Consider the following 72,089-nt stretch of genomic DNA (forward strand, 5'->3'; position numbering starts at 1 on the left):
ATAGAGAGGAGTGGAAAACTGTTAGTCCCCCCTGGAACCAAATGACCAAAAAACTAGTAAATAATCTGGAATAACTGCAGGGAGACAAACGTGACTGTCCACTCCTCATCCACCAACCTGAATTGGGAGGAATGCCCGAGATCACAGCATAAAATCTGTAAGTAAAAACTGCGGACCTGCGCTGAGAGCCAAGAGCAGAGAGCCCCTCCCTCATGGAAGCCTCATGGTGCTAGAGAACAGCACTCTCTCAGCCCTGCTCCAACTAGGGTTTTAATGTTAACTGCTCAATACAGACAGCGAATCCTCAACAAGCAGACAGAGTCTTTTGGTGACAACTGACCTTGGGAGAGTCGGGGGACATATCTGTCTCAGGACAGGGAGCCCAGAGAATCCGGTGCTATCTCTGGCTGACGGGTGAATCTGGGAGCTTTTCTGTCCCTTTCTCTCTCTGTGGAGAAAATCTCAGCCATTTTCAGCCCACAGTGCTTTGCAGTAAAGACAGCCTCAGCCATTTTAAAATCAAAACACTTTGATCAGCAGAGTCAGAGAAACAAAGAACTTATTGATATTCCGATGACCTCTCTGGAGGGGGCATAGCTTCCCAAGAGGAAAGGAAGGGGCCCAGCTCTACTGCCTGCCTTTCTGGAACCAGACCCCAAAGCCTAGGGGAGGAGAGCCACAGGCCACACCTTCTTACACCAGCAGGTGACAGGCTGACAGGTGCACCTGCTGGGCAGAAAAGCACAGGTGTATCAATCCTCTAAGAAAAACCGTCAGGGAAACCAGATACTGAATATTTCCTCCTTCTGTAACCTGAGCCTGTTCTCATCTGGGAAAACCTGATTCGGGTGGCCTAGGAGGTCAGATGGCTAGACAACAGAAAACTACAACCTACACTAAGAAAAACGAAGCTATGGCCCACTCAAAGGAACAAATGTACACTTCAGCTGAGATACAGGAATTTAAACAACTAATGCTAAATCAATTCAAAAAATTTAGAGAATATTTCACAAAAGAGATAGAGGCTGTAAAGGAAACACTGGGCATACATAAGGCAGAAATCAAAAGTTCAAAAAACAACTAGTAGAATCTATGGAAATGAAAGGCACAACACAAGAGACAAAAGACACAATGGAAACACAACAGCAGATCTCAAGAGGCAGAAGAAAACACTCAAGAACTGGAGAACAAAATACCTGAAAGCCTACACACAAAGGAGCAGATGGAGAAAAGAATGAAAAAATATGAGCAATGTCTCTGGGAACTTAAGGATGAAACAAAGCACAAGAATGTTTGTATCATTGGTGTCCCAGAAGGAGAAGAAAAGGGAAAAGGGGCAGAGGCAAGAATAGAGGAAATAATTAATGAAAATTTCCCATCTCTTATGAAAGACATAAAATTGCAGATCCAAGAAGTGCAGCGTACTCCAAACAGAATAGATCTGAATGGGCCTACGCCAAGACACTTAATAATCAGATTATCAAATGTCAAAGACAAAGAGAGAATCCTGAAAGCAGCAAGAGAAAAGCAATCCAACACATACAAAGGAAGCTTATTAAGACTATGTGCGGATCTCTCGGCAGAAACCATGGAGGCAAGAAGGAAGTGGTGTGATATATTTAAGATACTGAAAGAGAAAAACTGCCAACCAAGAATCCTATATCCAGCAAAGCTGTCCTTCAAATATGAGGGAGAGCTCAAAATATTTTCGGACAAACAGACAATGAGAGACTGTGAACAAGACACCCACCCTACAGGAAATACTAAAGGGAGCACTACAGAGTGGTAGGAGAAGACAGGAGTGCATGGTTTGGAACACAATTTTGGGAGATGGTAGCACAGCAATGTAAGAACACTGAACAAAGATAATTATGAATACGGTTGAGAGAGGAAGGTTGGGAGCATGTGAGACACCAGAAGAAAGGAGGAAAGATAAAGAATGGGACTGTGTAACTTGGTGAAATCTAGAGTGTTCAACAATTGTGATAAAATGTACAAATATGTTCTTTTACAAGGGAGAACAAGCAAATGTCAACCTTGCAAGGTGTTAAAAATGGGGAGGCATTGGGGAGGGATGCAATCAACGTAAACTAGAGACTGTAACTAACAGAATCATTGTATTATGCTTCCTTTAATGTAACAAAGGTGATATACCAAGGTAAATGCAGATAAGAGGGGGGGATAGGGGAGGCATGTTAGACACTTGACATTGGTGGTGGTGTCTGATTCTTTACTCTACTTTGATTTAAGGTTACTTTTCTTTTTGCTACTTCCTAGCTGTCATTTTTTTTCCTCTTTCTTTTGCCTCTCTACCTTCTTTGACTCTCCCTCCTGCTTTGTGGATAAAATGTAGATGCCCTTATATAGATAATGGTGAGGGTGGTGAACACATAAATATGTGACCATACAGAGAACCGTCGATTGTTTACTTAGGATGGAATACATGGTGTGTGAACAAAACCATCTTAAAAAAAATGGGTTGATAACAAAACATCAAGGGCAATATACTGAGCGAAATAAGCCAGACACATAAGGACAATTATTGCAGGGTCACACTGACAAGAAGTAATTATAATATGTAAACTCACAGACACGAAATATAAGGTACCAAAATATAGGACGAGGCTTAAGAATGGGGAGCAGTTGCTTAGTATGAGCAGAATGTTCAACTAGGATGAACTTAAATGTTTGGAAATGAACAGGGGTGTCGGTAGCAAGATGTGAGAATAACTAACAGTGATGAATGGTGTGTGAAAGTGGTGGAAAGGGGAAGCTCAGAGTCATATATGTCACCAGAAGGAAAGCTGGAGGTCAAAAGATGGGAATGTATAAAACTGAATCCTATGGCGGGCAATGCCCACTATTAACCATACAAATATTGCAAAACTCTTTCATGAACCAGAACAAATGTATGACAATACAACTAGAAGTTAATAATAGAGGGGCATATAGGGAAGAAATATATACCTATTGCAAACTATATACAACAGTTAGTAGTATTTCAACATTCTTTCATAAACAGTAAGAAATGTACTATACCAATGCTACGAGTCAACAATTGAGGGGGTTTGGTTAGGGATATGGGAGGATTCAAGTTTCCTTTTCTTTTTTTTTTTTTCTTTTTTCATCTTTCACTTTATTTCTTGTCTGGAGTAATGAAAAGATTCTAAAAATTGAACAAAAATTAAGTGCGGTGATGGATGCACAGCTGTATGAGGGTACCAGGGGCAACTGATTGTACACTTTGGATCTTTGGATAATTGTATGATATCTGAACAATCCCAACAAAAATTAAAAAAAAAAAAATTATTCCGTTAGACTCAGTAACAAAATACAGGAGCAAAGACTCATGACCAGTTCCATATATGCAAAGAAAACATTTAATAAAATTCAGCAACAATTCATAATAAAAACAGAAAAACAATTTTTTTAAACCTCTTAGCACACTAAATCCAAAAAAGTAACTTCCTTAATCTGATAAAGTATTATCAATACACCTACAGCAGAAGTTACACTTTATGGTGAAATGTTGAAGGTTTTACTTTCAAATCAGGAGAGAGATAAGGATGTTTGTTATTTGTAAGAAAAAGAAATAAAAGTTAAGAGAACTGGAGAAGAAAAAATAAACTAACATTATTTGCAGATGATATGATTGTATATGTAGAAGGGCTAAAAGGAACTATAGATCAATTATTAGAATTAATAATAGGATGTAGTGAAATTGCTGGATACAAAGTCAATATACAAAATCAGCTGCAATTCTATATACTAGCAACAGACATTCATGAAATATATGTTCATTTTGAAATGACTTTCTATTGAAAAGTATAAAAAGTATAAAATACTGGTCTACTATAATAAATAAAAATGTTATTAAAATTTACCTCACTATGTAAAATCATGCAGCACAAGCCATAGGGCTTATGGGTAAACCGGGATTAGGAACACAACACTCAAATGCTGTAGCACTGACACATTAAAAAAGAAAAGACAGGAACTTAATAAAAACAATAACAGCTTTACACACACTAAATTTTTAAGAAATACATAAATATTACACTAAATACGATGTTAACTTTACAAGACTTGAAGTTTGCTTAAAGAATTGGGCAGAGGAAGAGTTGTAGCTTGTGAGTTGCTGTCAAGTGGTGGAAGGAGAGTTTTGTAAAATTGAATGGAAAATTGTAACACCTGATGTGGATGGACGTGGTTCACAACCCACACAGTGAACTGAGATAGCTGGGAGATGTTGCAAACTTGCACATATGTGTGATTTCTGTATTCTTATGTAGGATGGATCAGCTGGGTACAGTTTTTTGCATTCACCTAGTGTTTATTGCAAACAAAACCACACATAATCCAATTCAACATTTGAGTTATGCTCAAATCGTTCCTCAATAGATCCACGTCATTGAGACAAACTTGTACATTCAAAGCAAGCATTATAGAAGAACTGACTGTACATAGAAATAGGTCTAAAAAACATCATGCAATACTTCTACTCACAAAGAAAACTATAAATATATAGATAAACTGAAAAGACCTAAATAAATATTCCATATTCAAGGATTGAAGGACTTTATATTTCTAAGAGTCAGTATTCCCCAAATTAATCTATCAATACTATGCAATCTTAATCAAAATTCCAACAGGGATGTGTGTGTATGTGTGTAACATAACTAGCTGATTCTAAAATGTATATGGAAATGCAAATAAATGCCAAGATATTCTTGAATAAGAACAGGTTGGTAAGACTTGCTCTATTGAGTATCAAAACTCAACATAAAGCTTCTTTTGATTAGGGTGGAATGTTTGATTACGTTGTTTCCATGGAGATGTGACTCACCCAACTGTAGGTGAGAACTTTTGATTAGATCATCTCCATGGAGGTGTGTACCCCACCCATTTCAGGTGGGTCTTAATTGGATCACTGGAGTCCTTTAGGAGAGATCACAGAGAGAAGTCACTCAGAGAAGTCAAGAGAGACATTTTGGAAAAAGCCATTTTGGAACACAGTCTGGGAGCAAAAGACCAGCAGACACTGTCTACATGACTTCACAGCAGACAGAGGTGCTCTGGACACCATTGGCCTTTCTTCAGTGAAAGTATCCTCTTGTTGATGCCTTCGTTTGGACACTTTTATGGCCTCAGAACTGTAAATGTATAACCTAATAAATCCCTTATATGAAAGCCAATCCAATTCTGGTATTTTGCATAATGGCAGCTCTAGTAAACTGTAACACTTACATTTCGTATTCTTACAGTAGCCTTGATTTTTATAAGTAGTACTGTCTCAGTTATCTATTGTTATGCAACATACAACCCTAAAACTTAATGACTTAAAACAATAATGGTTTTATTATTCCCCATGGTTCAGCCCTACAGGCTAGGCTCAGCTGGGCAGTGTTGTCTGCTGGGGTTGGAAAGTCCAAGATGGTTTCTTGAATCATATGCATGATAACATAGCCAGAATGGGCTGCCCCTCTAGGAAATGGCTAGACATTTCTTTCTCTCCGTGTGGCTTTTCCAACAGAGTAGCTCCATCTCTTTACATGGGGCTCAGGGCTCCAAACAAGAGTGTTCCCAGAAGACAACCCCAATGTACAAACCTGAATCTAGCCTCTGTGTCATGCGTATTAATATCCCCTTGGCCAAGGCATGTCACATGACCAAGTCCCTATGGAAAGAGACAACTCAAGAGTATGAATACCAGGAAGAGAGTTTAATCAGAGGCCACCAGAATACATCTATCACAGATAACGACAGAAATAATCAAATATATTCAGGAATATATGTATCAGTAAAAAGACTTTCAAAATATTTTTATATTTCTGGGCACCTTTTCCCTTCTTTGCCTATTGAAGCAAAAGCTCAATAGAGAAAATACCTCTGCCAGCTACAGGATACACTCTCCATTCATGACATAATTGGTTAGAAAATTTTTCCAAGGGTAGACCTTTTCTCAATACTGCAAGGCTCATAAACTTCAGAGGTGGGAGGTTCAAGAAAAATCTCAGGTCCCATGTATGTACCACTAAAGGACAAAGCCCCTCCAAAGAATTTAGTGAGCTAAGAAATTCTGGCAAATGTTCCGATCTGCCTAAAATATTTTAGGGACTTTGAAATAAAGAAAACCTTGCTGACCTGAAATCGACAGAAGAGAGTGGTTTTTTAAACTATGGGAAGCTTGTTTTAGGAAAGAAAATCCATGGGATTTTGGTAAGGATTACCAGTGCTTAGAAAGGCACCCAATTGGTGTCAGTTAATAAGGCCAATAAGCATAACAAAGGCCAACTTAGATTTTGATTGAGAAAATATGTTCTTGGTGATAATGATCAGATGAATGTTCTTGCTGTGTTTTCCTAAGGGATTTTCTGCAGTTATGTGTGAGGCAAGAAAGCAGAAAAAAGTGAAGGAAAGCCCTACGGTACCGCTAGTAGAGATTTTTGCTCGTCTGTTAACAATGGGAAACTGAACCACCAGGGGAAGCCCTCCTCCATTTCTAATTAGAAAAGACTGGGATGCAAAAGTTAGATGTGACTAATAAGACAAGCAGCAAAGGTAAAAAAAATAAAAATATAAATATAAAAATGGCTTCTGTGTCTTTAGAAACTGACTGCAGATCATACACCCCAGAGAATTGTACCCTATGGAATCATACAGAAGGAAGTTTGCATATCAAGCATATGTTGAAATGATGGCTATAGGTCAAATTATATTTACTCTTATATTTATGGATTTAATAAACATTATTAAGCACCTCCTATGTGCCACATTTGGTGTACTATGGATACAATGATGCAGTCCTTAAAGGATTTAAAATAAACTCAAGAATGAGGCAGTCGTAATTATATTGACAAATAAAATATTGACAAATATTGCCTTGCTGGTAATGGGAGGAGACATTTCGTCATTCAAAATATGTTTATGGAGCCTCTACTCTTTGATAGGCGTAGTTTAAGGTGCCAGGGTTACAGCCATAAATAAAACAATATATCTGAGTTTTCTGGTTTGCTAATGTTGCTGCTACACAAAACACCAGAAAAGGATTGACTTTTATAAAGGGGACTTATTGGGTTACAAATTTACAGTTCTAAGGCAATAAAAGTGTCCAAACTAAGGCATCAACAAGAGGGTACCTTCACTGAAGAAAGGCTGATGGTGTCCAAAAACCCTTTGTTAGCTGAGAAGGCACGTGTCTGGTGTATCTGATCCTTTGCTCCTGGGTTCTGGTTTCAAAATGGCTTTCTCCAAAATGTCTCTGGGCTTGTCGCTTTTAGCTTCTTCAGCTCCTGTGCATCTAAGTGTCTGGTGGTCCTCTCTTAACTTCTCCCTCTCAGCAACTGTGCATTCTTGCTTGTTCTCCCAGGGCATTTCTCTCTAAGCACCTGGGGGACTTGTCTTAGCTTCTCCACAGCAAACTCTGGGCTAGCATCGCCAAACGTCAACAAGCATCTCTAAGCATCAGCATCTGTGTCGGCTCTTAGCTTCCCTCTTAAATACTCCAGTGAACTAATCAAGCCCCACCCTGAATGGGTGGGGTCCACACCACCATGAAAATAATTTAATCAGAGTTCTCACACACAGTTGAGTGGGTCACATCTCCATGGAAACATTCAATAAAAAGGTTCCACTCTAATCAAGACTAATAAGCCTATGCCCCACAATATTGCATCAAAGAACATGGCTTTTGTGGGGGATATAATAGATTCAAACAAGCACACTGGTTTTCTAGGATGTCCATTATAATAGGGACAAAGGACAACAAATAAGCAATTGTTTAATTTCAGGTAGTGATAGGAGCCATGGAGAAAACACACAGGATGGGAAAATAGCAACAAGGATACTATTTCAGATGTGATAGTTGAGGAAGGTGTCTCTTTGCAAAGTGCTGAATGAAAGGAGGGCAAGCCAAGAGCATATTTTGGAGAACTGTGGTCCAGAACATGCAGAGCCGAGACAGGTGGTCCAGACCGGGGACAGAGGATGAGGTTACATTGCAGAAATTTGAAAATTTTTCTGAGTACATAAATTCTCCAAGCTGTCCACATTTGTTAAATTCAAAAATATGAACAAATATTTTTTTGATGTTTGGAGGTGCTAATAAATTAATCCAGCTGTACTAGACAAAAGGATATAACCCCAGCTATACTTGAGGGTTGCTGTTGGAAAACTTGTTCCTGGATCCAAATCCCATCAGTAACAGTGGTCGGCAGGATTCCAAGTTGGCTCCCTGGATTTGGGTCCCATGGTGAATTTGCCCTGTACCATCTCCTTGCCTTGGGCATGGGCAGAACCTGTGTGATGGGACATCACTCTTGTGATTATATTTCATTTTATTGGGAAAGGAAGATGATCCTGGCTGGATCAAATGGGCCCTGTAAAAGCACAGAATTCTCTCCAGCTGATCACAGAGGAAGAAGTCAGATTGACATGCTCCTGCAGGCCTAGAGAAAGAAGCTTGACAGTTATGCTGGAGAGGGAACCGAGAGTGGTCCCCAGCCAAAAAGCTATCAAGGAAACAGCAGCCCCTGCTGCCATCTTGATTTCATCCCTGTGAGACTCAGAAGAGGAGTCACGCGAACAGAACCACAGACCCGTGGGAACTGTGAGACAATAAAATTGTGTTATTTTATGCCACAGAGTGTGAGGCAATTTGTTAAGCAGCAAGAGAAAATGAATATAGTAACCATGATCTTTCCTCAGTTGCCATCAGGGCAAAACTGCAAATGGTCTCCCACTGGCATGGAATTTGACCCAGAACCCATAAGAGAAGAAGTGGTACACATTTATTTAAAGAGGTTTGTATGAAACATTCTACAGTCTTTGCCTTGGTGGCCTGTCTACAATCATAAGGTAGTGTCTTCCATGCACCAAGAACAAAATTTACTTTGACAAAACAACTCTGCATCCAGGCAGGCTGACAATGATCTTCTCCACCCCTGGATCACACCAAATGGTACATTTTTTTAGAATGTCAAATTTAACAGCAATGGAAAAAAATGCACCTCAAGAAGCAGAAGAGCATTGAGCTCATGGAGCATTTCTCCTGCCTGACCTTCCCACCCTGGGAGGCACAAAGCACCTGCTTTGTAAGTGTCTGGCGATGTGGAGAGTGTAACCAGCTGGCCATCATCCAGGCCCTGCTACCAAGCTGTCCTATGGAGACAGACATGTAAAAGCTAAGTTGTGTCAGTTGTCATCACTGACAAATCACACTGTCATGCCCAGCACAATACAAAGCAGGGTGTTTGTTCAAAGGGGCTGTTTTCTTACTGATAGCCCAGAAATCCATACTTTCTCAGGACACAACCCATCCTTTCTATTCTCTCGAGGTCTGGATCCACTGTCACTGTCACAGGCATTCTCACTAGAAAACTTCATTTCACATGCTTCTCTTCATCTTTCAATCTCCTCAGCTATTCCATGGGCTTTTTAAATTATTATCTCCTGCCCACAGTTTTACAGATTGTAGAATTTGCTTTTCATTTGATCATCCCATTTTTCAGATTTTTCAACACAGTCATGACTGATTCAAGTGGAAACAGAGCAGTGAAGGAAGAAAAATGCTCTGGTACCACCCTCTCAGCTGCCTTGTTGGACCACAGCTTCAAGATTTCAGGGTTTCTGTCCCCAACTTTCTCAATGACACTGCTCTCTCTCACCCTCTCCCACCCCTCAAGTGGAACCACTGCCCTTCCCCTTTCCCACCTCCAAGCTGGTATGAGAGCATTACAAAGTCACTAGGGTGCGGTAGAGGAGGCAAACGGGAGGAAGCAAGGAGAGCTTGACGTTTGTAGCCACCCCCTCCCACCTGGCTCTCCATGGCTTGATTCTGGACATACTTCTTCATGATAGACCCATCCAACTCTGGACCCAGCCTTCACTCCCCACTTGTGTCATCTACCATTTCCTTCTCAGAGCCTTGCCCTCCAAGCAGCCCTAAGGATAGGGCCCAGCTTCTGGTACCAGAGATCGCTCTCCATGATCCCTCTGATTCCCTTGGGGTAAGCTGGGCAAGCATATGTCTCATCTCCTCTTGGTTGGTTGGTAGTTTCATCATGGGTCATGATTCTCTCGATCCCTGTGCATGACACTGATGTTTCCTTTCCTAAACACATCACCCTGGTAAGAGCTGTTCTCTGAGGGTCCGGGACTCACATGACAGGATGGGAAAAGGGGCCCATTGTTTCTGGCATGGACCAGCATATCATGGGTCCTTCCTTTCTTGGGCTTGCACCCCTGTAAGAACAGGCATGAAACTTACGTCCTCTTAATTTTCTTTCAAAAAGACCCCTGAAGACGTGGTCCAATCCCATTTAGGAAACCATCGTGCCACAGCGATTCAAGTTCTTGAAACATTTGTAGAAATGTCAATATGTTTCTTTTGCCTGTTTTCCTATGAAAATATCACTTGATGTAGCAACAAGAATAAGGACAGAAGAATACAGACCGTCCAAGAATAGCAAAAAAGAGAAAGAATTGGCTATCTTTGGAGAAAAGCATCAGGTAAATTTTCCAATCAGATCTATCCAAAATAGTCCAATAGCAAATATAGCAGAAAGCCAAAGGAAGCTCTACAACCACAAGCAATTATGGGCATCTGTGGTAGCATGGCATTATGTACACTAGAAAAACATACTCTTAATCTTCCATTCCTGTGAGTGTGAACCCAATGTAAATAGGACATTTAGATGCGGTTACTTCAGCTCAGGTGTGGCCCAAGTGAATCAAGAGGAGTTTTAATCCTATTACTGGAGTCCTTCTATAAAAGGCTACAGAGAGAAGCCAGAAATCAATGGAACCTGAAGGAGACAGGAGAAGACCTAACTATGTGCATTGCCATGGGATGAAAAAGCCAAGGAACCTCAAAGATTGCCAGCCCTCCAGAAGATGCTGTCCCTGGGAGGAAGCCAGCCTCCTAGCCTCTGAAACTGTGAGCCAACAAATCCCTGTTGTTAAGCCAACCTATTGTACAGCATTTGTTTTAGCAGGAAACTAAAAACAGCATCTATCTCAGTCACATTCACACACACACACAGAACTGTTTTGTCCAACATGGTTATTGCAGAGAAAGACAGAGTAATGAAGGTATTCCATATTGGCTGCAATTGCTACAGGCACCAATTAGCAAATTCACGGAGTCGTGTTCCATTTCATTTCCATAGTCAGTTGGAAAGAGGTGTTTGTTTAAAATCAGAATTTCCATGCTTTATTAAAACCATGCCTTCCTGGATGGGAAGACAACCAGCCTGATTTTACAGGTATTTTAAAATGCATATCTCTATTTCCTGGCAGAGCCCAATATCAATCCATATTTCATTCAAGAATAATAATTCTCTGGAAGGAAAATATTTTGTGCTTTAAAAAAAAAAAACAAAACAGATTCACTGGGTGCTTCAAAGTAGAGCAGGTTTCCTTCTGAGGGTTTTACAAACATAAAGTCATAATAGCCCAAGGATATGTAAAAGTATTACCATTTTACAGATAAGGAAACTGAGGTGCAGAAAGGTTAATTAGCATGCTCTCCCTCTTGACCACTCAGCACAGTTTTGGCTCTCACGCACTGCAGGACTGCTATACTTTATAAGAGAGCCACAGCAGGAGTGTGTTAGCGTTAGTTATTACTGAGTTTTCCAATAGATACAGGCCAATAAATACAGGCAATTTATGTACATTTCACTGTCTCTTGCTGTGTATAAACACCCAGTGCTAATTTTGTGCTCCTCCACACACACTCAAAGTGGATTTTTTTTTCTTCAAAAATTATGCTCTCTCTTCCTTTTTTATACTTGTGCTTCCAGTATCAAATCTTTCTCCTTAGTGAGTTAGTATTGCAGTATGCAGTAAGTAATGAAAAGTCCAGTTTTCTGGCCTTTCAGAGATACCCTACCAAAAATGACTTGTGACAAAAAGCACTGTGAGAAGCACAGGACAGCCCAAATGTCAAAATGGGCAGAAACAGACTCGCCTTCTCAATTCTCCTTTCTCAGGCACAGCCTCGTATCTCCTACCTCCCATCCGCCATTTTCTTCCTGTTGATGAGTGGCTGGGTGGGTGAACTGGGGAAAGAGAAGGAAGAAGAGATGGGGGTTGGAGAGACTTCCTGGTTACTGGATTGGAACAAGAGAGAGTCCTTGACCCTAACTTGCTCTCCCCAGGCTTGGTCTGAACTGTGTCTGTCTAATACCTTCAGGGACAAAATCCAGCCCAGACTCCATTTCTGCAGTGCTCCCTCGGGTGGGGGTGGGGTCTAGAGTCCAGACACTCTGTGTCCTCCTGGGAGATAAGCATCCTCTGCTGCTTCTTACCCACAGCAACTGTCAATAGATCCAGGACTCTTTCTAGAGCACCTCTTCTCGTTGCCACCCCCACCCTGCTCACCCCTGAACGTGGCATTGGGGACACTGTGCCTGCCCCCTACTTCCCCCACTCAAGACACTGAGTTGAAATGCAGGTGAGGAAGTTGTTTTCCCCCAAGTTCTTTTTAGGAAAGTGTTACACTTACTGAAAAGTTGAAAGAATAGTACAATGGACACTCAAATGCACTCCACCTGGATTTAACAATTAACTTTTGTCATATTTCCTTTTACTTTCTCTCTCTCTCTCTCTCTCTTTCTCTCAACCATTGAAAGTAGGTTGCAGACATCAATCCAATTCACTCCTAAATACTTCAGCAGGCATCTGTTAAGAATAAAAACATGACCATAGTACCACTAAAAGTAATATTATTTTAATTACAGCCTGAAATTTATGGCTCAACATTCCCTTGGAAACAAAGGCAGAAAATCTTATCGTTTGTGTAAAAAGAAGACAAAGAAAGGAAATACGATTGTATTTGATTGCATTTGCATATAGAAAATATGGAAGGATTCACATAGAGTTAATGAAAATGGAAACCTGGGCCTGGAGAGGGGAGAGTGGTTGGACAGCTGGAGGCAGGTGAGGGAGAGAAACTCTTCACTCCCATCTTGTTTGGAATCATGAACCATGTGAATGCACATGGTTCTAGTAAAGAAAAAGTGAAATATCCGAAGGAGTCTAATGGCAACCAAATTCCTAGTTATAAACAAAAGAATCACTGCTTCAAAGAATTCAACACACCCTGATTTCTAGTTTCCCCATTGGAGGATTGGTTTACCCCACGCCCCCACCCCCCAACAACTTGAATCCCTTCTAAGGAAATCAAAACAAAACTAAAATTTAAAAAAAAAAACAACATACAGAGGAATGAAGTGGGAGGTCTCACACAACCTGACTTTGAAGCATATTACAAAGCTACAGTGCTCAAAACAGCATGGTACTGGCATAAGGACAGATATATTGATCAATGGAATCGAATTGATTGTTCAGAAGTAGACCCTTACATCTATGGACAACTGATCTTTGATAAGGCAGTGAAGCCGAAGCAACTGGGAAAGAGCAGCCTGTTCAATAAATGGTGTTTGGAGAACTGGATATCCATTTCCAAAAGAATGAAAGAGGATGCCCATCTCACACTTTATACCAAAATTAACTCCAAGTGGATCAAAGACCTAAACATTAGCACCAAGACCATAAAACTCTTAGAAGAAAATGTAGGGCAATATCTTAAAGATCTTGTGAAAGGAGGTGGTTTCTTAGACCTCACACCTAAGGCACGAGCAACCAAAGAACAAATAGACAAATGGGATCTCCTCAAAATTAAACACTTTTGTACATCAAAGGACTTTGCCAGAAAAGTAAAAAGGCAACCTACACAATGGGAGATGATATTTGGAAAACACATATCAGATAAGGGTTTAATATCCCAAATATATAAAGGAATCCTGCATCTCAATAACAGAAAGACAAACAATCCAATTAAAAAATGGGCAAAAGACATGAACAGACATTTTTCTGAAGAGGAAATACAAATGGCTCAAAAGCATATGAAAAAATGCTCAACTTCACTGGCTATTAAGGAAATGCAAATCAAAACCACAATGAGATATCATCTCACACCTGCCAGAATGGCCATTATCCAAAAAACAGAAAATGATAAGTGCTGGAGAGGATGTGGAGAAAGAGGCACACTTATTCATTGTTGGTGGGAATGTAGAATGGTGCAACCACTCTGGAAGACAGTATGGAGGTTCCTCAGGAAGCTAAATATAGATTTGCCATATGACCCAGCTATTCCATTGCTGGGTATATACTCAGAGGAACTGAAACTTAAGACACAAACAGACATTTGTAAACCAATGTTTATTGCAGCATTATTCACTATTGCCAAGAGACAGAAACAGCCCAAATGTCCATCAAAGGACGAGAGGATAAACAAACTGTGGTATATACACATGATGGAATATTATGCAGCTGTAAGACAGAACAAAGACATGGATCATGTAATAATGTGAATGAACCTTGAGGACATTATGTTGAATGAAGTTAGCCAGAAACAAAAGGACAGATTCTGTATGGTCTCACTAATATGAACAGACATTAATGAACAAAGTTTGGGAGTTAAAAGCTGACAACACAGGCGACCAGGGGATAGAAAGAGGGCAGAGATCAGCCATTTGATGCTGAAGGACTACAGAATGTTTAGGATTGATTGCATAGATCCAGAAATAGATAGCATAATACTGTGTGATGGTAGCACGGTATTGTAAGTACACTGAACAAAGATGTCTGTGAGTAAAGCTGAAAGAGGTGGGATAGGAGAATGTATGACACCAGAGGTAAAGATAGATGATAAAGACTGGGACTGTATAACGTGGCAAAAACTGGAGTGGCCAATGACTGTTACTAAATATACAAATATAAAAATGTTTTTGCATGTGGGAAAGCAAATGAATGTCAACCATGTAGAAATTTGAAAAAGGGATGGTATTCAGGAAAAAACATAATCAAAGCAAACTGGAGTCTATGGTCAACAGTAACATTGTAATATACCTCCATTAAATGTAACAAAGGTGATATGCCAATGCTAAATGTATATGAGAGGGGGATATAGGGGAGTAATATGGGATTCTTGGTAGTGGTGTTATTTGCTGTCCTTAGTAGTATATTGTATTGTATGACATGTTATTTTTCTTTTTATCATTTTTTCTTATTTCTTAAAAAAAAAAAACAATTTTTCTTGTAGTAATCAGTATGTTCAAGTGCTGATTGTGGTTATAAATGTACAACTTTATGATGATACCATGAACAACTGATTGTACACTGTGGATAAATGTATGGTATGTGAATATAACTCTATACAATTGTAGGAAAATATATATATAGGAGTAAAAGTGTTGGAGAAAACATGGTGAGAGGGATGATGCCTCACTAATATGGACTAACTACAATGTGTAAACTCAGAATTGAATCTTAGAACAACGTGGACACAATAATTGTAATAGTCCCTAGATTGTAAGCTCTTACAGCAGTTAACTCTATCCCTGAATTGTAAGGCCTATCTCTAAACTTTGAGATGCTGATCCCCTAGCGTATAACCTGATTGGTCTCTGGAACAATGCATATCTCTGAGACACCTGAAACTCAGAGCTAGAGCTCGGCAGATATGAATGTCAGTATTAGCGCATACAGCCACTGTCAAAAAAAAAGAAAAAAAAAAAAAAGCTGAAAAAGAGCCCAGACTTCAATTAGTGATATGAATGAAGCAGGTCTGGTTAAGACCAGGGCAAGCCAGGCCAAAGGATAAAGGTTGAAATTGATTGTGTTTTAAAACTTCAACTTTCATATGAGACCAAGGGAATAGATATCTATTTGGTACAGGATCTAAATTTTCTAAACGGTACAACTCTACAGTCGATTTGTTCAAACACCACAATTGCATGGAACTTTGAATAGGAAGTGAGATACGGTAGGTTAGTATAGGCTGGAGTGAAATAGTGACATATCCTAGAGTAATTTGGACAGATAATAAAAAACATATTTACAGCCTCCCCCTCCCCAGCTCCAAGGATCTGGGGGAAGGTGCGGATGTGTTGGACATCCTCACCTGGACTGGTGTTGATGTTGTCACAAACATTGGGACTGGCGGTTTGATGTGCTGAGCCCTCGAGCAAGGGACTTGCCCTTATGAAGCTCATTACCACAAAGGAGAGTCTAAAGTTGTACGTAATGGTGCCTAAGAGTCTCCCCCAGAGTACCTCTTTGTTGCTCAGATGTGGCCCTCTCTCTCTCTCTAACTGAGCCATCTCGACAGGTGAACTCGCTGCCCTCCCCCCTACGTGGGACCCAACTCTCAGGGGTGTAAATCTCCCTGGCAACGCAGAATATGACTCCCGGGGATGAATGTGGATCTGGCATCGTGGGACTGAGAGTATCTTCCTGACCAAAAGGGGGATGCAAAATGAGACGAAATAGTTTCAGTGGCTGAGAGATTCCAAATGGAGTCGAGAGGTCACTCTGGTGGACATTCTTATGCACTATATAGATAACACCTCTTAGGCTTTAATGTATTGGAATAGCTAGAAGTAAATACCTGAAACTACCAAACTCCAACCCAGAAGTCTGGACTCCTGAAGACAATTATTTAATAATGTAGATTACAAGGGGTGACAGTGTGATTGTGAAGACCTTGTGGATCACACCCCCTTTATCTAGTGTATGGATGAGTGGAGGAATGGGGATAAAAACTAAAGGACAAATGGGGTGGGATGGGGGGATGATTTGGGTGTTCTTTTTTCACTTTTATTTTTTATTCTTGTTCTGGTTCTTTCTGATGTAAGGAAAATGTTCAGAGATAGATTGTGGTGATGAATGCATAACTATGTTATCATACTGTGGACAGTGGATTGTATATCATGGATGATTGTATGGTGTGTGAATGTATTTCAATAAAACCGAATTTAATTTAAAAAAAAAAACATACAAAATATTCCCCGTTGAGACTTCCACTAATCTTTAACAAAGCAAAGAAAGAAGCTGCAGTCTTGAGAGAGCTAAACTTACCCTGTGGGTTCCATCAGGAGCTGGCAGCCCAACTTGGCCAGTGACAGGTGCTGACCTGAACAGTGGTTTAGGGCAAATCTGCATGGATGTCCCTCTACTCTAGCCTGTAGCAGGATTTGACGTAACCAGGTCCCTTTCCACGTTCTCTCTTTCTGTATGCCCATAGCCTTCCCTTCTGGATCTTATTCAACTTGTTGCCAGACCTTTTGTTTCCAGCTCAGCAAATGGTCTCAGCATCTCCTTGTGGAAATGCCCATGGAAGAACCTTATACCATGACATAATTTGATCCCTTTAGTCTCCAGTTTGGGTAGGTCCAAGGCTCCCCCGACCTGATGTTCTGGGAGAGAAGAAGAGTGAAATCGCTGTGGGTGAGAACACATCATTTTTTAAGGGAACATCTTAGTCCCCAAACTCTTCACACTCTACCCTTCTTCACGGACCCTGTGACATCTAACGTGGAGTTACCTTCATTAAAGACCAAAACTAAGGTTGTAAGTACAAGAAAGCATATTCTTTGGCTCAACAGTGTTGAATTTCTGCAATCATCCAAAGAGGTCCTTTTGATATTACTACTTCATGACCTTCTTCCACCTACCTAATATTCATGTGTGGGATGATTTTTCCACCCTGCTATTTTAACTAGGAAATTTCCAGCATGACTAATACATCGAGGCATGTTTTAAAAAATTCACCTTTGATTTCACTCTAAAACTGTACGCTACAGGAAGGATATTAAATTCTGTTCTAGTTATTACTGCTGCATAACAAGCCACTCAAAATTTAGTGGCGGCATATAAAAACACGTGCTCACAGATTCTGTGTGTCAGGGATTTGAGCGGGGGACAGTGAGGATGGGGGTGGGGGAGATGTCTCTGCTCTATGATGCCTGAGCCTCAGCTGGGAAGACTCTTTGGCTGGGGTTGAAGTCATCTAGAAGTTTCTCTCTCCCATGACTCAAAGGTTGAGACTGTTGATCAGAGACCATCACGTGGTTTCTCCTGTCACTGGGACTTCTCACAGCGTGATCCAAGAGGGAGACTTGAAGAGTGAGTTTCCCACAGCACCAAGTGGAAGCTACAAGGCTTTCTCTGACCTAGCTTTGGAAGTCACTCATCACTTCTGCAGCATTCAATTGGTTAACAGCCAATCACTACAGTTCAAGGGGAATGGATTTGGACTCCCCAGCTCTTGAGGGTAGGAGTGTGAAGGTCACACTGCAGGAGAGTTTGTGGGATGGGAGATATTGTTGGAGACATCTTCGGAAAATACATTCACCACAGAATATTATGGTAAAGTGGGAAGAGACTCAGGGAACCTTTACTCCTTCTGCAAATTCTGAGGCCCTGAGCATGAGTCAAAACCTGGGCTTCCAGACCGCCCATGCAGGGATGCTTCTACTAGGTCACACACACTTCCACACACACTTTGGAAACATTTCAAAGAGAAATAATTCTGTTTCCTCTTTGCGTATTTTTTTCTTCCTTTTTGTATTCTCAAGACTAAATGAAGAAAGCCTATTTATTATTTATTCCAAGTTTGTCCTAGATGCATGCGATTCCTTCCCAGTGATCAATTGAGATAAAAATTAGGAGCCAGATTGGTTTTTATCCTTTAAATGTCAAACAGTCACCTTTGTTTGGCAACAGAGTAGCCAGTATGATGGCAGCATTCATTGTTTTGTAGTCCCCTTAATTTCATTCTTCAGGTTGCATTTAGCAAATCCATTTGGACTTGATTAGCTGGTGGTATGTGAAAAATGAAGCTCTTTGCACAGGATTAGAAAACACACACACATGGGGGGGCAGAGATTGAGAGAGAAAGAGAAGGTGATGGCAAATTCTCTTAATACTAATAATCCACTTTTAAGTTGATTTTCACCATTGGACTTTGTGAGTTAGGATATAGGCTGATTGGCTAAAACCAAGACTTAAAAATACAGAGGCTCCAATAAGTTTAATTTCTTCTCATATAAGATACCAAGGATAAATAGTCTGGGCTGATGCCACAGTTCAGCCTTCCATGTCTGCTTCCCAAGCAATACTCCAACTGTTCTGATTTCTCAACTGATGAAAGGGGGTAAGAAGTCGGGACAATCAGCTTCTTTTCTTAGTCATGGATCACTTCTTCTCATATCTCAGTGGCTTAAACTTGGTCACATGGCTATATCTAGCAGCAAAGGAGGCTGGGAAATGCAGTCTCTAGGCAAGAGTCCATGTTCCCAACTATAACTAAAAGGAAGAAAAGGAGAATGAATGTTGGGGAGAGTTAGCTGTATCTGCCCGGCACTCATGTATTTCCCTTCCTGGTTTCCCACAGGAATTGCTGTTGATAAATAATGTGCCATGGCATTGGGTTTAGGGAAGCACTTATTATTGGTCACTGGTACCAATTACCACAGCAACCACCCTGACTGGTGACACTGCCCACATCCAATCTATTTTTCTTCTACCTCTTTCTATAAACAGAAACAAGCAACTTTGTAAGGAAGAAATTCTGTGGACTGAAAGCCCACTGCTCCTTGGTCATTGGTTCCTTCTGACATTCTATTAGTCTTGATATTTCTTCTTTGTGGATGACATTTGATTTGCAGATGAGAAATAGAAATATGATTTGCTGTCTTAGAAAACCTAATGCCTTTCTTTCCAGGTTCCTTGAACAAAAGTTGATGCATACATGTAAAGCCAACTTGGACAAATTTTGTGTAGTGGGGCGAGGCACGGTGAAGCTTGTCCTCTGGGCTTCATCTCTTGCTTTTGAGGTCCTTTGTTTCTTTTTCCTTTCCAAATACTTGCCCTGTCTTTATTGACCCAGACCTTTTCCCACCTACCCCATTCACCTAGCATTCTACAAAGCGGTATTCTTTGGACCACTGCCTTATGAGATGTTAACAGAATCTCCAAGGTAAAAGCATTTACTGCCCTATAATTTATGGAAATCATGTCTTCTCTATCAGGGACTCACAATGCACTAGAAAAAAATTGAAGATTATTCAGGAAAAAAATTCCTTATGCATGCTTACACCCAGTATTTGTGCAATTTATTTGAGTAGAAAACACACTTTACAGAGCCCCTATTGGAAAATACCCACTCTAGCCTTACTGCAGTGTAACATGAATATAAGGCCATAAACTTTGGAGGAAGATACACCTGGGTCCAAATCTTAGCTCTGCCATCAGCTTTTGTGTGAGCCCAGTTTCTTCCTTAAAAATTAGACACAATATTACTTACTGCCTAGGGTTATCATGAGGATTGAATGGAATGATGCACGTAAACATTAAAGCATCTTAATCATTAATTTTACCAGGCAGGACATTACCTACAAGAGCCTTACTTGCCAGTCTGATAAATGGGTTTGTGTCAGACATGATGAAGGAGAATCTGGGTGATCTTACTATTGCTTTTTGGGTTTACATCTAGGGCCAACCTTACCCACTGCGATGGCGTTCGGTGATCTGGGAAAGTCTGATTAAATTCATTCTGCCTGAACCTCACCTTCCAATATTGTACAGTATAAGCAACCCCAAGGTCCCACAGACTTTCCACCAGTCCCTACCTCAGTTGTCTGATGCTTTATTTAATCCACGCATCTTGGGAACACAGCTGGTAGCCAGAGCTGGCCTGCAGTAAAACACATAGAAATGAGCTAGGAAGGTTGGGAAATTTCCCTCTTCTTGTGAATCACGTGGAAGCATGCTCAACTATCTTCACATTGGTTAGAGACTCTGGTTTTGTAGTAGTCAGGGATTCAGGGTTTATTTTCTTCAGGTCTACATGGCTTTCACTTAGAATCTGAAGTTCCCAGTTTCGCTTCCCATCTTAAGAGACACCTTAGCCAGTTTAAGGGCACTTCTTTGACAGTCTCCATGATAATCCCATGAATCCTGAGTGAGCAACCAACAGACTCTGCCAGCAGGGAGGCCCATACCACTAACAAAAGATCGGCTCATACCTGGCACTTACATCAAAAGGTAAACTCATCAGCAGTGAATCATGCCAGCCTTTTAAATAAGTACAAGAGTTTTTTGTTCCTGGCCACAGGAGCTGTCCTGCCTGTAATTAAGTCATTTCTAACATCTGTCTAAGGCCCACAATGTCCCTAAGAGGAGTTTTGTCATCTCTATTTTGTAAATGAGTAAGAGACAGAACTCGCCCAGTACTTCTTGGGCTACTTAAACTAAAGCTGTCTTGTTTTTCAATGACCAGCATAAATAAGAAGGGAAGAAGGGAAGAAGGAAGGAAGGGAAGAAGGGAGGAAGGGAGGAAGGAAGGAAAAAGAAGGGAGGGAGGGAAGGAGAAGAAAACGGTGGTTAGATGGCATGTAAGGGACTTAAGGTCTCAGGCTTGTATTATTTCACAGAGGATTTAAAAAATGATACCTGCTACTATTACCCCCTCCCACCCTATCAGCAGAATCTGAGACAAGACCACATTTTCTTGGAATGTGAGAACAGTTAGCAACCTAGACTGGCATTCCCCCAGGGTCCCCCTCTTTCTCATTTCAACTCAGGCTAGTGTGTCCCAGATGTAGAAACCACAGGACAAGTCCATGGCACCCTGCCGGACACCCCCTACCGCCAGCCTTCTTTCCTTCTTTACCACAACAGATGTTTATTCATCTCAAATGATTTCTGAGGCTCTTGAAAGCAAACCTTTCATCCTTGGCACTTTTTGAGCTATATAATATGGATAAAGTATTAACACGGATAAACCATAAAAATATATGTATGCAGTTTAGAGAAGATAATGTATTTTCAAGTGAAGGCAAATGATTTGCACTGAGCAAAAATTAAATATTTTTGCTTGATTCATTCTAACTATTCAAAACCAGAAAGGGGTGCCTGATAGTTTATGGGAGGGAAGGAAATAAATAATTCTCAGGCACAGCTGTCCAGAGCAGCGTCTTATAGCTGACTCACCAATTCTTTAAAGGCTGACTGTGTTGATATTAAGGAGATAATGCAAAACTATTAACTGAGCTGCTGAATATCAGCTCTGACTAACGTGACTGATGACATTCTAGAAGGGCAATTGCATTTCAAGGGACCTTGAGGACTGAGCTCTGCTTTAAGGAATAACACTGCACTTTATCAAAGGGAGAGCAGGTGTCTCCCTGATGCGTCACTACAGTGTGACACACAAGTTCTTAACTGACTCACTGTCGGCTTAGTTGTGCTTTTCACAGGCAGCGAAGTGGGATGGCCTCAGACCCAGGTTAGGGAATGACAAACAGTGGCTCACGGCCAGGACGGGCTTGCGGCAACCTGCTCCACCTCCAGCTCCTTTCTCAAGCCTCATTGTTCTCTACACATAAAAGGGCTGGCAAGTCTGAACCCAGGTTTAAAAGTAGCATCTCTGAACCTATGATCATTTTTCTCTAGGAGCTAAATGAGTCCCGCTGCTGCATTACCAATAATTCATTAATGAAAACACTAGAAAATTGATTTACACTTGGATGCTTTGGGGGGACTCTGTTATTTGTTTTATGATCTCCATACATTTCCCAGGGGTGCTGGTCCCTTGTTCATTCAAACATAAAATATCAATGGCCACCATTTATTAAGCATTTGCTATGTGACAAGTGGCTTATCTGCAGTTTTTATTCAATGCTACTGTTACTTCAAACAGCAAACGGTGGAGTAGAATGTACCTGACTGTGTTTTACAGATAAGGAAAACAAAGCCGAGAGCAGTGAATTATTAGCAATATCTCACAGCTAATGAATGAGATTCACATAGAACCCTTTCTGACTCCAAAAGATGTCCTCCCAGGGCCTTGATGCCTGCCAAGCCCACCCAGGAGTAGCCCACCTGCCATCCAACCTTCCTGCAGGCAGCTCTTGTTTAATTTCTTGCCTCTTCTGTAAAAAGGTTTTGGCCTTGCAGCATATCTCCAGAATGTTCCACCTTGTTATTCAAATTCAGAAGGAAACCAAGAGAGGTAAGATCTTAATCCACCAAAAATAGTCAAAAAGTTTCCTCTGTAAGTGCAGCAACAAAACAAAACGAAACATTGCAAAGGGACTTAGAAGAAAGAAACCATATACAGCAGATTTTTAATAAAGTACTTGCTGTAAAAACATCTTGTAAGCTTGGAAGGCTTTAAAGACCAATCTAAATTAGTAGACGTTTTAGGGAAACTTTTTTAATGAAATAAAAAGGATAAGCCGTAATTAGCACTTCATTTGTATGCATGAAAATGTATTTAAACTGTATTTTCCTCTTAAGCAGTTTATCATACCTGTTACATATTACTGTACATGCTTGTTCACATGCATTAATATTTGCTTTCATGTAAACCTAGTTTCACAGAAACTCAGTGACTCTTGACTTTAGATAAATACCATCACAAAAGGACATTTAAAAAAAAAAAAAAAAAACAGTTGATATGCCAACTGACCTTCATTTTTTTCTCACCAGCAGTAGAAAGAGAAAGATAATGTGGCACACTCTGAAGGAAACAAATCCTAGAGGGAACAAGGGTCTAAAGACTTGTTGGAGAGCAACAGTTTCTGTGTTTGAAACAATGAAAGAGAAGAGAAAATTTGCAAGACAAGCTTCAGTTTCCCATGGTCAGGGAGATAATAAGCGTTGTGGGATGGGGGCGGGGAGGCACGGGGGCGGGGGCAGAGCCCAGGCAGGATCAAAGAAGACGGGTGGGGAAAATTGCTAAATCATCTGATCACCTGCCGGAATATTGCAATCTTGCTCTTTAAAACGATTATACTATTAAAATAGATACATAGCAATTGGAGGTTAGATGCTAACTTATGCCAGCGTGGAGAGGCCACCTCATCCACCACCACGGCTGACTGCACTACGCGCGGGGTGAAAGCCCCAACGCCGTGAAGTCTCAGCTATGGAATCGCAGGCCCAGCCAACCAAAGGGAATTAAAAAAAAAAAAAAATCTACAAAATAGTGATAAGCCTCGCATCTTTTCTGCTTAACCTTTCTTCCTTATTTCTTTCTTCTGACGTAAACAGGAATCTGATCAACTGTTGTGAATTAAAATGCCTTTATGATGCATTAAAAGTCAATTTGTCCGTATGGCGGTTTCTCAGAAAGTTAAGTACAGAATTATCATATGACCCGGCAATCCCGCTACTAGGTTTATACCCAGAAGACCTGAAAGCAGGGACTCATGGAGATATTTGCACACTGATGTCCATGGCAGCATTATTCACAATTGCCAAAAGATGCGAGCAACCCAAGTGGATAAACAAAATGTTGCGTATACATATGATGGAATGTTATTCAGCTGTAAAAAGGAATGAAATCCTGATTTATGCAACAACATGGATAAAACTTGAAGACATCAGGTTGCATGAAATAAGCCAGACATAAAAGGACAAATGTATGATCTCACTGATATGAAATAATTAGAATAAGCAAACTCATAGAGTTAGAATTTGGATATAGGTCACCAAAAGCTGGGTTGGGGGTACAGAATGGGGAGTTGATGCTTCATTTGTGCAGAATTTCTATTTAGGTTGCTTGTAAAGTTTTGGTAATGGATGGTGATGATGGTGGCACAACATTGTGAATGTAATTAACGGCACTGAATTCAGTATGTGAATGTGGTTAAAAAGGGACATATCAGGTCATATATGTTACCAGAATAAAAATCACAGGATAAAACATATGTCTGGGTAACACAGTGAACCTTATTGTAAATGACGGGCTATACTTAATAGTACAGGTATAAAAATAGTCTTGAAACCAAAAAAAAGAACTGTCAGTTTTATGGATTAAGCTTGAGTTGGGGAATATAAATGAAATTAGCTTAATCCACAGGACATACAAGAGAGATAGTTTAGAAAATGTAAGCTAATGAAGAAAATTAAATTATTCCTTGTTTAAGTTTAGCATCCTTAACAAGTCTGAGATTTTCTAATAAAATATCAGATTTTTACACGAGTCGGTTGATGATTCAGCAAAGTCTTAGGGATGTGATTTCTGCCTTTTAGAAGCAATTCACTTGGAGGCTGTGATTTTTTGTCAAGAGCTGGCAGAAAGAGCTGGCAATCAGGCTCTTTCTATCATCTTCTCTTCTATAGACACAAGAGGAAGAAGATAAAGTAGCTCCAGGCATTAAGTAAATGTTTTAGGGCCTGTGGTAAATCGCTGGTGGGCTTGTGAATCTTCAAGGACAAAAAATAGGTGACCATTGGACTGATGAGTCCATTCTGCCCTCCCAAGTCTAGTATCAGTTTCCTCATCTGGAGAGGAAAGAGCTAGCTGAGAAGATAATCAAGGAGTTCACCAACAGCTTGGGCATAGTAGATCAAACCAAGGTTTGAAACTGTGACTACTTAGCCAAGCTAGTTAGCTAGGTTTTGATATGTGGTGAAATCTGGTTAACTGGTTAGTAATCACTGACTTGCAAAGTAATTAATATATGTGTTAGGTTTTAACCCCATACCTAGATTTATGCAGGCAGGCTCGAAACTTGAAGGATTCAGCGTCCTGGTTTGCTTATGCTGCCGTCATGCAAAATACCAGAAATTGATTGGCTTTTATAAACGGGGTTTATTTGGTTACAAAGTTAGAGTCTTAAGGCCATAAAGTGTCCAAGGTAAGGCATCAACAGCAGGATACCTTCACTGAAGGATCACTGATGGCATCCGAAAATCTGTTAGCTGGGAAGGCACGTGGCTGGCATCTGCTTGCTCCCAGGTTGTGTTTCAAAATGACATTCTCCAAACTGTCAGTGTCAGCTTCCAACAGCTGTCTTCAAAATGTGTCTCTCAGCTGCTCTCTCCAAAATTTCACTCTCAGTTGCCCTCTGTTCCTTCTGTTTGTCAGCACATTTATATGGCTCCAGTGATTTAATTCAGACCCACCCTGAATGGGTGGGGTAACATCTCCATGGAAATTATCCACAAAGTTCTTGTCCGCAGTTGGTTGAATCACATCTCCGTGGAAACATTTAATCAAAGGATTGCAACCTAATCAATACTAATATGTCTGCCCCCACAAGATTGCATCAAAGAACATGGCATTTTGGGGGGATATAATACATCCAAACTGGCACATTCAGTAAACATAGGTGTAGAAGTTTAATATTGTAAAGTAAGAGGAAGCCTTATAAATACAAGGAATAGAATCCTTCATTCTGCTGGGTGTCACTGAAGAAATTATATCCCATGCATTGATTCTCAAACTCAGCTGCAGAATACCTGAGGAGCTGCGAGATTCCTGACACCCAAGCCCCACCCGGACCCACTTAAACAGACTATTCTGGGATGATGGGCATGCAAGGATATCTCATATTTTGATTCCCCAGGTGATTCCACTCTCCAGGCAAGGTTGGGGCCCCATGCTCCTCACAGTTGTCAAGAAGGTCAAGCACAGCTATGACAGTGGTCCACTCTGCCACTCAGGCTGCAATGACAATCTACCAAGAATTATTCTGTAGTTTATTTTGCAGTTCAAAAAAAAAAAAGAGAGAGAGAGAAAAAGACGTATCATCACCAAGAATGCAGGCTATACTCACTTGTTCCTCCTGCCCCCCCCCATGGCAACTGTGAAACTGTCTCACCAGAAATAATTACCAAACTGACACCCAAAAAGTTCTCACCCCTTTGGTTTCCATGACCAGTCAGCAATCTCCTGAACTGCTGGGTTTGGTCACAGAAAATAAGAAACTGGTGTCAGTAAGCAAAGAGGGAGTGAGAGAGCCAGCCCACGGCACAAAGGAGTGTCTCTAAACTTCAAAGACACTGCAGTGACCTCTAGCAAGAACCCAGAGCTCAACTCTGCTCCAAGCCCTCCCACGGGAACCGGCATTTTCCAGGGTGCTTGACATCTCATCTCTGGAAAATCTAGGGGCTCCTCTCTTTGCAGAATACATATACTCAGCCACGGGCTGAGCACTGGGGTAACTAGAACTCAAAAAGTCCCATAAGCAAAAGGGGGCCATAGAGGCTCAAGATGAGAGTGGAAGAAGGACTAATGACCATGTGATTAATTCAAAAACACCAAGAAAATTGGCATTCCTAGCCACATGACACTATTATTTTAGCAAATGGAGAGTACATTATACTGACATAGCACTTATCTCAAGGAAACATCAGGTAATGCGTCTTTCCAACACTTTGATGAGCTATTTAAGGATCAAGAATGGTCTCTTCTTAAGTAAAAAAAATAAATAAAACCTATGACATGCACAAGCACCTGATTTCGGTCAAGTGTGTCTTCCTTTTCTGTCTTCCGCTGTGGACAGGTTCCTCCAGATGTCAAGGCCAACCCAAAGGTGAAGAGAGGGATTTTGCCAGGGAGACACCCTCCCTCAGCCTCGTTGCCCAAGACTCTTAGACCAAGGCAAGTGGGGTCCATGCTCCAAATTGGGAGGGTGAGGATGAGAGCCCCCACAAAGGATGGCAGTGCACCACGGGAAATCAGTTCAAGGTTACTGCAGATGGTGCATGGCCTATGGGAGCTGACAAATAGTGGAGTGCTGTATTATTGAAAAGGGTCTGGTTAAATGAGATACCAGTGGGCAGAGACTAACCCCCAGGAAGGTAGCGTCCTATTTCTGAGCACCTAATCTCAGGGAATATTGAATATCTCATGACTGACCTACATGGCACCCCCCAAAGTTGTGCAGAGCACAGCAGACTTGTGTATCCCAAGGAAATAATTCTAACATAGGAAGAGCAGTGGAAAGTTGAAATGACAACAAGTTTCCAGCAATAAGGGACTGGGGAAATGAACAAAATGTTATGCATCAACTCAGCAGAAAAATGTGAAGCCATTGAAAAGGATGTTTATGAAGATAACACAATATCATACAAATATGTTTATTGGACAGTAAATAAATCAAACAGGATGTAAAATTTATGTGCTGTGAGTATGATAGTATAAAAATGAACAAAGCTCTCCAAAATAAGAGACACTGAGCCAGATGAAAGAGACCAACTCAGGAGCTGGAACAAAATTGGGGTGGTGCCAAGATGGGTGACCTTTTTTTCTTTTCTCAGTGCTTCTAACAGGTTCATATAAATGTTGGGGGTGGGGGTGGAGGGGGAGGTATTGGCAGTTGCATGGTGTTCTTGGCCATCCTTCGGTGCTCAGGGACCCCCAGCCAGCCCCAGAGCCCACTGGAGCACTTCCAGGGCTGGGGACACCAGGACCGGGCAGGGCAAGAGAAAAATCCTGTACAGCCCAGTGCAGCCTGGGCTACCCAATAAATCCCCCAGGCAAGCTTTGAAAATTACCGATGGCCTGACCAGCCCAGACCAATTAACTTCAAATTTCTGGGGCCAGGGGGGTCTCAGGCTTTGGTAACCTTTTGCTTCTCTCCAGGTAGGCCTAAGGAGCAGCCAGTGTTGAGGATCTGGAATCTGTGGGCGGAATTCCGCCTCAAGAGCCGTCCTGGGGAGAAAGCTATACTTTGTGGAAGACGGGCGGATTTCTGAGATGATTTAGGTTTATTTTAATTTGGAAAAAAGAGCTTGGGTTTGGTGCCAGTTGTTGTCATTGTTTAAACTTTAATACAGTAGCAGGGTCTCTCTTTAGTCAGAGGGGAATATGAGCCCCCCCCCACTACCCCCATCCCTCCTACAACTCCCACCTCCGCCACCCCAGGGACCCACTTCTACCTCATGCCCCCTATTTCTTTGCACTGCTCAACGTAAATTGCAACTCTCAACACTGCCAACTTATTTTATGCATGTGACAGATGTCTTGATTTAGACAGATGTCATGTTTAGGCATGAAATATTCTGCAGAATGGCCTACATCTATTTACTATATTCCATTTCCTCTGTGAAGATTATTTTATTACTGAATGGAGAAAGGTTTAAGTAAACTGCATTTGGTTGTGGGCTTTTAAATCAAAATGAGAGGTATTAATCTATTTCATATTCCTATATTTATTTCAAAAAAAGTTATATTGGTAATAAGTCTTCCCCATCTCTTCTCCATAAGGTTTTATTCCAGCCATGTAACAAACCGCACTGTAATGTTTTTAAAAATATTTGCATCATGTATTCAAAATATTTCTTGACAATCATTGTCAGCACAGGAATTGGGTAGCTCGGCCTGTTGGACATTCTTTTAGCCCCAGTGTTGAGAAAGTCCTTCCCCCAAAGAAGCTTCATGTCTGGAATTTGTCTTTCTTTCCACCCAGGGGAAGTTGTTCCTAGATCTGATACTGGGAGGCCCTGCAAACAACCAGCATCTATGCAAAGCTGCCTCAGGGAAACTCCTGATTCTCCTTGTCCAGAAGGCATCATTTACACCTCAAGGTGCAAAATGAAAAATCCCCATTAGAAAGTCAGCCCCTAATAGCAAAACAGCAGCCTACATTCTCATTTAATTTTCAGCAGTAAGACTTTTTCAGGCCTTTAGGTAGAACAGTCTCCTTTGCAGGACAAAGAAGTCAATAATTAAAAAACAAAACAAAAGAGATCTCAGTAAAAATATGGAATTTTCGTCTCATTTTACTCTTTAAGAATTTGAAACCGTTCATCTAAACGGCCAAATAAAATAATTGACCTAGTTTATTTCTTCAATTTTTTTTTATTAGAGCAATTGCAGGTTTATAGAAAAACCATAGAGAAAGTATAGAGTTCCCACACACATACACAGGCAGTTTTCCCTATTACTGACATTTTGCATTAGCATAACTTTGTTACAATTGATGAACCAATATTACTATAATTATACTATTAACTAAAGCCCATAGTTTACATTAGGGTTCACTCTTTGTGTTGTACCTTTCTATGGTTTTCTTAAAAAATTTTATTTTGGTAACATATATACAACCCAAAATTTCCCATTTTAACCACTTTCAAATATACAGTTCAGTTAATTACATTCACTACTTTGTGCTACCCTCACCCCCATCCATTACCAAAACTTTTCTGTCACCTCAAACCGAAACTCTGTACCATTTAATCACTAACTCCCATTCACCACCCCCATCCCTGCCCCTTGGTAACCTGTATTCTAATCTCTGGCTCCATAAATTTGCATAATAAAATTATTTTATATCAGTGAGATCATCCAGTGGTTGTCCTTTTGTGCCTGGCTTATTTCACTCAACAGGACGTCTTCAGGATGTATCACCTGGTTTATTTTTTATCTAGACCTATAGAGAAGGATGCATTTTTAGTCTGGGGTCCATGGATTAAATTTGGAGGGAGAGAATGTGTGAACATGGATGGGGAAAACCCATCTTTATTTTCACCAATTTCTAACTGAACTTTGGTACTGACCTCAGTTATGAATGTGGTCAACAAGCCACAGTGACATTAGCAGAAGTTGCCGTCTTGCAGCCATAGAAATCTCAGATCTTTTCATGACACATCACAGTTGTTGCAGATGAACATGTGTGATTGGTTTCCTTCGATACAGTGAGTATTTTGTACACATTTAAAAATATTATTCTGAGAAGGGGTCCATAACTTCATATCACCAAGTAAGTCCACGGTTTGAAAAAGGTAAAAATAAATCATAATAAACAAACTACTGTAGGACAGAAACACTGTACACTCAGGCATCACACATGGTTGCATCCCTTGAAGTCTGAGAATGCACAAATCTTGAAGGAACTCACAGCACAGTTTCCTTTTCAAAGTATTGTCATACTTTGTTCTATTCTCACTGCAACCCTACCAGGGAGTCAAAACAAACCTAGAGCAGATTTTATTACCCTCAGAGACCCAAAGCACAGAGAGGTGCAGTGATTTAGCCAAAGTCACACAGCTGTTGAGCGGCGAAGCGAGAATTTGCCTCCTTTGCCTGAAGTTCTCCTCACCAGATCTTCGGCCTCCTCCCAGGTGGAGGTGGCAGAAGCTGGGTCTTTCTGTCTTTCCATCTGTTGTGCAACCCCATCATCTGAACCTGATCCTCTTATGTTACAGTTATCTGAGAGCTGGGATTGGCAGTTCCTCCAAGCTGGGCGGTTTTACCACCTCAGTACACGGGGACAGAGGCAGCCCTGCTGGTTTTCTGGGGAGAACCAGAACAGCCCATTTCAGAGACGTATCTGCTGAGTGGATCTAGCTGGAAAACTTAAGTGTGCTAATGAGTTTGCACCAAAAAGGGAGAAGGATTCAGCTGTTCATGAAATGGTCTGGCCAAAAGGGAGAGAGGAGAGAGAAGAGGCAGCAATGACAGGGAGAACAGAGGGCAAAGGGGAGGAAAAGGGTGGGTGAAACTGAGGGGGCAAGGAACAGGAGAACACAAGGAGGGCACAAAAGAATGTACAAGTCAGAAAAAGGCCAAACTGAAGCTTTAAGCTGGTACCTGGAGCTGGGGAAGAAGGAAAGGGCAAGGGGAGGTGGTGTGGGAGAAGGAGTAGGTATCAGAAGGCACTTGAATCTGTGTGCCCAAGTTGCTATATCTCTGGGGTCACTTTTTGTTTTGTTTTTGTTTTTTTATTGTGGAAACATATATAAAACCCCCATTTTCCCATGCTAACCATTTTTCAGTATGCTTTCCAATCATAAAGCCCATTCATCTGTACATGAAGTCTTTCTGGTTGCCTTCATGCTCAGAGCAATTATCTTCCTGTGTTTCTTGGGAAAAGGGCTTTAGATGCTGGGCACAAATCCCAGCTCACGGTCTCCAGGCTAGGGGCCCGAGAGCTTCAGCCTCAGTTTCCCCATCTGTAAGGGCCCAGCACCTCAGACAAAGAGGACAGTGGGAGATGCTAGAAAGAGTCAGAAAGCCCCATATATCTCCAAGGCCGGTTGCCTCACCTGTCTCTATTTTGCACAAATGTCATCTTATCAGGGAGGCTTTCTCTAAACAACACATTAAACGTGGAACGCCGGCTTCCCTGCCCTTGCCGACTCCCTCTCACCTTTGCTCTCCTTTATTGTTTTCTCCAGAGCACTTGACTCCATCTGACATGCTAGGCAGTAAACATAACTCAGTTTTTCAACTGAACAGTTCCCATGCCTGTCTGCTAAATGCAAGTGCATAACTGCAGATATTTTCAGTCTTGTATTCACTGCTGTGACCCCATGCCTGGAATCTCGCCTTGCTCAGAGACCACTCTCATTTATGCACTGAGGGAACCGATTGATGAAACCAAAGTGCCAGGCACACCATTAGCAGTTGCTGCTGCTTTCCTTGCGTATAAACTCCGATGTCCCTACCCTCAACATCAAACTTGGCAACAGAGCAGAGAAGGGAGACGTCTGCTGCAGCTTGTCCCCTCATATGAGCAGCCAGACTTTGCAGGGGCCCCCGGGGTTTGGGAATCTGAAAAGAAGAGGCCTGGTTTGCCACTTGAAGCAGGGACACTCTTCAAGATCTCTCTGGACCCTTCCATGCTCCAAGCCGGGCGTGATGATCCTCTGGCTGGCCTGTCAGACTGAGCAGACATTCTTTTTTTACGCAACCATGTTTGTGGTGGGCTCTCCTGTCTGGTATCTGGGACATCTGCCGGAAATAAGGCACCGTCTGTGGGATTCCACAGCCATCTGAGCTGGCGCCCTGCTGCCGTTGGCTGAAGCCACAGCCTGAGCCCGCATCTCAAGCACCAGGGGGTAAAAAAGGCAGCTTGGCCCAGGCCATCAATCAACTCTGGTGTTTCCATCCTGGGTGAATCTTCTGCAAAAATAAAGTCAAAAAGCCCCGTCTAGAATGCCCTCCCCGGGAGGCGAGCAGGGGCTTTGCCTGCGGTGAGCAAGGCTGTGGACCTCAGCATCTGGGTTTCCTAATTATAGGAGGACTGGGGTTCAAATGTATCCCAGACAAGCCGAGATGTGTGGATCTGTGGGGCCTTTTAACTGTCGTTCTCACCGCCCGCTTCCTCACAGCAACAAGATAAAAATATAAACTTCCCTGTGCCTCAACGAGCTTTCCCACACCTGTAAAAACTGATTTTTTCTTTTTTACCTTTTTCTTGAGGATTAATTTTAGATTTCAAATTGATCAGTACCACATCCTCATTCTTAAAGGAGATTCCTTTGACCTAAAGAACAATTCTTTTTTTTTTTTTTTTAACTCTTCATGCTGATAAAAGGCCCTAAAAAGACTAATTTCTTGGGGGAAAGAAATAGGTATTGGTGAATATATTGGAAAAATAACATTTTCTTTCGGTATCTTTTACCCAGGGAGCTTCACTGTCTGTTTTGGTGGTCCTTCCTTTCATATTTTCTAGACTAAGTGTTGGGGTGTGGCCAGTGGAGAGTGGGGAGTCACTGAAGGTGTCTGAATGGAGCAGTAGAGACCCAAAGGGGAATTCTAAAGGAGTTGGGGAGTAGAGCCAAGGGTGCATTGGGCCAGAATGATGTGCAAGCAGAAGGAGGAAGGAAGGCCTCAGTGGGGCCTGATGAAGGCAAGCCTAGAGTGAACCTGAAGCCTTGACGAGAGAGAGGGACCCCAACAGTTAACACAGTTAACACGGAGCAGAGTAGACCCAGGCACGGGAAGGCAACTAGGGGATGAATCAAAGATGCCATGTGTTTCAAATGATGGGAGCACAGAGAACGGTAGTGACAATTCTTAAAACAGAAAAGTCCAAAAGGAGATGGAATTAGTAAGGAAGATGACATATTTGTTTGGGGAATTCCTGAGCTTGAGATGAAGGTGAAAACACTGAGCTCGAGAGGAAGAGTTGACACCGGACAAGTTTTCTAAGGAAGTGAATATTGAAAAATAGGATCAAAATGGTATGCCATGCTCACACACTTACGTCCTTCCTTCCCCAAATCTTTGGAGATAACAAGAAAGATTGACTTGCCAAAAAAAATCCATAAGAGGCAACAGAAAGTAAGAAATGCTATCATAAGGAAGCCAGAAATGATAGGTAATTCCTGTAAGATAGAGTGAAAAAGAGAACCATGTTGATGGGTTGGGATGGGGATGGGGGACAGAAATAACAGCAACCCAGACATGTGGAAAGGACAGGGGCTGTAGATGAGAGATGGGTACTGGGATGGAAGATCTTGATCAGCATCAGGGTGATGGAGTAGGGAGTCTTCGTCAGAGTAGCTGGTCCAAATAGTTGTTCCTTCTGTCCCTCTGGGCTGAGCGGTGGCTGAAGCAGATTTTCCCACCCCAGGCCACAAAGATAAAGAGGGTCAGACCCCAGAAGAAGCAGAAAGGTCCCACCCCAAAAAATAAGCTATTATTTCACTTAACCCAACCAAATATCCCCCACCCCCACCCCCATCCCCAATCAACGGAGGTCTCACTGGTGGGAGACCAGGGCTTCTCAAATTCAAATCAAAGAAGGGTTGACAATTGATGATAATCACCACGACCCTGAGAGAAATTAAAGTTATGAAAAAGCTGCACTAACGCCACAAATGATCCAACAGCCGAGACAATGGAATCAACAGCAAAACATAATAGGCATTAAAATTCCCTTCATTAATATCCTCAGCAAAAATTCAAGAAGATATTATATACATGAAGCAGTAGCAGGTGTTACATTGTGGTGGGTGAACTTCTGTGCTCAGAGATCACCCTCTCCATTCATATCCACACCGTCCTCTCTTTCTCCCTCTTGCCCCCTCTCTGTCTTGCATCATCAAATTCCCTCCTCTTCAGTGGTGTATCTCAACCAGCCTGTGAGATAGCACACCCACCATCTTAAAAGGAAAAGCTCACCTTTTATCTAAATTCCCCTCTAGCTTCAACCCCATTTCTCTGCATCCTATCAAGGGAAAACTCTAAAAATGAATCTTGCTGTCTCTGCTCTCCATTTCCCATTTTCTCTCGAGCCCGCTCCAGCCAGGCTTTCATCCCCATCACTCCACTGAAATTAGTATTGTCAAGATAACGTTGACCTCACCGTGCCAAGCCCAGTGTTGGAACCAGAGAATCACTCTTTTCTCCTTAATACTGTTTCTGACTTGGCTTCTAAAACCCTCACTCCAATGGCTGTCCTCCCCGCTCGCCAACTTCTTCCCAGGCTGTCTTCATCCCAGTTCCCAAATGCTAACCTGACCCAGGTCTCACTAGTCATTGGCCCTCTCTTCTCCTCTCCTTACAGCTCTCCCTAGATGACTTTAAAGTCCATATGTGCTTTGACGGTGTTCAAATCTTTATCTCCAGAACAATCTCTCCTGAATTTCAAACTCCACATTTTTAATTTGATGTCCAATTGGTGACACAAGCATATCCAAAATGAAGCCTGTTTTCTACTCAGTTCCATCCTGCTTCCCCTCCACTCTTCCCCCACACTGAATGGAACATATCTGCTTAAGCTAAAAACCCTGGAGACCTCCTTAATTTCCTCCTCCTTCCACATTCCAATACCACTTAATCCTGGACCTCTGCAGTGGTCGATGTGCTGACTTGTCTCAGTTCCCACTCAGCAGCCAAAAGGAGCTTCTTAAAAGCTGAATTAGATTAAATCACTTCCTAGTGCAGACCCTTCAGAGATTCCTCTTACACTTCGGCTTGAAGCTCCCCCTCCCCATGGCTACAAGGCACCACACAGCACAGCCTCTGCCCTATCTCCATCTCATATCCTCCTTGCCTCACTCTCTCCACTCCAGCCACAAGGTCTCCTGATGTTCCTGGAATGCACTGAGCACACTCCCCATCAGAGCCTTGACACGCTTGTCCCCTCTGTCTGGAGTGTCCCCCACCCCCAGACACTCTTGCTCACCTCACCTCTATCATCTAGATGTCTCCCCTAGCTCTCTATTTAACACAGCCCCACATCCATCCTTTCACCCTTCACTTTGATTTATTTTTCTCCAGAGCACCTACCCTTACCTGTTGTCATTTGTTTCTTGACAGCTCCTCAAGGAACTGTCACTTCATTTCATTTATTCCCCATGTCCTTAGAACATGTAGAGTGAGAAAGGAAGCATAACTACAGTTTGCTTTTCTCTTTCCTGCCTTTTGTTGTCTTGATCAAGTTCCTTTTATTCTTTTTTTAATGTATATTTTATTTTGAGACAGTTTTAGACTTAACAGAAGAGTTGCCAAAATGTACAAAGAGATCCCATATAGTCTTCACCCCCCTTCCCTTTATGTTAACACCTTACAGAAGTCATCTCATGTCAATGTCAAACCAATGTTAGTGGGTGAATACTATTTTTACCCCCACTTCACAGATAAGGAAAAATGAGGCACACTGGGGTTAAATAACATGCCTTGGTTCACACAACTAGTAAATGAAATAGCTTAAGGTTTGAACCTGGGTAATCAATTTGGGGGATTCTGGAATCTCTTTTATTCATAGCTGCCCTACATCAGCAATGAGCACACCCCAACTGGACCCATAACTTGCTCCCTGAATTTAAATCTTGTATTATCATCTAACAGTTTGGGCCTTCAGAGACGTTGCTGAGCTCCAATCAAAATGATGTGCCAAAGCATCGCTTAAAGGAAGAACTGGAGCAAATTATATTCACAATTCCTCTTAGAGCGAGCACTGGGCGTCATTTTGGAAGGATTGTCCTGAGCAGTTGCTCCCGGAGGCATGTGAGCATACAGAGAAACAAATGGTGAGGATGTGAGAAGAGTGAGACTGTGGAGCATGCAGGGGCTTGCAAGTGTGAAGCTGAGTGAAACTGCCCTGGACATTGGACAAGTGGCTGCAAGTGCCAGACAAGAGCCTCCTCCTCTGTCCTTCTCCCTGGTGGAGCTGAAGCTTCCTCCAAATGCATGCTGGACACACAGTCCCAGAGGATCCTATGCATTTAGTCCAGTCCTTAGTCCAGATGTTCTATTGTCTGTTGATGTCCACACCAGCCCCTGGTGCTGTCAGTGTCTCTCTTTTATGGGGAAGAGCACAGTCTTCTCCTTAAGTGTGGTTTTCTGTAAAGATCTGCATGGATGCCCACTCTTCTCTGGCCATCTGATAGTCCTTCCCAAATGGGTTACCTTTTGGGACTCCAACCCTTGTCCTGGGTGATGTTTCACACACTTGGATTGAGTAAAATTATTTCCCTTCTCTGCTTCTTCATACACGTGATTTCTGTCTGAATGTGTAGAAAACAATGATCTCATCCACTCATTGCCCTGGCAGTCAGGACTTGCCCTGACAGATCCAAAATCCAGCTATGTTTCTCCCTCAGTTACAATATGATGTAAGGGACGATCTGTTTTTAAACTGCCTTAGGGTAGAAGACAATGAGAAGCAACAATTTTGGTTTAGTTTTTTTTTTCCACTTTGTTAACGGGGATTCATTTTTATAAAACTATATTGGGAATATAGAAATAGAAGCCAAGAAGGGAAATATGTTGTCACTGATAATTTGGGTTTGATCCTGAGCACATGCTTTCCTATTTCATGTAGTCTCAAAACTCATTACCAACTGTATACATTGCTTGCCTCCTCCAGTTTTCTTGTACATGAAAAAATATTTTTCTCTACATTTCTCTTTCTTTGCTGGTTTCCTATTTCTTGACACTCTTCTTGTTGGCAGAGTCATCATTTTCCCCCAACCTATCCAATTATTCTGTGGCATTATTGGATGAATTTTCTTGATTCTTACCAAAGTAGAGACATTTTAAGCTAGGGTATTCTGGACAGAGTTCACACAAACATACACGCGCAAATGTACACATACACACAAACACACACATACACACCATAGACACCAATTACACACACACTACACATGTACACACAAACACACAACATGTACGCATGAATTTCACACAGATTTCCAAGCATCTCCAGCATCCCCTTGGCTTTATACAACCTATATCATGGTGCTTTCTGGAGTGTGAGTAGGGAATTGCCACTAGGCCCATCTAAGAGCCCAGATAAAAATATGGTCATCAGTTTCCCAGATCTCAAAACAGAACCCACAGTCTTGTAAATATAGGTGGACTTAAAAAGAAAATTGAATGAATTATTTAAGCTGAGTGTGAGAGCAGAAAGCCAAGGTATATGGTAAATGTTGGTTTTTCCATTCTCCATGTACATTCATGTGTACCATGTGGTACAGTCTCTAAACTGCTATGAGTTTTTGGAACACTGCAAGATATCTTTAATTTATTGTGGAAAAGCTTAAATATGCCACATTACTCTGAATGACAATCATCACAGGTTGAGTTCCCCAGGAAGCAGGCTCTGGATGGACGTTAAGAGGAAGGATGGTTTTTAAGGAGGGTTTCTTGGATTCACATCTATGGAAGAGAGGGGAGGAGACAGAATTGAGCAAGTCTTGGCCAGCCCCTCAGGGGAGTGCTGGAGCTAGAATGAAACTTCAAAGTTGTTGCAAGTTGGACCAAGATATGGGCAGCCCCCAAAAGGGGATGGCTTTGGATGTAGTGGCCATCTGCAGCTGAGGGAGTCCCGGGAGGGGCTGAGGGCTAGGGGCTAACTGCTGACCATACTCCCAGCAGCTGGGGGAGCAAGTACCTCCTTGCAGGAGGGATCTTCCCAGAACATCTCAGAATCCACCTTGGTGGTGCTGGCAGTTGCTTTATCAACAAACTTCACAGGAAGGAAAGTGGCAGTGTGGCCCCTGCTGTGCATAGATACTCATCCAAGAAAATGCCAGCAACCCTGAGCCGTGTGCATGATTGGTTTCATGGGTGTGCAACCTGCACGAGCACACAGGACCCTCTGCTCAGAAGGGTGCTGCACTTGGTTTAATGATCCATGCTCGCCATATTGAAATTCTCAATAATTTTGTATTTGAACTTGGGTTTTGTAAATGAAGTCTGATGGGACCTTGGAGCATGCATGTGAACAAAAGAGGTATTTGCACTACATGTGTTTGCTACCTCTGTTCACCCCATTCACATATAGTGTTCATGATGCCTCATGTACAGAGAGTTCAGTGAACTCATACTGTTTGGGAGTTCAACAGTATTCCAAGTAAGAACAAGATGAGAACGTTATGTCTGCAACTGAGTAAATGGGGCACTGACTCCCTTGAAAGGCTTTACATTCTGATGGAATCAGAACTGGCTTCAAATGCACAAAGAAGGCAGTGATCTTGTTTTCAAGAATCTTCCCTGTTGCAGCCTGCCTCAGAAATTCATTCCTTCTCATGGCCAAATAATATTCCATTGTATGTACCACATTTTGTTTATCCATTCATCTGTTGATGGAAAATTGGGTCATTTCTACCTTTTTGGCTATTGTGAATACTGCTGCTGTAGACATTGGTGTACAGGTATCTGTTTGAGACCCTGTTGGGTATATATCTAGGAGTGGAATTGCGGGGTCATATGGTAATTATATATCTAAGTTTTTGAGGACTTGCCATATCGCTTTCCACCGTGGCTGCCCCATTTTACATTCCCACCAGAAATGCACTATAGTTTCAATCTCTCCACATCCTCTCAAACATTTATTTTCCATGTTTTTAATAATCCTGTGGATGGGAAGTGGTATCTCGTTGTGATTTAGATGTGCATTTTTCTAATAGCTAATGAGATATAGCATCTTTTCATATGCTTATTGGCTATTTATATATCCTCTTTGGGAAAATGCCTACTCAACTTCTTGTCCATTTTTTAACTGGGTTGTTTGTCTTTTTTGTTGTTGCATTGTAAAAGTTCTTTATATATACTGGATATTAAGCCCTTATTCAATTTATGGCTTACAACCATTTCCTCCCATTTTGTAGGTTGCCTTTTCACTTTCTTTATAATGCTCTTTGGTGCACAAAAGTTTTAAATTTTGAAGAAGTTGAATTTATCTATTGTTTCTTTTGTTGCTTAGGTTTTGGTGTTATATCTAAGGATCCATTGCTGGATCCCAGGTCATGAAGAGTTGCCTTTTTATATTTGCATTTAAAAGTGGCATTGCACAATATAAAGATGAATGATAAAACTCATGCTAATAATTTAAATTTTTAATTTTTCTTTACTTAGAATGACATTAATAGTAAGTAAAAAACACCATAGCAAGTCAAGAGAGAGAGAACATGGAAGAAAAGATGAAGTTTTATAGTTTAGTATCTTTAACGGCACTTTTTTTCCTGCTGTTTGAACAGGGGTCCTGCATTTTCATTTGGCATTGGGCCCTACAAATTATGTAGTTGTTGCTGCCAGCCACCATAATATGAGAAAGCCAAGAAGCCACAGGGAGAAGTTGTATATTGGGTGTTCAAGTCAACAGCCTCAGTAAGAGCCAACATCAACCACCACATATATGATTGAGCAAGACTTCAGACCCAGCACTCCTTTGAGCAACTCCAAATGACACATGGAGCAGAAAAGAGCTCTCCCCACTGAACCATCTCCAAATTGCAGATTCATAGAAAAATAAATGATAGTTGGTGCTTTAAGTCACTAAGTTTGTGGTGTTTGTTATGCAGCATTAGAGAGAACTAGACCAGGTCCATTCTATGAGGCCCAGGACAGCCCTGTCAGGTCCCTGCCATTCTATATCAGTAAGGCATTTTCTCACCATCTAATCCTTTTCATTTCATAAGCCATCAGACTCCATATGGTCACAAAGATAATAAAATATGGTCTATTTCATATATTGAAGGTGCCCAAAAATTGGGCACCAAAAAAATCCCTGCTAATGTAAAAAACATAATAAGTAATCATGGTATCACATGACTACTGATTTAGTATACATTTGAAAATAATTTCAAGTGGGAATTTGATATATAGTATATTAATACATTATGTGTGAATATATTAATACATTAATAATTAATTTATAAGAGAATGGTGCTTAATATGGAAACATCCCATGAAGCTTCTGGTAGCCAATAATATTACTTCATATATCCTGGTAGGAAATGAATGCCGGGCACCTGGATTGAGTTAGAACCTAGTACAATTCCACATCATACAATTGTTGATCTCTGGTGTGCATGTCAACACAACATGAAGCCATGACAGTCTTTCTCAGGACTAATGAGTATCTCTCTGGTTTAATGGGATATTTTACCAAATTCTCAATTTTTATATGCAAAAGGATGAAGATATTGGACAGTAACAAGACAACAGCCACACATGATTAAAAGTGCAGGGACTTCACAGATGCTTTTCCACTTACAGTGTGTGGATTTGCTCTACAGGACACGAATAACTACGGCATGACAACAAGCATTACGAAAATATGCTCAGCAGAAAAATAAAGTAAGCAGACAAATTGCCATTACTTCTTTCTGTCCCACTTCAGCCTACAGAAACACAGCACCCCAGTTCTTTAGGAACATTTCCAGCAGCTCTCCAGAAATGATAATCAGATGCTAAGGTGGTTGGCAGGGGGATTAGTCAACTAGCTGCTGCAGATCAGAACACCTCCTTGGGTTTATTGCACAAAGCTCCCATGAAAGTTATGTTCATACCCTCCATTGTAACCTTTAACTTCTGTATATTCACAGAATGTGAAACCTGGAAGCAGGATGCTTTGCCCTGATCATTGTGTGCCTGAATTGTTATTCCTCAGTTTATCTCAGACACTTCAGAACCTGAGCACATCCTTGCTGATATAGAAAGAATTTTTCTCAACGGACTCTGTGGTAGATGCTATCTTACAAAAATGACCACAGCGACAAGTCCCAATTCAGGTTCTCCTGCAATATGATGGTCAGACCCTCTAACTGCATTGCACAACAGAATATAACAGAACGGACATTGTGCCACTGCAAATACTGTCCTTAACTTCCTGGAAGCTTTCACTTCCTGCCTCTTGAAAACCAACCGCCATGAAAAGAAGTATGATTATTCTGAGACCACCAGGCTATAAGAAGTCCTAGCCATGTTGAGATGCCCTGGAGGATGAGCTATCACATGGGGATAGAGAGAGACCAAGGAGCAGTACAAAGTCAACAGATATGTGAGGGAAGGAGCCATCTTGGAAGTGAGTCTTCAAGCCAGACACAGGTAGAGCAGAAGTAATCAGCCTCACAAAGCCCTTCCCAAAATTTCAGACCCAGAAGATCATGGGTCTGTCAGTTTTGAGGTTGCTTGTTAAATAGCAATAGATAACTTAAATGCAAGACTCCAATGAGTACCACAAATTTTGCAAACCCCAACTTTCTGAGAAGGATGCTACATGATAATCTATTAGACTCTGAGTGTTCTAAGGGAAGCAAGTAGACACTCTTAAATTTTCAAACTTGTGCTTTGTTTTAAAGAAATACTCATTGTTTGCACCCACTGCACTGGACACAAGTGCTATCTTAGAGTCAGGACTCCTATGAAAGAAATTTATTTGGTTTATAGCTAAGATGGACAATGCTTTCTGGACCAAAGATCCAAGCACATGGTTTGACAATAATAAATGTCATTAGGTGAAAAGGGAGCACTGCAATAGAAAATACAGAAATCACGTTAGTTAGGCTGAATATCTGTTTTTATGGATACATCTTGGACAACTTATTTAATCTCTCTAGGCCTCATTTTTCTAATCTTTATACTAGTAATAAAAATACTATCCCTTTTATAGGTAGTTAAGAGATTAAATGAAATAATTCACATAAAGTCTTCAGAGTATTTGGTACGTTGTAAAAGTGCTCCATTAATATTAACTAAGTACTATTTTTGTAGTTAATGTCTCTTTATATCCTCTTCACAGTTCCTTGAAAAGAGCAAGTGTTCAACAAATATTTGTTTATGGTAATTATACATATTTATTGGAATTATGGAGTATATTAGTTTCCTGTTGTTGTGTAACAAATTCCTATCAAGTTAGTAATTTCAAACAACATCCATTTATTATCTCACCATTCTGTGTAGGTCAGAAGTCAAGGTAGGCTCAACTGTTGGATCTCACAAGGCCAAAATCAAAGTGTTGGTTGGACAGGCTTTGAGGAAGAATTCACCTATTAGCTTATTCAGGATGATGGCAGAATTCAGGTCCTTACAATTGTATGACTGATATCCTCATTTTCTTGGTGTCTGTCAGGAGCCACTCTCAGCTCCTGGAGGCCACTTTTGTTCTTAATCTTGCAGTCCTCTCTAACTTCAAAGCCAGCAAGGATGCATCAAGACTTCTCACACTTGGAATCTCTCAGACTTCCTCTTCTGCTACCAACTGGAAAAACAAAACAAAACATAACAGAACTCTACTTTTAAAGGGCTCATGTGAATAGGCTAGGCTGACCCGGATAATCTCCCTATCTTAAAAGCAACTCCAGGTTCAATAAATTTCTAGGTGCAGTCACAGGATTCAGCATATAGTCATATTCATAGCTATGACTTATTACCTCAAAAGGATATGAAGCAAAATCAGCAAAAGGGAAAGGTGGATGGAGCAAAGTTTGGAAGAAACCAGGCTTGAGATCCCCAGCAATGAGTTGAGACAGCAGTTGTGAAATGTTGTCTAGCAGGGAAGCTCATTAGAGACTCAGGGCACAGGGATTTTATTGGGGGGCTGGTTATACAGGCTTTCCAAAAGGAAAGCAGGTGCTCAGAATAGACCACATTGTTTTCACAGTTTATGCACAGTGAGTCACCCTTATTATTTAGGGTGACTCAAATCCTAGTTTCCAGAAGCCAGCCAAGGGCTAACTTGGCAACAGACCTTTCTAAGGATATAGTCACAGACCTGCTATGTTAACTGTTTCCAATACAACTATCAAAAAAGACAGTGGAATCTCAGGGCTCAAGGTCCCCAACTTCATTGCATCTGTTCATATGTGCCTATGTTAAATACCAGGATCCTATTTCTTCCTTATCAATGCTCTACCTTTAACAGAAGAGTCATTGTGAGGCTTGGAATTCAAGTTGCATTGTAATTCAGACACTCGTAAGATGAGACTCTGGGTTTGTTGGTTGCCACTATAATTGATGGATGCTTCTGACATTTGGTAGAAAGGAAACAGGGATGCTAGACATTCCACAAAAGGACAAATTGCCCCTCATTTTTGCATGACTTCTGAAAGTCCATTTGGAGTTTTATAAATATCTGAGCCTATAACCTAAAACTCTTTCTATGTAAATACAAGCTATGTTTTTACATGAGTTAAAAATACATTGAAATTTCCAAAAACGCACCTTTTGTGTAAATTGAGAGATTATTCTCTATCTCTATTGGAACTTTACCAAGAGTGGTTCATCATTTTAGAAAATCACATTATTGATGATAAAACAACTTGTGACACCTGAGTAACAAAAGAAAACACCTGTCTCATCAATCTGCATGTGTGGCTGGGGCGGTTACAGAGTTTCACTCAGGTTTAAGGGGTGGAAATGCCTTACCTCTCAATGAAGAAATGTCAACATTCTGTTGAAAGAAGACCCTGTGGGATGGAATATATATTGGGGTGACTGCCTTTGGGAAATACAATCTGTCACAGCCCCCAAGCAAGGACTTGGGGTATAGCAATGACAGAAATATTTTAAAAAGACACATGTGAACTAAGAAAAAAAAGAATTTTAAAAAAATCTAAGATGCATAGAACTATAGCAGTAGCAAAGCTGAATATTGCTGGAATATTATAGCAAATCAGAATCACCCCAAATGTGTGATTCAGTTTATCTGGATTAACATCTTGAAAACAAAAATAGCCTTAGGGATTCTTTAAAGAGTGGCATCAGTATATTGTCTTGCAAGGGGATTTTGTGCAAAACTGAACTTTCATTTGGCAATTAAGTTCTGGTGTGTCTTTAAAAAAAAATAGTCACATTTACATTCATATCTTTTGGAAAAAACCATTTGTTTAGTCCTTAACCCTTAGTCTGGCCTCAGAGTCCTGGGGGAAATATTATGTGAAGTGTGTGTATGTGTATACAGAACAATGACAACAGCAAAAAAAAAAAAAACAAAAAGAAAAGTGTTCAATTGCTCAGTTGCTTGTAGCATAAGTAGTTTACATTGCTGGACAGTCTGACTGGCCAGGGACAACTAAGGCAATGCTTCACCATTCAGTAACTTCCTCTTCTTTAAAATGGATATTGAATACCTCAGCCCATGTCCCTATGGGACACTCAACTTCCCAAGCTCAGTGTCTGGAGTTTCGTAGACAATGCAAGTTTTCTAACTACAAAAGTGCAACATGATCTGCCAGTACCGTCTAATGGAATGATGTGGAAGAAGTGGATTGCCATGAAAGGCAACTGAGCACCAGGAAGAAGTGTTAGCCTTTGGAGTTTTGCTCAGCACACAGTAGGAACTCAATAAACTCTGGTGCATGAGTGAACCAACAACTCTCTACATGCTTAGTTTCTATTTTCTTTCCCAAAGCAGCAGAACACAGGGCTGGAACCATTCCCAGTGGGCTATGCCAGCCAGCAAGTTTTGGCGTGTGAGTTGAGAGAGCTGTTACGCTAAGAGCAATTCTGCCTTTTCTCCCTGGTGCAATTATCATCAGTATGATAGGCAAACCAAACAAATTCATTTTCAGATACTTTGCACTAAAGCAAACTGTTCATCCTCAAAGGAGTTTAGTTCTTGTTTACAATCTTGAGTTTGCATGATCTTACCTAGAAGCTATATGGATTGCAGCAACAGACCTGGAAAAGAAGCTAGGTCATTGAATCTTCAAGAGCTAAGCACAAGATGTGGCATTTTACTTCCAGCACACCAAACAAAGTCCAGGTATTTAAATTGCATTCTTCCCCATCCCTTTCTATCCTTCTGTTTGCAAGTGTCTTAGAAAAAAGGCAACATTAAAACAACGAGAAGCCCCTGCAGAGACCATGAGCCGACTGGTCACATATTGTAAATGCTTCCTGCATTTGTTTCTTCAGGTTCTCAGGGGCTCCCTTTCTGTTTCTTAGGGAAAAGCCTTCATTCTGTAGGTCTAATAGTGTGTGACTCTTGCAAGAAATCGCCAAAGAGACCACTACCATTTTGTAGCTATTGTGTATAAATTACTTGCCAACTGTGAAAGCCATTTGGGAGTCTAAATGTCATTTTTAACTCTTGGTTGTAAACCATATCTGATCATGACCCAAAAGTGTCCCACTTGTAAAAGATTCTTCCAGAATGTGTTAAATAGATTTCATTTCCAAGTTGGCACATGGTGGATTTCTATCACTGTGTTTTCCAAAATGAAAGCATTGGATATTGCATTAAATATAGACTCTGTGCCAATGGAATAATGGTCAACCTGTCATTTCTATTCCAAGAACTAGTCTTTTTTCTTCTTCTTCTAGTGCTGACTCTTAAGGAATTTGATTATTTTTCCCTCTAAAGCTGTGAAGGAAAGTTGAAGATTGGATGAGAAGGTCAAAGGAAGGAGAGAGAAAAGGAGAGAAAAACAAAGAAACCTAGACTCTTGAACTTTAACTCAACTATTTATGAAAAATAATCAGATGAGCAGGTCCCATAGCTTCAGAAGTCTCTCAGCTTATTGCTCAATGACTTGAGTAGTATGAGGAGATTCAGCTGGGGTAGAAGGAGAAAAACCTGTACTTTTCTTCAGGGAAGAAAGTAGCACCTATGGGTATCATTGGAAAGTCTGCATGATGTCAAAGCACCAAGGGAATTTGCCTTGCTTTTTTTCTGGTATGTAATGCAATCTAGACCTGTCCCAGGGTAAACTTAGAAAACAAATCAGATCATCTCTAGTGTACACCGAATGCCCTACCCATGACGAAAGTTATGATATTATCTTACCCTAATTGACTTCCAGTTTGTCACCCTCAGCTCCTTTCTGGATGGAGCCATTGTTCTTTTTATACCCGATCTGTTGTAATCAAGCACAGCAACTCTTAGCCTTGGAAGTGACCTATGGAGGAAGCTGAGTTGCATAACTAAACATCATTCCATTCATCCATCTCCACCTTTGTGCAATGGGCTTAGAGATAGGATGGAGGTCACACTGCCAAGGTAGGAAGGTTTGTCTTCAAGAGTTATTCTGCACTTATAAAATCAGAAACTCTGACCAGGGCAGAACCCAACTAGCAGGGGCAGACCTTCCATCAGGGAAAGCTGGTGCCTAATAATGTTCCAAATCAAACCATTCCCGAGGGAAATTCCCTTCAACCTGTGGCGATTGTGAGATAAAATTAGTTTTTGCCTTTTAATTTATTAAATAAAAAATATTGTGATGTCCTCAGCACCATCTTCATCTCTGATTTATTTATTTATTTTTTTTTTAATATTCATTTTATTGAGCTATATTCACATATGCAGTCATACAAAACAAATCGTACATTCGATTGTTCACAGTACCATTACATAGTTGTACATTCATCACCAAAATCAATCCCCGACACCCTCATTACCACACACACACACACAAATAACCAGAATAATAATTAAAGTGAAAAAGAGCAACTACAGTAAAAAAGAACACTGGGCGCCCTTGTCTGTTTGTCTGTTTCCTTTCCCCACCTTTCCACTCATCCATTCACAAACTAGACAAAGGGGAGTGTGATCCCCACGGCCCCCCCAATCCCACTGTCCCCACTCATAAGCCACATTTTTATACAATTGTCTTCAAGATTCATGGGTTCTGGGTTGTAGTTTGATAGTTTCAGGTATCCACCACCAGCTACCCCAATTCTTTAGAACGTAAAAAGGATTGTCTATATTGTGCATAAGAGGGCCCACCAGAGTGACCTCTCGGCTCCTTTTGGAATCTCTCTGCCACTGAAGCTTATTTCATTTCCTTTCACATCCCCCTTTTGGTCAAGAAGATGTTCTCCATCCCACGATGCCAGGTCTAGATTCCTCCCCGGGAGTCATATTCCACGTTGCCAGGGAGATTCACTCCCCTGGGTGTCAGATCCCACATAGGGGGGAGGGCAGTGATTTCACCTTTCAAGTTGGCTTAGCTAGAGAGAGAGGGCCACATCTGAGCAACAGAGAGGCACTAGGGAGGAGGCTCTTAGGCACAATTATAGGGAGGCCTAGCCTCTCCTTTGCAGCAACAGTCTTCCCAAGGGCAAATACCGTGGTAGAGGGATTTGCAAACCACCAGTCCCCTACGTCTGTGGGCATGTTAGCAACCACTGAAGTAGGGCAGGTGCGTTAATTTCTTAAAATAAGACAACAATGAAGTTTGCAGCATCCGTTGACTCTTTCTTTCTCAAAAGATTTCTCTGTAGCATGCGATGCTGTTTGATAGCATTTTACGCACAGTAGAACTTCTTTCAAAATTGGAGTCAATCCTCTCAAACCCTGCCACTGTTTTAGCAACCAAGTTTATGTAATATTCTAAATCCTTTGCTGTCGTTTCAACAATGTTTGCAGAATCTTCACTATTTTCTTTGCTCAACCATAAGAAGCAACTCCTCATCCATTCAACTTTTATCATGAGATTGTAACAATTCAGTCACATCTTCAGGTTCCATATCCAAATCTAGTTCTCTTGCTATTTCTACCACATCTGCAGTGACTTCCACCACTGAAGTCTCAAACCCCTCAAAGGTTCCATGAGGACTGGAGTCCATGAGGGTTGGAATCAACTTCTTCCAATTTCTTTTAATGTTGATATTTTGACCTCCTCCCATGAATCACAAATGTTCTTAGTGGCACCTAGAATGGTGAATCCTTTCCAGAAGGTTTTCAATTTACTTTGCTCAGACCCATCAGAGAAATCATCATCTGTAGCAGCTACAGCCTTATAAAATGTATTTCTTAATAAGTCTTGAAAGTTGAAATTACTCCTTGATCCATGTGATGCAGAATGGATGTTGTGTTAGCAGGCATGAAAACAACATAATCTTGTTGTATATCTCCATCAGAGCTCTTGGGTGACCAGGTGTATTGTCAATGAGCAGTAATATTTTGATAGGAATCTTTTTTTCCGACAAGTTGGTCTCATCTGACGGCTTAAAATATTCAGTAGAACACGTTGTAAACAGATGTGCTGTCATCTAGGCTTTGCTGCTATATGTATTGAGCACAGGCAGAATAGATTTAGCATTATTCTTAAGGGCCCTAGGATTTTTGGAGTGATAAATGAGCACTGGCTTCAACTTAGACACCAGTTGCATTAGCCTTTAGCAAGAGAGTCAGCCTGTCCTTTGAAGCTAGGCATTGACTTCTCCTCTTTAGCTACAAAAGTTCTAGATGGATCTTCTTCCAATTTAAGGCTTTTTCATCTATATTGAAAACCTGCTTTTCAGCATAGTCACCTTCATCAATGATCTTAGCTCAATCCTCTGGATAACCTGCTGCTTCACCTTGCACTTTTTTTTTTTTTTTTTTTTTAATCATCATTTTATTGAGATATATTCACATACCACGCAGTCATACAAAACAAATTGTACTTTCGATTGTTTACAGTACCATTACATAGTTGTACATTCATCACCTAAATCAATCCATGACACCTTCATTAGCACACACACAAAAATAACAAGAATAATAATTAGAGTGAAAAAGAGCAATTGAAGTAAAAAAGAGCACTGAGTACCTTTGTCTGTTTGTTTCCTTCCCCTACTTTTCTACACATCCATCCATAAACTAGACAAAGTGGAGTTTGGTCCTTATGGCATTCCCAATCCCACTGTCACCCCTCATAAGCTACATTTTTATACAACTGTCTTCGAGATTCATGGGTTCTGGGTTGTAGTTTAATAGTTTCAGGTATCCACCACCAGCTACCCCAATTCTTTAGAACCTAAAAAAGGTTGTCTAAAGTGTGCATAAGAGTGCCCACCAGAGTGATCTCTCGGCTCGTTTTGGAATCTCTCTGCCACTGAAGCTTATTTCATTTCCTTTCACATCCCCCTTTTGGTCAAGAAGATGTTCTCCATCCCATGATGCCGGGTCTACATTCCTCCCCGGGAGTCATATTCCACGTTGCCAGGGAGATTCACTTCCCTGGGTGTCTGATCCCACGTAGGGGGGAGGGCAGTGATTTCACCTTTCAAGTTGGCTTAGCCAGAGAGAGAGGGCCACATCTGAGCAACAAAGAGGCATTCAGGAGGAGACTCTTAGGCACAAGTACAGGGAGGCCTAGCCTCTCCTTTGCAGCAACCGTCTTCCCAAGGGTAAAACTTATGGTAGAGGGCTCAACCCATCAAACCACCAGTCCCCTATGTCTGTGGTCATGTTAGCAACCATGGAGGTGGGGTAGGCGAATACCCTTGCATTCTCCACAGGCTCCTCAAGGGGGCACTACATCTTTTTTTTTTTTTTTCCTTGTTTGTCTTTTTTCTTTCTTTTTTTTTTTTTTTAACTTTCCCTTCTTTTTTAAATCAACTGTATGAAAAAAAAAGTTAAAAAGAAAACAAACATACAATAAAAGAACATTTCAAAGAGACCATAACAAGGGAGTAAGAAAAAGACAACTAACCTAAGATAACTGCTTAACTTCCAACATGTTCCTACTTTACCCCAAGAAATTTACATAATATAGCAACATTTCTGTGAACTTGTTCCTACTATATCCATCAGAAATTAACAGACCATAGTCATTTCTGGGCATCCCCAGAACGTTAAATACCTTATCTGTTCTTCTTGGATTATTGTTCCCCCTTCCTTAATTGCTCTCTACTGCTAGTTCCCCTACATTCTACATTATAAACCATTTGTTTTACATTTTTCAAAGTTCACATTAGTGGTAGCATATAATATTTCTCTTTTTGTGCCTGGCTTATTTCGCTCAGCATTATGTCTTCAAGGTTCATCCATGTTGTCATATGTTTCACCAGATCGTTCCTTCTTACTGCCGCGTAGTATTCCATCGTGTGTATATACCATATTTTATTTATCCACTCATCTGTTGAAGGACATTTGGGTTGTTTCCATCTCTTGGCAATTGTGAATAATGCTGCTATGAACATTGGCGTGCAGATATCTGTTCGTGTCACTGCTTTCCGATCTTCCGGGTATATACCGAGAAGTGCAATCGCTGGATCGAATGGTAGCTCTATATCTAGTTTTCTAAGGAACTGCCAGACTGACTTCCAGAGTGGCTGAACCATTATACAGTCCCACCAACAATGAATAAGAGTTCCAATTTCTCCACATCCCCTCCAGCATTTGTAGTTTCCTGTTTGTTTAATGGCAGCCATTCTAACCGGTGTTAGATGGTATCTCATTGTGGTCTTAATTTGCATCTCTCTAATAGCTAGTGAAGCTGAACATTTTTTCATGTGTTTCTTGGCCATTTGTATTTCCTCTTCAGAGAACTGTCTTTTCATATCTTTTGCCCATTTTATAATTGGGCTGTCTGTACTATTGTCATTGAGTTGTAGGATTTCTTTGTATATGCAAGATATCAGTCTTTTGTCAGATACATGGTTTCCAAAAATTTTTTCCCATTGAGTTGGCTGCCTCTTTACCTTTTGAGAAATTCCTTTGAGGTGCAGAAACTTCTAAGCTTGAGGAGTTCCCATTTATCTATTTTCTCTTTTGTTGCTTGTGGTTTGGGTGTAAAGTCTAGGAAGTGGCCTCCTAATACAAGGTCTTGAAGATGTTTTCCTACATTATCTTCTAGGAGTTTAATGGTACTTTCTTTTATATTGAGATCTTTGGTCCATTTTGAGTTAATTTTTGTGTAGGGGGTGAGGTAGGGGTCCTCTTTCATTCTTTTGGATATGGATATCCAACTCTCCCAGCCCCATTTGTTGAAAAGACCATTATGGCTCAGTTCGGTGACTTTGGGGGCCTTATCAAAGATCAGTCGGCCATAGATCTGAGGGTCTATCTCTGAATTCTCAATTCGATTCCATTGATCTATATGTCTATCTTTGTGCCAGTACCATGCTGTTTTGGCAACTGTGGCTTTATAATAAGCTTCAAAGTCAGGGAGTGTAAGTCCTCCCACTTCGTTTTTCTTTTTTAGAGTGTCTTTAGCAATTCGAGGCATCTTCCCTTTCCAAATAAATTTGATAACTAGCTTTTCCAAGTCTGCAAAGTAGGTTGTTGGAATTTTGATTGGGATTGCATTGAATCTGTAGATGAGTTTGGGTAGAATTGACATCTTAATGACATTTAGCCTTCCTATCCATGAACATGGAATATTTTTCCATCTTTTAAGGTCCCCTTCTATTTCTTTTAGTAGAGTTATGTAGTTTTCTTTGTATAGGTCTTTTACATCTTTGGTTAAGTTTATTCCTAGGTACTTGATTTTTTTAGTTGCTATTGAAAATGGTATCTTTTTCTTGAGTGTCTCTTCAGTTTGTTCATTTCTAGCATATAGAAACATTACTGACTTATGTGCATTAATCTTGTATCCCGCTACTTTGCTAAATTTGTTTATTAGCTCTAGTAGGTGTATCGTTGATATCTCATAGATATCATAGATATAAGATCATATCTTCTGCAAACAATGACAGTTTTACTTCTTCTTTTCCAATTTGGATGCCTTTTATTTCTTTGTCTTGCCGGATTGCCCTGGCTAGCACTTCCAGCACAATGTTGAATAACAGTGGTGACAGCGGGCATCCTTGTCTTGTTCCTGATCTTAGAGGGAAGGCTTTCAGTCTCTCACCATTGAGTACTATGCTGGCTGTGGGTTTTTCATATATGCTCTTTATCATGTTGAGGAAGTTTCCTTCAATTCCTACCTTTTGAAGTGTTTTTATCAAAAAGGGATGTTGGATTTTGTCAAATGCTTTTTCAGCATCTATTGAGATGATCAATTGATTTTTCCCTTTCGAGTTTTTAATGTGTTGTAATACATTGATTGTTTTTCTTATGTTGAACCATCCTTGCATGCCTGGAATGAACCCCACTTGGTCATGGTGTATGATTTTTTTAATGTGTCTTTGGATTCGATTTGCAAGTATTTTGTTGAGGATTTTTGCATCTATATTCATTAGGGAGATTGGCTGGTAGTTTTCCTTTTTTGTAGCATCTTTGCCTGGTTTTGGTATTAGATTGATGTTAGCTTCATAAAATGAGTTAGGTAGTGTTCCATTTTTTTCAATGTTTTGAAAGAGTTTGAGTAAGATTGGTGTCAGTTCTTTCTGGAAAGTTTGGTAGAATTCCCCTGTGAAGCCATCTGGCCCTGGGCATTTATTTGTGGGAAGATTTTTGATGACTGATTGGATCTCTTTGCTTGTGATGGGTTGGTTGAGGTCTTCTGTTTCTTCTCTGGTCAGTCTAGGTTGTTCATATGTTTCCAGGAAATTGTCCATTTCTTCTACATTATCCAGTTTGTTGCCATACAGTTGTTCATAATATCCTCTTATAATTTTTTTAATTTCTTCAGGATCTGCAGTTATGTCACCTTTTTCATTCATTATTTTGTTTATATGGGTCTTCTCTCTTTTTGATTTTGTCAGTCTAGCTAGGGGCTTGTCAATCTTGTTGATCTTCTCAAAGAACCAACTTTTGGTGATATTTATCCTTTCTATTGTTTTTTTGTTCTCTATGTCATTTATTTCTGCTTTAATCCTTGTTATTTCTTTTCTTGTACTTGGTTTAGGATTGGTTTGCTGTTCATTTTCTAGCTTCTTCAGTTGATCCATTAGTTCTTTGATTTTGGCTCTTTCTTCCTTTTTAATATATGCGTTTAGTGCTATAAATTTCCCCCTTAGCACTGCTTTTGCTGCATCCCATAGGTTTTGGTATGTTGTGTTCTCATTTTCATTCGTCTCTATATATTTAGCAATTTCTCTTGCTATTTCTTCTTTAACCCACTGATTGTTTAGGAGTGTGTTGTTTAACCTCCAGGTATTTGTGAATTTTCTAAGTCTCTGATGGTTATTGACTTCTAATTGTATTCCATTGTGGTCAGAGAATGTGCTTTGAATAATTTCAATCTTTTTAAATTTATTGAGGCTTGTTTTATGTCCCAGCATATGATCTATTCTGGAGAAAGTTCCGTGAGCACTAGAAAAGTATGTGTATCCTGGTGATTTGGGATGTAATGTCCTGTAGATGTCTGTTAAATCTAATTCATTTATCAGATTGTTTAGGTTTTCAATTTCCTTATTGGTCTTCTGTCTGGTTGATCTATCTATAGGAGAGAGTGATGTGTTGAAGTCTCCCACAATTATTGTGGAAACATCAATTGCTTCCTTTAGTTTTGCCAGTGTTTCTCTCATGTATTTTGTGGCACCTTGATTGGGTGCATAGACATTTACGATTGTTATTTCTTCTTGCTGAATTGCCCCTTTTATTAGTATGTAGTGGCCTTCTTTGTCTCTCAAAACATCCCTGCATTTGAAGTCTATTTTATCTGAGATTAATATTGCTACACCTGCTTTCTTTTGGCTGTAGCTTGCATGAAATATTTTTTTCCATCCTTTCACTTTCAGTTTCTTTGTGTCCCTGTGTCTAAGATGAGTCTCTTGTATGCAACATATTGATGGTTCATTTTTTTTTGATCCATTCTGCGAATCTATATCTTTTAATTGGGGAGTTTAATCCATTTACATTCAACGTTAAAACCGTGAAGGCATTTCTTGAATCGGCCATCTTATCCTTTGGATTATGTTTGCCATATTTTTCCCTCTCTCTATTAATATCCTTTATTGTACCCATACCAAATCTCTTTAGTACTGAACCTTTCTCCAAGTCTCTCTGTCCTGTCTTTGTTTCTCTGTCTGTAGGGCTCCCTTTAGTATCTCCAGTAGGGCAGGTCTCTTGTTAGCAAATTCTCTCAGCATTTCTTTGTCTGTGAAAAATTTAAGCTCTCCCTCAAATTTGAAGGAGAGCTTTGCTGGATAAAGTATTCTTGGCTCGAAATTCCTCTCACTCAGAATTTTAAATATATCGTGCCACTGCCTTGTGGCCTCCATGGTGGCTGCTGAGTAGTCACTACTAAGTCTTATGCTGTTTCCTTTGTATGTGGTGAATTGCTTTTCTCTTGCTGCTTTCAGAACTTGCTCCTTCTCTTCTATGTTTGACAGTGTGATCAGTATATGTCTCGGAGTGGGTTTTTTTGGATTTATTCTATTTGGAGTTCGCTGAGCATTTATGATTTGTGTATTTATGTTGTTTAGAAGATTTGGGAAGTTTTCCCCAACAATTTCTTTGAATACTCTTCCTAGACCTTTACCCTTTTCTTCCCCTTCTGGGACACCAATGAGTCTTATATTCGGACGTTTCATATTATCTATCATATCCCTGAGGTCCATTTCGAGTTTTTCAATTTTTTTCCCCATTCTTTCTTTTATGCTTTCATTTTCCATTCTGTCATCTTCCAGGTCACTGATTCGTTGTTCAACTTCCTCTAGTCTTGTACTATGAGTGTCCAGAATCTTTTTAATTTGGTCAACAGTTTCTTTAATTTCCATAAGATCATCCATTTTTTTATTTAGTCTTGCAATGTCTTCTTTATGCTCTTCTAGGGTCTTCTTGATTTCCTTCATATCCCGTACTATGGTCTCATTGTTCATCTTTAGTTCTTTGAGTAGCTGCTCTAGGTGCTGTGTCTCTTCTGGTCTTTTGATTTGGGTGCTTGGGCTTGGGTTATCCATATCGTCTGGTTTTTTCATATGCTTTATAATTTTCTGTTGTTTTTGGCCTCGTGGCATTTGCTGAACTTGATAGGGTTCTTTTAGGGTTTGTAGACCTATTGAAGTCCTTATCTCTAATTTATCAGATCTACAGCTTCGTGGAGTACACTTTCTCTAACTAACCAGCAGGTGGCGTCCACGAGCCACCTGTTCTCCACAAGCCAGATCTCCCCTGCTTAGCCTTTTTGGTGAGTGGGGGAGTGAGTCTTGTGGGGCCCAATTGGTGTACCAAGCTTGCGTGTGTAGTTAGTGTTGCCTGCCCTGTATGTGGGGCGTGTTTCTGGGCAGTCGGGGAGGGGGGTGGCCCTAAGAATCAAATCTCCCTAATGATCCTAGAGTTTTAAAGCTGCTGCAATAGTCTAATCCTTCAGTTCAGTCGTGCCACAGTTTGTCTCTGCCACTGACCCACAAGTCTTTGGTATTGGCGTATGGCTCCTGAGACTTGCAAGTGGGCCCCTCTTGCAGGCTGTGCACCCTGGGTCCTCTGTTGAGGGATGACTGTGCTATGTCACAGGTGAGTGCCGTCCCCCCAGGGCAGTTCTGGGCTGCTGGGCTGTGTAGGGAGGCTCCCAGTCTGCTCAAATGATGGCTGAATGGGGCTTTGTTAATTCACACTGCTCCCCCTTCCCAGCTCTGGGACATTCAGCTGAGGTTGCAGGGAAGGCTAATGTCCACGCCCAGTTTTGTGGTGTGTGCCTGTTATTTGAAGCACTTCCGTCACACTGGGTTGTCTGGGGCAGCTCTGGGCTATGGGGCTGGCGATGGGCAGGAGTGTTTCCTGTCCACCAGGATGGTGGCTATGAGCGGACACCCCCCTTTTCTTGGGAAGTTGTGTTGTTTAGTGAATTTTCTCAGCCACTGGATTATTGCCTTTTGTCTCAGAGCTCTCTTAGTTCTGCTCTTGACTTGACCTGCCCAAATTTCAATTCTTTGAAGCTTTCTGTATTGAGCTTCTTAGAGTAATTGTTTTAGAAAAAGCAAAAAGGATTTAAAAAAAAAAAAACAAAAAACAAAAAAAACGGCCCTCCTCAGAGATCTAATGGGTTATTGAAATGCTAATAGACAAAGCAACCAGGACCATTAAGGAAAGGTGCACAGGGCAGAGAGATCAGCTTTGCTTCGGGATTTGCATATGCGCCTCAAGGCCTGAGCTCCGCCCTTCCCCTTTCTGTGTTCACCAGAACTCCAAAAATCCTCTGCTTTTATTTCGGAGTTTTTCGTGTTGTTTTTTTTTCTATGCCTGTCTCGTCTCTGCTGGGCTGGCTGCTCTCAGATTCTCTGGTGTCTGGTCTCAGTCTATCTATGGTTGGAGTTTGAATCAGTAGAATGAGTTTCCGATAAGAGCAGCCACTGCAATTCTCCCTTCTCCTTCCCGGAGCTGACAGCCCCTCCTCCCCCGGGACTGAGCCTGGCAGGGAGGGGCGCGGGTCCCCTGGCCGCAAAAACTTACAGATTTCGCTGATCTCAGCAGTTCCACGTTTTCATGAGTGTTGTATGAAGTATGCCCAAAGACAGATTGCTCTGTGGTGTCCAGTCCACGCAGTTCCTGGCTTTCTACCTACTTTCCTGGAGGAGTAACTAAAACATACAGCTCACCAGTCTGCCATCTTGCCCCGCCTCTGATTTATTTTTTTATATAGTGTATCTGTATAATTATATATAACATATAAATATATTGTATATATTATAAGCAATTGGGATCTAAGAAGAAATGTGTGAATTTGTTTAAATGCCAACAACCAGAGCACAGACTTGAAGTACGTAGCAGTCAGGATTCAGTTTAGGAAATCAGAAAACATTGTAAGTACTTGATCATGAAAAGGATGATCAGCACTTGGAATAAAGTATCTAAGGAACACATTGAAGGAACAGGTTTTAGGCTGGGTTACTTGGAACGGCTCTCAAGAACAAAAACTGGTCCAGTAAAGGAAATTTTGCCTCCATAAATAACACTGGAGCAACCTAGACTAAGTTCAGAGCTACTGGGGCTAAGGCCTTGTTTTCAGTTTCCTGGGCTTCTCAAGCAAATTCCGTGAAATGGGTCAGGATAAACAATGAGATTTTTTGGCTCATGGATTTGAGGCTGGGAAAAAGTCAAAGTCAAGGCAACATCAAGACAATACTTTTTCCTTAAAGGATCTGGCTTTCTGGGGCTGGCTGTTGGTGATCTTTGGTCCTTAGCTTGTCCCATAGCAAGACATATGGCAGCCTCTCCTGGCCTCTCCATTCTCTTCCAGTTTCCATTGAATTTCAGCTCCTTGCTTCCGTGGCTTTCTTTTACTCTGTCTGAATTTCTTTCTGCTTATAAAAGACTCCAGATAGGAGACTAAGGGGACATGACAAAGAACACAATGTGGGATCAAAGGATTCGGGACCAGAAAAAGGACATTAATGGGTCAATGGGCAAAATTTGAATAAGGTTTTTTGAACTGATGTTAATTCCTGGTTTTGACACGTACTCTGTGGTTATATAAGATGTTATTAGCGAGCCTAGGTAAAGGGTAAACTAGTGGTGTCCTTTTTGTAAGTCTAAAATTTCAAAATAAAAGTTAAAATTAAATCTAACTGTATTAGAATAGCTAGAAAGAGAGAACTGAAATGGTGGAACTATAACCCGTAACACTCTTGGTAATTTCCTATATAACTACGTGTTAAATTGTACCTTGAAGGTTTTTACCTTTTTGCATATATTTCACAATAAGGAAATAACTGAAACTGTGGAACTGTAACCCATAACATTTTTTTGAAATTTGGTCTCTAACTACTTGTTAAATTACACTTCGATAATTACTTCTATGTAAATATGTTATATTCCACAATAAAAAATGATTAAAAAATTAAAAAAAAAAAAAAAAAAAGACTCCAGATAGGAATAAGACCCATCCTAATTGAGGTGGGTCACACCTTAACTGAAGTAACTGCATCAAAAGTTCCTATTTACAATAGGTTCATACCCACAGGAATGGATTTAATTTAAGAACATGTTTTTTTCTGGGGCACATACAACTTCAAACCACCACAGGCCCCAAAACATAAAGAAATGACTTTCCTCAATAATAAGAAAATTAGAGAATGAAGCAGGGAAATATTTGCAAGAAAGTCATGACTCTCCTTGACCAGCTCTAAAAAGACAGAAGCCACCGGAAGATGGCCTCAGCTTAGATCCTGCCTTCCCAATCCTGCTCTAAATCAAGGATTGGCAAACTTTTTCTGTAATGGATCAGAGAGTAAATATTTTTGGCTTTTCAGGCCATGCAGTCTCCGTCACAATTCTGCCATTAGGGTAATACATAAACAAATGATTATGCTGTGTTCCTATTTTTAAAAAAACAACAGATTTGGCCCCTGGGCTGTATTTTGCCAATACTTGCTGTAGTGCATCTAATTGGAACCTAATTTACATAACTACAAGAGAGTCTGAAAAACTCTCTTGTAGTTTTTGTTTACCAATTAAATTGCTGAGAGACAGTGAAGGAATACTACTGTTCTACCTGGAGAAAACACATGGGTTCTGGTGTTTTCTATTAGAATAGAGAAAAAGAATTTACAAGAATGAAAGATGCATAGCAAGTGAAAAGAGCTGAGTTGATTTGTTCCAGTAAAGAGAGGGTTTCTCAAAGAACAGCTACAGCTATAGTCACACGTTATCACATTTATAATTTATTGTCATTCTCCAAGAACCATCTCTCTTCTGCACATGTCATTAAAATGGAGAGGTGATGGGCATCGTCACCTCCTTTGATGGTGGCAATAATCCCTGAAATTCACCCAAAGAGGCTGTATTGTTTTGGTTTTACAGGGAGAAGTAATTCCAGGGGTTTCCCTTTGACCATTTCTACCAGAAAGCCCCTTACTCTGTCAGTCAGGGAATCATTGTGGGGATTTCGCCAATTGCTGAATATCTCAATCCCGATTATGTACTCAGGAACTAGGAAAATTACCATGAGATGGGTTCGTAGATCTATTGGGTCTACTGTGAAATGGATGTGGGCCAAAATTCCATTTATCTTTTGACCCTTCCATCCTCCACAAAAGTCCCATTCTGGGTTGCATTTGCATCAGCTCAGACCCCATGCCTATTAATCTCCAAAAGATCTGTATATATCTCCCCAATGCCCAGCCACCTTGGTTAATGGCTTCAGGTCACTCTAGGGAAGGTAGGAAGGGTATTTGTGGTATATTCTTCTAGTGTAGCCAACACGGAGAGAACCAGCCACCTCTTCACTCGTGGATCATCCATAATGTTTACTCACTCAAGATTCCATAACATTAACTCAGATGCTTTACAGTTTTGTAGATCAAGTAGGCTGTCCATCTATTTCATGTGTACCATGATCAGTGAGTCCCACCCAGGAGATCTGTGGACCCAACCATTTTGACCACAGCTTTGGCCCTGCTGTCTATCACAGCCATAATGTTCATCTTGTCTGACAGTAGAATACCCACCCTCAGCCTCAACAAGGCTGGGACAGAAGAGTTTAGCCCTGGTGCCATTTCTATCCAGACCAGCCTTAGGTGAATGCACACGCAACTGAATATGATAAAAAGTAAAGCTTATGCTTTTTTTTTTTTTTTTTTTTTTTTTTGCAAGCACCTATCTATATTTGTGGTACTGATCTGTGGGAAACATGCCTTTAAACAACCCTTTTCAATCCTATTCATCTTCAATACAGCTCTGATACCTATAATCCCATTAATAAACAATCGCCACCCTTACCCATTACCATACCTTTGAATTCACTATTATTAAAATATCTTAACATATTTGATTACCATTCCCCCTCACTAGCTACTGTCTTCACTAGGTTCCTAATATTCTATATTATAAGACATTGATTTTACATTGTTCAGGTAGTTCGTAGAAGTGGTAACATACAATATCTCTCCTGTTGTATCTGACTTATTTCACTCAGCATTATATCTTCAAGGTTCATCCATGTTGCCATATGATTCAGGACCTTGTTGCTTCTTACTGCTGCATAGTATTCTATCGTATGTATATACCACATCTTGTTTATCTACTCATCTGTTGAAGGACACTTGGATTGTTTCCAACTCTTGGCAATTGCGAACCAAGAAGTGGAATTGCCAGATCATAGGGTAATTCAGTATCTAGTTTTCTGAGAAACTACCAAACTGTCTTCCAGAGTTGCTGTACCATTATATAGTCCCACCAGCAATGAATAAGAGTTCCAATTTCTCCACATCCTCTCCAGCATTTGTAGTTTCCTTTTTGTTTGATGGCAGCCATTCTTATTGGTGTGAGATGATATATCTCATTGTGGTCTTGATTTGCATCTCTCTAATAGCCAGTGAAGATGAACATTTTTTCATGTGGTTTTTTTAGCCATTTGTATTTCCTCTTTGGAGAAATGTCTTTTCATATCTTTTGTCCCTTTTAAAATTGGGCTGTTTGTGCTATTGTTATATATGCAAGATATCAGTCTCTTATCAGATACGTGGTTTCCAAATATTTTTTCCCATTGTGTTGGCTGCCTCTTCACCTTTTTGAGAAATTCCTCTGAGATACTGAAAGCTTTTAATTTTGAGGAGTTCCCATTTATCTATTTTTTTCTTTTGTTGCTTATGCTTTGATGCAACCTCTTAATACTAGGTCTTGAAGATGTTTCCCTTCATTATTTTCTAGGAGTTTTATGGTACTGTCTCTTATATTGAGGTCTTTGATCCACTTTGAGTTAATTTTTGTATAGGGTGTGAGGTAGGAGTCCTCTTTCATTGTTTTTGTTATGGCTATCCAGTTTTCCCAGCCGCATTTGTGGAAGAGACTGTTCTGTCCCAGTTTAGTGGCTATCAGAAACCAGCCAACCGTATATCTGGGGGTCTATTTCTGAACTCTCAATTTTGATGCCTCTGATCAATATGTCTATCCTTATGCCAGTACCATGTTGTTTTGACCACTGTAGCTTTATCGTAGGCTTCAAAGTCTGGAATTATAAGTCCTCCCACTTCATTCTTCTTTTTTAGGATGTTTTTGGCAATTTGAGGCCCCTTCCCCTTCCAAATAAATTTGATAACAAGCTTTTCCAAGTCTGCAAAGTAGGTTGTTGGAATTTGGATTGGAATTGCATTGAATCTATATATCAGCTTGGGTAGAATTGACATCTTAACATTGTTTAGTCTTCCTATCCATGAGTGTGGAACATTTTTTCCACCTATTTAGGTCGTTTTTTATTTCTTTTAGTAAAATTTTGTAATATTCTGTGTAGAGTTCTTTTATATCCTTGATTTTTTTAGTTGCTATTGTGAATGGAATTGTTTTTCAATTACCTCTTCAGTTAGGTCATTACTAGTGTATGGGAATATTACTGACTTACGTGCATTAATCTTAACCCTGAAGAGGGTTTACTATGTTATACAATCCCACATTTCATCCTCTGGCTTTCCTTCTAGTGACATGACCCCAAAGTTTTGCTTTCAACCACAATCACACTCACATGTCATCGTTGTTAGTTACACTCACTATAACCTGTTCCCATCAACTCCTTCCATTTCCAAACATTTCCAATCAACCTTATTATATATTCTGTACAAATTAGGCATCTAATGTATGCCTTTTTGATTTGTTAATAAAAGAACTGGGATGCATTCAGCACAGACCTGATGCTTGGCTTTCTTTCTGTTTGTATACGACTGATACATATTATTTTTAAATGTGTGCTCTTCTGTTTCAGTGCTGATAACAAACCCAAAACTTGGAATTCATTTGAGTTGGCACCATGTGGGGTTTCCACCCCTTTGCTGGGACTAATGAAAAGGCTTCACAGAGGCATTTCCTGTAAACATCCAGAAGTATAATTGCTGAGGAAAAAAACACCTTTTATGAATCAGAAATCTATTTAGTTCATGTTTTATGGCATTCTACCCCTTAACCATTGTGATCTCAAACAATGAAAAACTCTGAACATCTTGTGATTTTGAGTGACTTGTCTGCAGAGGCCCAACTCAGGAGCAGAGAAGGGGAGGTGAGAGGGGATGAGGGAGAGAACTGTTTCTAGTGGGGACCCAAATCCAGGAGAAATAAAGCAGACTGAAGTTTCTCTGCATCGTGGGGGCAGCACCACCAGCGAAGAAGGATGAACTTCATTCCCTGATGAAGGAATGCATCTAACAGGTGTAACTTTGTCCTTGGACCTAGATGATTTCAGCAAAAAAAGCACAGACTCTGGAACTAAACTCCCCAAGTTTGAATCCCACCTCCACCACTTGCTTGGGCAAATTACTTAATTTGTGTCCCAATTATCTCATCTATAAAATGGGGATAAAAGAGTTCCTATTTTAAAGTGTTGTTTTGAGGATTAGATAAGTTAATTCATGTAGAGCATTTTGAGCAGTGCCTGTCATTGGATACATCATCAGCATGGAAAGGGTGCTGGGATATAGAAGGTAACACACAGCAGTATAGGGCACATTTTATTTCCTGGGCTTCCTTGCCCTTGCCAGGGAGTTTTGGATAAGTTTGTGCTGACACTCTTATATCTTTCTTTCATTTGCAAATGGCTTTCTGTCTCAATAATAACCATTAGGAAAAAAAAAAAGCATAGTTAATTCAAGATCAGACTTGCATCTCAGACAAAAAGCACAGCAGAAAAACTTTCAGCTCTTTCTCTCTCTCACCCAGGTGTTTGGACCTAACAAACTTCTGCAGGCACAGGTATTGTTGAACTATAGCTACCCTTTAGGTGGTCTGTAGCTGTCTCTCAGCCCTTACCCAGGGCTTTAAGTAGGAGGATAGTCCATTCCACTGGCCTCTGTCTTAGTTGTCATTCCTCTTTCTTTCCTTCTTCTCCGTCTCTATCTCCCTCTCCCTCCTACTCTTGATGTTTGTTGAACTGAGCTGAATCTCAACAGAAGTTCTACAGGGTCTTTTAGAAAGTTTGAAACACTCAATCTGGTAGATTTAAATAAAATATATCCATAATTACACCAAATTTAAATATTCTAAATGTTCCAATTAAAAGGTAAGGGTTATCTGACGCAATACAAAACAAAATCACAAATAAACATAACTAAAATATACGGATACAGAATGTTGAAAGTAAAAAGAACAAAAGAGACATATCATGCAAATGCTAGCCAAAAGAAAGCTGACAGAGCATATCTGTATCAAATGAAATAGACCACAAGGTAAAAAAGTATTACTAGAGAAAAAGGATAAAAGAGTTAATTCATTAGAATATAACAGTTCTAATTTTTATGCACATGATAACATTGCTTCAGCATATATAAATCCAAAGAGATTGAACCAAAAGACAAATAGACAAATCCAGAGTCAGAGAGTTTTACATACCTCTCTCAGTAATTGATAGAACAAACTTGATCAAAAATAATCAGTAAAATTTGAACAAATCAAGTAACAAACTCAATCTAATTGATTATATGTGTTTGCCTGTGTGTGTACATATACATAAACAGAATATACCTTCTTTTCAAGAACACATGGAACATTTAGAAAAGATCAAAGATTGGACATTAAAGCAAGCCTCAGAAAATTTCAAAACTCCAAAATCATACTGAGTATGTTGTCTGATCACTGTTCAATCAACCTAGAAAGTAATTGCAAAATGATAGCTAGAAAATTCCCTTACGTTTGGAAGCTAAGGAATAGACTTTGAAATAACTCAAGGATCAATGAAGACATCATAATTAGAAATTATTTTGAACTGAATGACAAAAAGTTATGAATACTTGTGGGATGTAGCTAAAGAGGTGCTGAGAGGGAAATTTAAAAACTTGAACACATATATTAGAAAAGGCCAATGACTGAATATCAATGACCTAAACATGATTCATCTAGAGAACCTGGAAAAAGAACAAAAAATTAAATTTAAAAAGACAAAGTTGGAGGAAGGAAATAATAAGAGCAGAAATTCATGCAATAGAAAACAAACATCTAATACAAAGGAACAATAGAGCTAAGATTTCTTTCTCCGAAAGAATGAACTTTTCAAACTCCCAGTGAGAACTTATCAAAGTAAAAAGGGAGAAAACGGAAATAACAAGAGTCAGGAATAGAAAGTGGAGCATCACTTATAGGTTCTGGAGACAGTAACAAGATAGTAAAATGATAATCATAATATAGGACAATAAATTTAATTTTTCAGAGAAAAATAGACAAATTCCTAGAAAAAAACCAAATGACCCAAACTGACTCAAGAAAAAATAATAAACATGAATTATACTACAACCAATTTAAGGAAATTAAAGCTATAATTAAAACCCTTCCCTTAAAGAACACTCTAAGCCCAAATGACTGCACAAGTGAAAAACAAGAATGCCAATCTTACAGAAACGCTTCCAGAGAACAGAAGTGAGAACTCCCCAAGTCGTTTCATGGAGCCCTAACGATCTTGATACCAAAACTAAACAAAGTCATTATTTAAAAAAGAAAAATTACAGACCAATTTCTCCCTCATGAACACTGATACAAAAACCAGTGACACTGCCCTCCCTACTACGTGGGATCAGACACCCAGGGGAGTGAATCTCCCTGGCAACGTGGAATATGACTCCTAAGGAGGAATGTAGATCCAGCATCGTGGGATGGAGAACATCTTCTTGACCAAAAGGGGGATGTGAAAGGAACTGAAATAAGCTACAGTGGCAGAGAGATTCCAGAAGGAGCCGAGAGGTCACTCTGGTGGGCACTCTTGTGCACAATATAGACAACCCTTTTTAGGTTCTAGTGAATTGTGGTAGCTGGCAGTAGATACCTGGAACTATCAAACTTCAACCCAGAACCCATGAATCTTGAAGACGATTATATAAAAATGTAGCTTATGAGGGGTGACAATGTGATTGGGAAAGCCATAAGGACCACACTCCCCTTTGTCTAGTTTATGGATGGATGAGAAGAAAAATGGGGGAAGGAAACAAACAAACAAACAGACAAAGGTACCCAGTGTTCTTTTTTACTTTAATTGCTCTTTTTCACTTTAATTATTATTCTTGTTATTTTTGTGTGTGTGGTAATGGAGGTGCCAGGGATTGATTTTGGTGATGAATGCACAACTATGTAACGGTACTGTGAACAATTGAATGTACAATTTGTTTTGTATGACTGCATGGTATGTGTATATATCTCAATAACATGAATTTAAAAAAAAAAAAAACTAGTGACATAAGAGAGAGGTGGGAGAATTTCGAGAGCAAAATGGCAGATTCTCCTCATTGTGGAGATTTGTCTGGGAAGAGAGCTTTGGTTAGTTAGTTCTGAGAGTTCATAGGACCCCAAAACCCAACTACCAGCAAACCATTCAGCTGCACCAGGTACTTTGCACCCACCTACAAATCACACCCACAAAGATCCCTCCCAGTTTAGTTGCTATTTTCAGAAAGCCTGAGAGCGTTCCAGTAAGTATATCTGTTGGCATTCATTGGACTATGTGGTTCTCAGAATGCCTTGTTTACCGTCTGCTGCCTCCCATGTAGAGCCTCTATCACATAGGCTTTCTCGCTATCAATGGTTTGACCCCATCTGCTTGAAATTGGGAAATTGAGAGATATCTTACTCACCACTTGGTTCTGTTGCAGATGCTGTCCATGGATATTGGATCTTTGTTATCCAATTGCTCTGTCTGGATCTGCTGAGGGATTCAGGAACATTCCACAATTATGCCACCACTGATGCCTTCTTGACTAGGGTCTAACTCATGCTAGTCCATAGTACGTGTGTGGCCTAGATTTTCAGCAATTCTACTATGAATGAATATTCACATTGTTTCCTGCATTTTGCTATTATACAAAATGCAGAAGAATATACTTGACCATATATTTCTATGTCATTTTATTTTTGTAAAAATATTGCTTAAAGTGAGATTCTTCCATCAAAGCATTAAGAGATACCATCAATTACTTACCCTAAAATTAGGAGCAATTCACACTCACATCAGTAAAATTAGAGAGGGCCAGTTTCTCCAATCCTTTTCCTATGTTGGATCCTACTGACTTTTTTTATTGTGAAAATTTGATAGTAAATTTGGTATTTTGTTGTCTTAATTTGAATTTTTCTGATACTAGTGAGATTGAGATGTTTAATGTTTACCCAACTTTTTACATTTTCTCTTGTCAATTCCTATCCTTTGATGTTTTGTCAATTCAATCTTTCTTCCCCTTTTCTATAGAAGTTCTTTGCATATAACAGATATTAAATCTTTGTACACATATATCTCACTTGTTTTCCCTGGTCTATCATTTACTATTCAACTATTTCTGATCTCTTTTGCCATATTGGAAGGCTTATCTTCTATGTAGTGAAATCTGTCATTATTTGCCTATATTATTTGAGGCATGTTTTTTACTAGAGAAGATCTTCCTCACCCCAAGATTAGACAAATATTCTCCTAAATTTTCTTTCAGTATTTTTATGGACTTTGTTTTCCATTTAGCTATTTAACTGTATGGAATTTATTTATATGGTTTGAGATGGAGACCTATCTGTTTCCTTCCAAGTAAAATATTTTATTTGCTCAACATAATCCATTCCCACATCCTCTTTATTGATGTAATGACAACTGGTTCAGGAAACCATCTTTCTGTCATGTTCCTCAAGGAAAACTGACCCTTTTCTAGCTGCAGGGGTCATAGTAACTCAACTAATCCCATAGCTCTTCCCAGAGGTTGATTCAAAAGTGAGCATGTAGCCCAATTCTGGCCAAAAGGATGTGAGGAGAGTTGCACTGGGGGTTTTTGAGAAAATTCTCTCTTGTTCTTCTGGATGAACATCTAGAAGTTAATGTTTCTCTTCTCTCTGTGGAAGTGCGCATGTGTGGCTAAGAGGCCTGGGGGTGTTATAGTATCTGACCACCTGTTAAAGAGAAGGTTGAATGCAGGGACAGGCAGAGCTAAGAGAATCTCAGGGAAACGGAGTCAGAGCCACCAGAAGCAGCTAGTTCTGAAGGTTACACATCTCTACAATTCCAGTCTTGTTCTGCACTCTTCTATAATATTCTATAATATACTCCCTTTATGTTCTATGCATGTCACTAAATTTCTTTCCATTTTTATAGTCTTTATTGTTATCATGAATGGGGTAGTCTTCCATTTAATTTATAACTGTTTATTGATACTTTTAAGCTACCATTTTTGTGTGTTTTTATTTTGGGTACAAAAATATCTTTTTAAATCAATAGGTTTTTTGTTTTTGTTTTTGTTTTGTTTTGTTTGTTTTTAGTTTGGCTTGTCATGTTTTCCAAGCCTGTAATCATACTATCTGAAAATAAAGATAATTTTGTTCCTTCGGGTCTAATGTTCATATGTCTTATTTTCTTTTTTTGCTATTTTTTTGCATTGGCTAGACTTCCAAAACAATGTTTCCTAATAGTGGTGATCAAGGGCACTGGAGCCATCTTTCACACTTCAGTTACTTAATATTTCACACTTTAGTATGTAGAGTTTTGGTAAATTAACTTTGTATATTTCAGTAGCTTCTTAGTCCTATTTTATTTAGAGTTTATGTTAGAAATAGCTAAGAATTACTCAAATGTTATTTTTAAATCTGTTGATATAATTACATGGTTCTTTCATGTGGTGATGTAACATATTTGCTAAATGTTTTGAATCTCTGTTTTATTCCTGGAGTAAATCCTACCTTGTTAAACAGAATTTGCTTTAAAATTCACTGCTGAATTTCATTTGCTAATATTTTAAACCTTTTTGGTTTTTCATCTATATTCACAAATAGAATTGAGCCATTGTTTGTTTTCCCACTTATTTTGTTCTTTTTTAAAGCTAGGTTTTGGTATTAAGATTAAAATAAATGAACTATATAATAAATGAGCAATTTTTCTTCTTCTTCTTTGATCTTCCACAGTTCAGGTAATTAGAAACTAAAAGATTTTATTAATTGAGAGGTGTCCTCCAGGGGCAACACTTCCTTTCTAATGAAATGATGTACATTCTAGTACACGTAGGATCACAAAAGTGTTTTCTTGGCTGAATAAACAGCTTCTTTGAAGGCAGAAAAACAACACAGGCTCATAAATTTTAACATTTGGGGAAAACATAAATGTAGGGAAAGCACTCCAGTTCTTCTAAAAAAACAAATAATATTTGATGTCCAAATTATATTTTCAAATCAATATTATTCCTCAGCAAAAATCATATTAATAAATGGCTTCATTGAAGCAAACAAAAATGCACTTTTGAAGCAATGGAAATTGTATTCATAAAAGATTCACATAGTCCATCACCGTGACAAAAAGCACATTAAAACTAAAATTGTATAACTGAAATGTACAAGAATAGACCAATTCCCTGAGCCTAAGGAAATGGTCATTTGACATGAACAATTACTCATCCTTTTCCTATTTTACAAGTGAAGATAAAAAAGGTTTCCACAAGAATGCTTCAGGGTATTTCAAAGGAAGCTGCATGCTTTGTATGATCACCATTATTATGGGGACTGCCAATTTTAAAATGACCCATCTCTGGGGTGACCGAACAGTATGGCCATTTATGGGGTTGTTTGCAAAGACTTCAACTATGAGAAATGATCATTATTCTTGGCTCTGCCAAAAAATGAAATTATTCAATAGGTACCATGTGCCAGAAAAACACAGTAGGCTTTTCCATAGAACTCTAAAGCTAAAATTAGATGACAGTTGTCTAATCCTAGGCTAGTTATTAAAGAATACATAATTATCATTGTCATCCCAGTAAACAAAATTCATACGATTTCAAGAATAGGACTTGAACACTCACAGAGAATCATGTGGTCTAGATTTACTGTAGTATAGAGAGGATAAACTAATTCTCAGTATGAAATGATTTTTTTCAAGGTCTTGTTTATTCTGCAAGCATACCAGGAATGGAAAAAGTTACTCAAGAAACCATGGTGAGCAAACAGAAATAGTCCCTGCTCTCAAAATACTGACAGCTTAAGGGAAGAACATGAACATTAAAATGGACAATCATTTCTCCAAAGGTGGTCATAACAATATCTCCTATCCCATATTTTCTTTGGTAATGTGAACTTGCCATTTCCTCATCAAATATGGAATCTTCTTTGCTTCCGTTAGGACCTATTTTGACCAATATTATGCAGCAGAAATGATGGTGTGTAATTCACAAGGCTGGACCTCTGCCATTGATTCATGTAACATTCCTCCTTGGAACCCAGACACCACATTATGAGGAAGTCCAAGCAACTGAGTGCAGAGGCTACTACCAGGCTATTATCACATTGCTATCTTAGGGTTCCCACAAAGGAGGGCAATAACAGACCAACAAGGTCCATTATCATGTAATAGACAAGATAGCCCTTTCCCACCACAATCCTACAAAGACTGGGTTATTTTATCTCACTTTGCAATAAGGAGCCAGACAGGTGGTATCTCCAGACCCCACAGAAGAGCAGGGGAAGCCAACGGGCAGACCAGGGATGAGGTGCCCTGAGCCAATCTTCCCCTGCTACTGAGATTCACAAAGTGCAGCCTGGGAGGGGATCAGCCCTCGTGCATCAGACATGGGAACAGAGTCTTCACAGAAATATGTGGCAAATGGTGGCATTGTAATTATTGGGAGGGAGGAAGTTAATGCTCGGCCGAAAAGGTTTGCAATCCCTCAGTGCCAGTTTTAGCATCTACCCTCAGCCAGTCAGCTCCCACCTTTCATATTTGCTGCTCACTCTTCACCAAGTTGTAGATGGTGGACTCCACACATCCACAGAAAGACAATGCCTAAAACTCCTGCATATGGTTCTCTGAGTAGCAACTGCTGGCCAGGCGTGGGACACAGGGAATAATGAAGAATAGAGCACCAGACCGGGGCCCTGAAGAACTTGCTTGAAGATCTGTCCTGCCACTTACCAGCTGTGCAGTGTTTGAGGCAGGTCTATCCCATAGGGCCTCTACTTCTTCCTCTGTTAAATGGGAACAGTTTCCTCACCCACCTCCCCAGACTGTGAGGAGCTAATAAAGAAATGGCTTGGACGCTCCTGAAAACTGTAAAGCACTATATAGGTGAAAATTATGTATTTAATTGAACCATATGGAATTGACCAGAGTCCATCATTTTTGACCTACAGTTGCCATTTTTTACTTAAATTGGTATTTTTTTAGGTTAAAAATGGTTTACTCAGCAATTTCATGTGGTTCAGGCTAATTTTTAATCCATTATGTAGCAACTGTCTCTTGCATACAAAGCAAAACAATATAAACTTTATGCTAATTAAGTTTTATAAATTCCTGGGTGGCACTGCACTTGTACGTGGCCATATCCCATCACTGACCCCTTAAATACTCTAATCCATACCTGACAGAGCTCAGCAGCCAACAAAGGTGTAAAAGTATTAGCAGAGTATGTAATAGCACAGAGGTTAAGAGCATATTCACTGGAACTCTTTGCCAGGGTTCCAATCCTGGATTTTCTATTCCCTGTGTGACTTTGGACAAGTTACTTACGCTCTCTGTGCCTCAATTCCCTCATCTGTAAAATGAAATTGACAATAACACCTACCTCATAGGACTGCTTTAAAGAGGAAGCAAGTCAGTGATTGTGAAGCATGTAGAAAAGTACCTGGCACTTGGTAGATGCTAAGCATTTGCTGTTACTCTTATTTGTATTTGGCTCAAGGTAATTTAGAATTGATGTCACAAAATAATATTTTAGAGCTGAAAGAGATGCTTTCAGTATTCTGTGGGCTTGTGTATGACTATGGGTCTCTCTGTTTTAGATGGGAATAATGGTAATAGATTGGAAAATGAAAACTCCAACAAATGTATGGCAACTGGATAATCCCATGAAATTGGAATTCTGAGAGTCACTTTGTTTCCACAGAAGTCTTGGTCTTTGAATCCTTCTAGCCATAATATCTAATTTATTGACCAAAGTTTAAGAATATATGACACGGGATCTCATATGGGATACCCTTAGGGGCAAAAGAAATATGTAATGCAAATTTTGCTAGCATGTCCTAAAAAAAATTTTAGCATTTTCCCTAATGTGAAGAATCTAATTTTGGTTCTTAACTTGTCTCAATACATACAAATTTTTCCTAGTAAATCAGGAAAAAAAAAATCTTATGGGAATATCCAAAGTTGGCAGGTATGCTGTATATGGTGGCTTTTTTTCCCTTAAGTTGTATCTCGGTTTCTCAAAGTGTGTTCTGAGGAAAAATAGTATCAGAATCACCTGGATATCTGCAAAAACACAGATCCTGGCTCCCACAGGGATCCTAAATAACATACATTAAATTTTAAGATAACTATATTATTAAGTAATTAAAAAGAAGCCTGAAATAAAAACAGAGATCAAGACACTATAAATAATGTCTGAAAGGATTTGAAAAATAATGAAAAATGATTTCCAGAAATGAAAAAAATGAACTAAAATTAAAGCCCTGTAGACAGGTAAATGTCTGATTTTGGTCGGTTGAAGACAGAATCAGTGAATGGAAGATAGAAAAGAAGAAATCATCCAGAATAAAATCCAGAGTAATAATGAAAGAGGAGAAATGAAAGACAGGTGATGTGGATGCTCAAGCAAGAAGGTCAAATCCATTAATTTGTGTCTCATCAGAGTTCAGAAAGAAAATAATAGAGGATGGTGAAGAGTAAATATTTTAAGAAATAGTTGCTGATACTTTTCCAGAATTGCTGAAAGCCACAAACGTTCAAATCCAAGAAGCTCAATAAATCCCAAGCAGAATAAATAAGAAAAAACCCACAAGCACCGCGACACATCTTAGTGACACTGTAGAACACCAAAAGAGAAGGTTTTGAAAGCAGCTTGGGGAATAGGACAGATGATCTGTAAAAGAACAGCCAAACTGACTTTTCCATGGTAATGATGAGATTAAGAAGACAGTGGGAAGGAAATAACCAGGTTGGGCATATTGTTAATAGAAGGTGTTGCGATACTATTTCACACTTACCAGATTCACAAAAATGATAAAGGTTGATAATGCCAAATATTGGAAAGAATGTGAACCAATGGAAACTCTCCTCACTGCTGATGGGAGCATAAACTTGCTCAA

Source organism: Choloepus didactylus, chromosome 10, assembly GCF_015220235.1.
Source record: "Choloepus didactylus isolate mChoDid1 chromosome 10, mChoDid1.pri, whole genome shotgun sequence".
NCBI lineage: Eukaryota > Metazoa > Chordata > Mammalia > Pilosa > Megalonychidae > Choloepus > Choloepus didactylus.